At 39.9% G+C, this 72,089-nt stretch overlaps 1 protein-coding gene across 1 annotated transcript; it reads left to right on the forward strand.

The window, feature by feature from the left end:
• Window positions 1-291: 291 nt before the first annotated feature.
• Window positions 292-23,060, forward strand: PSKH2 (protein serine kinase H2). Its single transcript, XM_072803791.1, has 3 exons — window positions 292-470; window positions 4,919-5,585; window positions 19,113-23,060. The coding sequence occupies exons 1-3, from the start codon at window positions 292-294 to the stop codon at window positions 19,416-19,418; spliced, it is 1,152 nt and encodes a 383-aa protein (XP_072659892.1). The 3' UTR covers window positions 19,419-23,060.
• The last annotated feature ends 49,029 nt before the right edge of the window (window positions 23,061-72,089 follow it).

A 72,089-nucleotide genomic window follows, 5' to 3' on the forward strand; every position in this document is an offset into this window, starting at 1 on the left:
CATTGACTCCCATCATTTTGGGGGCTCACATCTCCACTTTGCAGATGAGAAAACAGGCCCAGGCTTCGGCCTCTCCGCGGAGGTAAGGGGTCGCTGACCCCTCCAGGCGGCCTACTGGCAGCCAGACCTTTTGCAAGCTTGTTTTCAGAGGCCCGCGGTGGGGGTTCCTTCCAAGCGGGCCCGGGGGGTGGGGTGGGGCGGATGGAGGTGCCCCCGCCCCCACCCCACCCCACCCCGGGGCTCGGGGTTAAGCGCAGCCCCGCCCGCCCGGCCCTTCCCAGCGCGACGGGCATGGGCTGCGGCGCCAGCACCAAGGTGACCCCGGGGGCGCCCGAGCGGGTCCCGGGCGGGCAGGAGCGCGAGGGCCGCGGCAGCTCCGGGGGCCCCGGGCCGGAGGCGGTGGCCGAGGCGGCTCGCAGGATGCAGGTGGCCCGCTTCCGCGCCCACTTCCACCCCCGCGTCCTGGCCAGGTAAGGTGCAGGGCCCCGCGGCGGGGCCCGGGCGGGGAAGGCCCCGAACCCTCCCCGAGGCCTGATTAAACCCCAGGCGGGCTGCTTTGGGATGCAAGGCCCCTGAGGGCCCTAAGTTCTTTCTCTAACCCCTTTGAGATGTAAAAGTCTTGCAGGAAGGTCTTTCCCGAGGACCGGAGCACCCTCCCCTTGAAATGCAATCAGGGGGCCGCTTCCTCCGGGTCTCTGCCCACCTTGGGCCAGCACCTGCCGGACCGGCTCCCTCCGCAGGCCCTTCCTCTAGGACTCCTCTTCTACTAGCTCGCCCAGGACTGAAAACTGGCCTCTGGTCTCAACGGGGCTGAAGCCAGTCCCCCTCCCCTGCTGCCATAGCTTGGACTCCAGTCCTGATAGTCTTGGGACAGAGTCTTCCTCATGGTTTTTAAACAAGTGTTGGGGCAGATTCTGTTTGACCCTCTGAACAGGGAGGGCAGAGGAGTGGGAGGATTCCAGACTGAAAGTAGAGGAGGGACAGGAGCAAGGAAAGAGGGAAAATCTGGGACTTCAGAGCTGGGGAAGGAAGGAGAGGGCCCCCCAAGCCCAACATGGCTGATGGGGGCCTTGCCACACATACGCTGGGGCTGGGTCCAGACAGGCCTGTTTGTGAACGATCTTGACCACATTCTGGAAAAGGAGATCGTAATTCATAGAATAGAAATAAGGTTTTGAGTCAGCCAGACTTGAGATCCACTCCTGTGTCTTTTATCATATGTCTGGATGACCAGAGTGTGCCTTAGCCTCTCTCCTTCCTCAGTTTTGGTCTCAGTAAAATGGGAATAATCATAATATCTACCCCATATGAATGTTGTGAGGATAATTAAAGTGATACATTCAAATTGTGCTGCTTAGTTCATGAGTCAAGTCTTTTTTTTTTTTTTAAGATTTTATTTATTTATTCATGAGAGACACACAGAGAGAGGCAGAGAGACACAGGCAGAGGGAGAAGCAGGCTCCATGCAGGGAGCCTGATGTGGGACTCAATCCTGGGACCCCAGGATCATGCCCTGAGTCAAAGGCAGATGCTCAACCGCTGAGCCACCCAGGCGTCCCAAATCAAGTCTTTACTGAGCTAAGGTGCACATAAGACCTAGCTGACCCCTATGTACGAAATGAGCAGGGATGATAGGTTGGTTGGTCTGAAAAAATAACTTCCACAGAGTGTATCATGGCAGACGTACAGAGGAAGAGAATCATGAAATCCTCTTCCACCCTGCAGGGCTTGGTGGGTGGCTCATCTGGCTTCTCAGGGACATTTCCAGCTCTTGAATTGTATGCTCACTTCCCCGCAGTGCTGTGAATAGAGTCTGTGCAGAGCCACTTCTTGGCCTACGGGGGAACTTCTAATACAAGGAGACCTTGTGGATTAGTCCAGTAGCTGCTAAGCATGGAGACAAAGTTGTCTGATCCAATTGTACCTAAATCAGAATGGACATGGGAGGGATCTTATCACTTCTGAATTGGTTAGATGGCATCTCTGGTCATCTGTAGCCAGAGAAATGAGGCTGCTGTGGTCTAGTCTTACCCACTCTCATAACCTCCATGTGCAGGGTAGTCCCAGTTCTTTAGAGTGTGCAGGGGTCATAGACGGGGAAGGTCACAACATTGTAAGGGCTCTAGCGACTGACTCAAGGCTTTTGACCTGATGAAGAGTTAACCCCCAGATGATAAAGTGACTTGTTCAAGTCAGTGGCAGACTTGAGTCTCAAATACTGTTGTCTTTCTTCTCCGTTGTGACTCTATTTATAACTCTTGCAGAATAGAGATGATAGAATTTAAATCTGACTATATGCACTTTCTTCTTGGGAGTTCATTATAATTGCTTCTATCAAATAGGTTGTGATATTATTATTGTTTCCGTGTTTCATTTTTGTATGCATGTTCAAAAAATTCCCAGTCTGTAGCAGCTGAAGTTAGAGTCATGATTTCAATTCTGAGGATGATGTAAAATTGCACCACCTACAAAATTAACTTTGAGGGTCGGGCGGTGGGTAGGAGCAGAAGAGTGGAAGGGGAAGGAATGGAATGGCCTTGTAAATGCCTTCTCCAATGCTTGATTTGATCCTTAATGTTTTCGAAATATAAGTGATAATTTGGAAATAATATGTATTTAGTGAGTGATTCTTTCATTCAACATTTATTGCTGTACCCTCTGGGCCAGGTGCTGCAAAGATATAGCCACTCAAGTCATAAAAATGGTCACCATCCATGGCCATCAAGCAAGGCTGCAGTTACAGGAATTTGTTATGGGACATTTGTTGTTCAGTCTGAAACCATTTATTTCCAGTACTCTACATTTTGGCTTTAAGCCTACGGTTTCCTTCAATGCCAGATGACTAGCATTTTTTCAAGTATTTGGTATATGAGGGCCCCTTAGCAGCATTGAATAAAGCTCCTTTTATTTAAACAAAAGAGTGTAGTTCCTCAGAGATGGTAATGCAGCTGATAATGGATGATTAATTCCATGAACAAATGAATTTGCCTGCAGTTTTGAAGACGTAGTGAAAAATTAGTACTTGCAAAGTGCTTTCATCCACATTAGAGGTAAATGTAAATTTTGGTCGGTCTGCAAAGCAGTAGCATTTGAAATGCCTGTGATTATCTTCAAAATCAACCTGAGTGTGCACGTGAATAAAAAAGCAAAGTTGGAAAGAGAAGAGGCAACAGAATCTATTTAAGATGAGTAAATTGCTGTCTGTTTTGATAAAGTAATTGGCCAGAAAATTAAATGCATTGCATAGAACAAAGCTGTTTTCTGTAAGCCAGTGCAGCCAAATGCCATTTTTATTCAGGAAGCATAGAAATATAAGGAACAGAGAGGTAGGGGGGAAAATTACTGGAAGAATGAACTCAGCAAAAAAGAAGTAAGGCTATTTACAACACAGATTTATATTTGCATTTGAATCTCTGGTACTGAGTGTGCAGTTGAAAGCATTACCTTTCCCTGCACACTCCCCTCAGCACACTCCACTCCCTGGCCTCCTCTCCCAGGAGAAGTTTTAATAAAGGGGAAGAGCAGCAAATTATGATAAAAATAAGGCGACCTGGGTTCTCATCCTCACTCTAGAACTTAATCCATCTGCTAACCTGATCTTCAGAGTTCCTCATTTGTAAAATGAGGGGTTGGATTCGGTCATTCTCCAATATTCTTTCCAGCTGTAAAAATCATGATTCTAAGTGATGCACTTTCTCAACATCTCTCAGATAGGCAGTTAAACTTGATAAAATTCTTAAATTGGCGTAGACGTTTACACAGATAGTTCAAGTGTAAGATCACCAGCCTTTGAAATACTAGCTGAGAGATAATGACTTTACACGTTAACGTGTATCCCCTGATAAAATTCGGATTCTTGGGTAGAAAGTGTAAGTGTAGGGAATAAGCTGGGAGGAAACGGTGGCTCAAACACCACCCCCATCAGACGTGTTTATCAGTGATCATCTGTCAAGGTTGCTATCGTGGGCGCAGTAGGGCATGTGTGCTCACAATCAAGTAACCTGAAGAAGACTCTTTGTGCCCTGTCTTTTGATATGATTTCCTACTTCTTATGAGAGAGAGGCTGTAAACAGGACTAGGTTTCTTTTCTGTACTCTTTCCACCTGGGTTGGTTGTTGTTTCAGAATAGTAAAAACAAGGGCTGGAGGGAGGAACGAAAATGGTAGAAGGTTGTCCCAAAGTTCAAGGGAATTTTGGTGAAACACACTTGAAGGGGTTGGATTTAAATCCTATCCATTTCAACTACCATGTACGTGGCCTTGGGAAATCACTTAACTTATGTTATTCTTCATTTCCTTATCTGAAAAAGGGGGATAGATAGTATTACATTAGCTGATAGGGACATTGTAAGAAGAATTTTTTTTAAAGATTTTATTTATTTATTCATGAGAGACACACAGAGAGAGGCAGAGACACAGGTAGAGGGAGAAGCAGGCTCCATGCAGGGAACCCGATGTGGGACTTGATCCTGGGATTCCAGGATCACTCCCTGGGCTGAAGGCGGGCGCTAAACCACTGAGCCACCCAGGGATCCCAAGAATTTTTTTTAAAAAGTAAATTTTTAAAAAAAGTAATTAAAAAAATTTTTTTTACTAAGTAAATTTTTTAAAAAATATTTTTTTAAAAGTAAATTTTCTGGCATACAATAAGTATCTAATTAAATGGTAGCTGCTGTTATTAAGATGGTTGTCTTAATAGTTATCTTTCTGCCAACTGATTGCTTTAACATTGCTTACCTCCATTTCAAAGATGAATCTGGGGGGGGGCTTTCAAATATAATAAATATAATTAAGCAATAGCGAGCAAAGAATCAGATAGGGAGATGTAAAGATGAAAAGATGATATAAAGCACCAACTCAGATAATTTTTAAGAAACATCACTTCAGAGGATAACAGATTTGGCTTTTCTTCCCAATAGATACGACATCAAGGCTCTTATTGGGACAGGCAATTTCAGCAAGGTTGTCAGGGTGGAGCAGAAGACCACCAAGAAACCTTTTGCAATAAAAGTGGTGGAAACCAGAGTGAGGGAAGGCCGAGAAGCGTGTGATTCAGAGCTCACCATCCTGAGGCGGGTGAGCCACCAGTACATTGTTCAGCTCGTGGAGATCTTTGAGGCCCAGGATCGAGTTTACATGGTGATGGAGTTGGCTACTGGAGGAGAGCTCTTTGACCGACTCATGACTCAGGGATCCTTTACAGAGCACGATGCTGTCAGAATTCTCCAGATGGTTGCTGATGGTATCAGGTATCTGCATGCATTGCGAATAACCCACAGGGACCTAAAACCTGAAAATCTCTTATATTATCATCCGGGTGCCGAGTCAAAGATTTTAATCACAGATTTTGGTTTGGCACATTCTGGGAACAAAAGTGGAGACTGGACAATGAGGACACTCTGTGGGACCCCAGAGTATGTAGCCCCCGAGATTTTGCTAAGGAGACCTTATACCAGTGCAGTGGACATGTGGGCTCTTGGTGTAATCACGTATGTTTTACTTAGCGGAGTCCTGCCTTTTGATGATGAAAGCCATACAAGACTTTACAGGAAGATTCTGAAAGGCAAATATAATTATACGGGAGAGGTAAGAAATAATTTTATTCCTATTGAGTTAACCTAGTGTAGTTTCTCAACCTCAGCACTATTGACATTTAGGGCTGGATGATTCTTTTTTTTTTTTTTAACTTTGAAAAAAAACAGGATTTATTAATTTATTACAAGTCCTGGAGGGTGTATGGCATGCCCAGAGCCATGCAGTAAGTTTGTGTGGGGCAGGAGAGATACCAGATGATTCTTTACAGGGAGGGGAGGGGAGAGGATGGGAATGGGGCTGTCCTGTGCATTGCAGGATGTTTAACGGCATACTGGGTGGGTCTCCATGCCAGCCCCCATACGCTACTGTAGGTACTGGTATGTACTGGATATCTAGTAAATACACTAGATTCAACACCTTCCTCAAGTTGCAACAACAAAAATTGTCTCCAGACATTGTTAAATGTCCCCTATGGGGGCAAAATCACCCCTGGCTGAGAGCTCTTGGTCTCAAGGTAGCAAAGGCCTGGATTACTGAGTTGTCTGTGGTTAGCATATGACATTGATAATTAAGTAGACAAGTGAGTTTGTAGTTTTTCTTCTATCAGCTGAGTAGGCTGATGTGTACTCAGAAGCTCAGCATGACCCTTGGGTGTTTGGTGAGAGATTTTCTGCCTTGAATCTAGGTGATCCAAGCCCTTTTTGTAATGTAATGTTTCCTCGGTAGGAAATGTTTAATCTCGTAGCTTGTGTAAAATATTTATCTACTCTTTAAACTTGGAACTCCCGGTGTTTATGAATGTGTTCACTTCTTGTTGTTTTGGGGTAGAGAAGGGAAGTTGTGAATGCTTGTGTGTAGGAAGCCTGACAAAAGGGGAAATTCATTTCATCTTCAGCAAGTGACCAAATATAGTGTATGTTGAACTATGAAAGGATTCTTTGTCTCATGAAGGAAATTTTTGACAGTTTGATGATATCTACTTAAGGTATAACGTCTATATATTTAACATCTTAAGCAAAATCAAAAGCTAAATAACTTTTAATTTAAATCTATATAAATTAATTTAAATATTATATATTCTGTACTTTGACAAAGCTTTAATATTTTATTGTATATGTATGCATTTTAAAAAACTCCTCCAAATTGGTGATTGAGAACTGAGACTTACATACGGAAGTGGGAAAGGATGGTGAGGATTCACAGATAATGCAGTACCATTTTATTAAAAGTTGGAAAGATGTCCAGCTTCCCTAATAACCAAAAAATACAAATGAAAACAAAGTCTTGTTTAAAAAAATTTTCAAATTGATAAAGATAAAAAGAAAACCCCTTCAGCTCTCCTTATTGCTGCTGAGTACTAAGAGATGAACCATCTCATTTACTGATGATTGAGGGCAGATTTTACAGATTTCTTAGGATGCAATTTTAAAATATATATCTAGAACTTTTAAAAGTTTATATATTTTGATCTAGTAATTCCACTTGTTTGAGTCTTTTTTTATAAAAGATTTTATTTATTTTTTTGAGAGACAGAGCACAATTCTATTCTTAGAAATATAATTTGTGACTCCCCACTAAGCAGGGAACCCCTTTTTGGACTCAATCCTAGGGCCCACTGAGATCAAGACCTGAACCAATGGTAGCTGTCCATCCCATTGAGCCACCCAGGCACCCTTGCACTTCTAGAATCTAAGGAAATAATTCCAGATGCGACAAAGGTTTCAGTATAAAGATGCTCATCTGACCTACAGTTACAGAAGTGGAACATTTTAAAAAACCCTAAAAGAACATTTGAGTAAATTATGAACCATCCATATGATCGAGTATGATAGTCCCTAAATTATGCCTGCTTAAAAATTGTAGGGATGTTGGAAAATGTTCACAGTATGCTACCAAGTGTAAAAAAAAAAAAAAAAAAGGCAGAACATAAACCATATAGAGAATGTCACAATCATGTGGAAAAATGTATGCATAGGAAAAAGGCTTAAAAGAAATACAGTAAGATGTTAGCAGAACTTCTTTCCTGGTGTGGGGATTATAGATCATTTTGGTTTTTCTCTTTATAGTTCGAATATCTTTCTGTCTCTGTTGTTCATTTATTTACAAAGAATTCATATTTCTGTTTTGCTTATAGCTCAGTGACTCTTCCGTCCTACGTGATGTGGGATGGAATTGCAGTCATGGGGTCTTGATTGAGATAATGTCCCTGATGGTCTTTCAAATGTCTGATATCTTGGTGGGGGTGGCTGGAAATTTGGGGTCAACTAGGTCACCAGAACCGTAGGCCTTATTCACCTTCCTCTCTCTTTGCTTCATAGGGCCTTCTCTCCCTGGGGGATTCTTCATGGCATCTTTCCAGCGGAGTAGTAGTAGTCTTACATGGTAGTTTAGGCCTTGCAAAAGGGAGTGTTCCAAGAGGGAGACAGTGGATGTTGCCAGTGCTTTTCAAGGCTGTGTTTGGAAATGGCACAGCATTACCTCTGTCTCATTCCATTGTGAGTTCTATGAGCCTTAGGCTAGCCCAGCTTCAATGTGGAAAGAGACCACACACAGTATAAGTACCGGGGGTGTGCTTTATTGGGCCATGTGTGGACTGGATATTGCTATTGCTTTTTTAATGTGCAAAAATAATGAGCAATATATTGTTTAAAAAGTCCTTTCATCAGGTTTAATTCTGAGGGTTTCTTTTTTTTTTTTTTTAATTTATTTATGATAGTCACAGAGAGAGAGAGAGAGAGAGGCAGAGACACAGGCAGAGGGAGAAGCAGGCTCCATGCACCGGGAGCCCGACGTGGGATTCGATCCCGGGTCTCCAGGATCGCGCCCTGGGCCAAAGGCAGGCGCCAAACTGCTGCGCCACCCAGGATCCCGGTTTCTTTTTTTTTATAAATTTATTTTTTATTGGTGTTCAATTTTCCAATATATAGAATAACACCCAGTGCTCATCCCATCAAGTGCCCACCTCCCCTTCCACCACCCCTAGTTCGTTTCCCAGAGTTAGGAGTCTCTCATGTTCTGTCTCCCTTTCTGCTATTTCCCACTCATGTTTTCTCCTTTCCCCTTTATTCCCTTTCACTATTTTTTATATTCCTCAAATGAATGAGACCATATAATGTTTGTCCTTCAATTCTGAGGGTTTCTAGGGTTGGATTCCCTAAAAGGCTGAGAAATCCCTGAGAAGAAGTTTCATGTTCAAGTGACTTATTAAGAGTCAACTCCCAGGGAGACAGGTCAGGGAGTGGGGTAAGCAGGACTGGGAAGGTGAGGAGGACTAAGCCATAAAGGTCTGCCTCATCTTGCAGGGAAGAATTCTTCAACATTCTTCCAACCCAGGTGAGCTGGATTTTCACACCTACCTCTTTCTGTTAGTCAGTGAGGGTGATGGTGGTGGGGAGCTGGTGGTATATTTTTACATTTTCTGCGGATCAAAGGCAAGTAGCTCCAGGAGCCACAGCACGGTCATTGAAAAAAAGCAAGGTGTTGGGTTTTAGAAGCAAAGTACTCCAAAGGAAGGGGATGTGTGTACATACAGAAAAGAGGAGCTCATAATCCGGATGGAGCATTGACATTGTCTCCACAGTGGCACCCTCTACTACTTGAGGAGATGCCTGTTTGTAGCCTCAGACAACATGCAACACAGATTGCCAGATTGTGAAATACATTACTGGGTTTATATCCCATTGGCTTTCTTTCCTGTGTTTGTCAGGCACCTATGTCCATCATATTCACATTCTTTTACAAGACACAAACTAAGTGTCTTAGCTCAAGCTGCTGTGAAATACCACAGACTGGATGACTTAAACAACAGAAATTTATTTCTCACAGTTCTAGGGGCCTAGAAGTCCAAGATCAAATTTCCAACAAGGTAGGTTTCATGAAGAGGCCTCTTCCCTTGGCTTGTAGGCAGCTGGTATCTCATGGTGTGCTCTCGTGACCTCTGTGTGTGGAGAGAGAGAGGTGGGGTAGGGAGAGGCAGAGAGGGACAGAGAGAGCAAACTCTCTGGTATCTCTTAAAAGGGCACTAATCCTATCAGATCAGGATCCTACCCTTATGACCTCATTTAAAACCTTGATTACTTCTGTGGAGCCTTCTTTAAATATAGTGATACAAGGATTAGAGCTTCAACATATGAATTTCAGAGGGACACAAATATTCAGTCCACAAATATTCAATCCATAAAACAAGATAGTAGACATAGAAACATAGATTAGTAGACATAGAAAAGTATATCATCATGTTTTCTCTGTCATCATATTATTGTATTCCTACCATTTATCAGCAAGCAAAGTAATTTCTAAATGCATCAATTATTTAAATACCAGGGTGACCATTGATTCTGGAAGCATAAGTGTGGTAGACAGAATAATAGCCCCCCAAAGTCCATACACTAATACCCAGAGTCGGTAGATGTGCTACCCTCCGTGGCAAAAAAGAATTTGCAAATGAGACTAAGCATCTTGAGATGGAGAGATTATCCTGGATTATCTGGATGAACCCGAGGTGATCACAAGGATCCTTACAATAGGAAGGCTGGAGTGTCAAAGATAGAAAGAGGAGATGTGATGAAGGGAACATAGATTGGAGCGATGTGCTTTGGAGATGGAAGAAGAGGTCGCGCACCAAGGAATGTGTGCAGTCTCTAGACACAGGAAAGGGAAGGAAAGAACTCTCCTCTGGAACCTCTAGGAGGCAGCTCTGCTGATACCTTGATTTTAGCTTGTCAGACTCCTTTTGACCTGCAGAACTGTAAGATAATAAATGTGGGTTGCTTTTTAAAGTCCCTTTGTTTATAAATAAAATTCCAAGTATGACACATTGCGTGAATCACTTCTTTTCTCTAAAAGTCAGGTGGAAAAGTGCAATAAATAGGACAAAACTTCCTGAGATTTAAGTGCTGTAGCTCCTATGATGATGAAGAAGAAGAATATGTTTAATATATATATAGCAAATATTTTGCTAGACACTTGGCAAATATATTATATGCATATCTATATCCATGTATAAGCAAATATAATATATATATATATATCCATGTGTAAGCAAAAGATTAGCTATAATAAGGTTTAATTCTTCTTGATTTTAGGTGAAATATATTCCTTCATGGAGTTTAGATGACCATTCCACTTGTGTTATTCTTTCTCTTTCCTGAATAGTGTATAGGATTATAACGAATTTCTTTTGCTTTGACATTTATGCAATCTTTCTAAGACATTGTTGGGTCTTTGAAGGCTGGGCCTGTATCATATTTCCTCCTTAGATCCAATAAGATGTCATGAAGAGTTAAGCAGAGAGAATGCATTTAACACAAATAATTGCTTTTAAAAAATTATTAAGAGATTCTGGGAAGCCTGGGTGGCTTAGCGGTTGAGCATCTGCCTTTGGCTCAGTGTGTGATCCCCAGGGTCCTGGATCGAGTCCCACATTGGGCTCCCTGCGAGGAGCCTGCTTCTCCCTCTGCCTATGTCTCTGCCTCTCTCTCTGGGTCTCTCATGAATAAATAAATAAAATCTTTAAAAAATTATTAAGAGATGCTGATTTATAACTACATGAATAAATATATCTCAACTATAACTGCATTGAACATAGAATTCAAATTTTAATTTATAGCAAGGTAAAGTTTAGATAACCAGTATCTTCAATTGCTAAATTTATTAAATTCATTCTGGAATGTTAGGATGGTTTGGAAGGGTACATTTACTCCACTCACTGGGCTTCTCAGGGTAGAGGTAGGAGTTCCCCTTTTCAGTCGCTTCTTGCAATGGCCAGGAGGCAACCAGGGTAGAATGACTGAGCGCCTGGTGAAGAAAAAAGAAATCCTGTCTCCTGTGTGAGGGAGGCCTTTACTTAGCTACTGGATCACCAGTACCATCACGATGGCTTTCAGCTTGGCAGCAGGGCTCATGCTGGAGATAGTAAGTAAAAGACTCATCCATCATTCTCCCAGAGACTGTTGGAAAGCCTTCTTGTGTGCTCTCCACCCTCCTTGTCAGGCCTTCCTCTGGCCACGAGTTGTGGTTAGCTCTGGGAATATCCACATCCACATGAAAATGCTCGGTGTCCCTGTTTCCCTGTTCTTTGGAAGCAAGTGGTCTTGTCTGAGGGACCAAGTACTCTTTTTTTTTTGAAGAGTTATTTATTTATGTGAATGAGAGAGAGAGTGTGAACAGGGTGAGAGGCCGAAGGAGACAGAGAATCTCAAGCAGACTCCTTGCTGAACAGGGAGCCCGGCTCAGGGCTGCATCTAACACCCCTGAGATCATGCTCTGAGCCAAAATCAAGAGTTGGATCCTTAAGCCACCCAGGTGCCTGAGAGACCAAGGATTTTTATGTATCTCTTCAAATGTAAGTGCTCTGCTACATGAAGGAGCAGAGGTGCAAAGTCCATGGAACAAGGGAAGACAGTCTTACTGCTTAGGAAATTTGAGTCAGATTTCTTGAAGGAGGGGACATTTGTGCTGTGTCTTGGAGGAAAGGGAGGAGTTTCTGCAAGGGAGATTGACACATTCCAAGTAGACAGAACGATATATGCAAAAATACGTAAAAGGGAATATGTAGTAAAAATGAACAGTTTTAGAGCATTGTGTGCAGGTGAGTGTATATTTATGTGGGTATTTTGTAAAACAGTGTAGTGTTATGGTTAAGGGCTGGAGCAATGCTGGCTGGATCCATTCTCAGCTCCGCCTTTTACTAACTGTGTGACTTTGGGTACATTTCTTAATTTCTCTGTATCTCGGTTTCTTTATTTGTAAAATAGTAATAATGACAGTGTTTACTCACAGCGTTGTTGTGAAGACCAAACGAGCTTAAAAATGTCCAGTGCTTAGAATAGTTTCAGATATTAGTACAGGGCACTATATATGTGTTAGCTATTTCTGTTACTATTACTATTAATGTGGGAAACAGTGGGACTACAAGTTTGAATTTTACTTAACTAAGTTACTAGTTATAAATAAATATAAAAATCTTTATATTTATATATAAATATATATATATAGGCCAGTATATAGGCCTATATATAACCAGTATCTTCATATATATATGAAGGCCTATATATAGGCCAAGTATACCTTTATCACCTTTTAAGTGGAAAGTGTGAAAAGTGAGGTGTTAACATTTTAATGCTAATGATAAATTAATTACACATTCTCGCCAAGGAGTTGGGAATTGTATTATTGTCTAATTATATTGCACTATATCACAGTAATCTTTTTTGATGTGAAAAAAAATTGATAATAAAATGAGTCTCGTAACCATATTAGCCAGCTGGCAAAGATAAACACTGGTATTAAAAACATTTTTAAGAAATCCTACATAGATATTAATAGAAAATGGTCCCCATGTACTTAGATTCACCTATGATTGCCCTACTGGTAGGAAAAGGTTTATTGATGCCCTGACTTAAAAGTAACATATCTGATGGATTTTGCTCACCAGCCATGACCCCAATTTTCTTTCTATATCCTCATCCCCATTAATTTCTTTTATTTTTTCTCTGCTGTATTTCTTTTCCATTGAGATTATTAAGTAGGAAAAAGGGAAAGGAGAACAGAAGATTTGGCTCTTTGATTCTCTTTTATCCTCTTTCCATCATGACTAGAATTTCAATAATGAAATGAACCACATTTCAGTTAGGCCATAATTCTTGTAATTTGGTTCCCATTCCTGTGGTTTAGTTCTTAAAAACTTATACTCACAAAAATGTGGTGCTCAACTTTTTAAGTGAAATTTTTACTTTGAAAGTTGAAAGTTGTTTTACAGAAAATAATTTTAATGGTTATAAAATCTTTCATTTCACATCTTTCACATACATCAAATGCACCTCATTTTCTTTTGATCACTTTCTTCATCTCTTCTCTGACTTAAATTGTACAAGTATATTTTCTTCCCTTAAACACAATCTGAGTGAGTGTTTCTTGGCATTGAAACCATGTGCATTTCATTTTGGCTGTGTAGATGTTACCCTTGGTATAACGGGTAGTTTATAAGAGTGTAAAGTACTTATCTGTTTCCTTGATTATGTTGCACTTTTTGACCTTGATATCATCAACGGAATTCATGGAGTTGAAGAGAAAATAACTATTTGCATGACGTTTTTGCCAACCTACAAATATCAAAATTTAATGTTATGTTTGTGTTCTGGTTTATGAGATGTATAATAGGAACTGGGTTCTAATATATATTATATATGGGGCAACAAATCAACTATTGATTTAGATTTCAAAGACTAGTTCAGTTTCTCGTCTTATGTTCTATTATTTATTTATTTATCCATTTATCCATTTATTTATTTAAAAAGTGAACACATCTCTTTTTAACCTTGAGTGTTTCAAAATGTGATAATACTCAAGCAAATTAGACTGTACAATCCTCTCTAAATTCCACTGTTTTCCTTATAAGAAAAACTGGAAGCATCACTTCTCTCCTGTCAGGAACTCCTTAACTCACAAAAATATTCTTTTTGTGAGCCTGGTATAGGATTGATTCTTTTTCCATTTTTAATTAGATGTTACTTGTAATAACTTGCATATATCTCCTGACTTTTTCTAGGGTTTACAAATGCCACGATAGATAAAGCATTCTGACGCAATTAGCTCTGTCTTTGAACAGTTTTAACTTTGGCAAAGATAAAACAATTTAAGGTCTGCTTTTAGATTGGGGAGAAAACATTTTAAATTTTAAGTATTTATAATATAAAGATGATAGAATCTCCTGCTTTCTGACATGAGGAAGAGTGATTTTTTTCTGGTCTACGACTAATAAAATCATGGAGAGTTAATTGGTACTTTTGGGCACATTTATATAAAATTTAATTGCAAAGCTTAAATGAAATCCTACCAAGGTTGGTCACTGAAGTTTAAGGAAGGAAAATGCTAGTTAGAGAATTGTCATCAGTAGAAGTGTTTTTTTTTCCTTAAGGATTTGATTATTTATTTTAGAGAAAGAGGGTGATCAGGGGAGGAGCAGAGGGAGAGGGAGAGTGTGATAATCTCTAGCAGACTATGTGCTGAGTGCAAAGCCTGACACAGGGCTTGATCCCAGGACCTGAGATCATGACCTGAGCTGAAACCAAGAATTGGATGCTTAACTGACTGAACTACCCACGTGCCCTCAGTAGAAGTTTTGAATAAATATTCTATAAAACAAATTTTTAAAAAGTATGTATGTATGTATGTATGTATGTATGTATTTATTTTAGTGATCTTTATACCCAATGGGGGGCTCGAATTCACAAGGCCAAGAGCAAGAGGCATGTGCTTTTCTGACAGAGCTAGCCAGGCACCACTAAGTGCTACTATTTTTAAGGAGATAAATTCTACTTTGAGTGCTCTTAGTCCAGGGATTTTAATGGTAGCTTATCTGTCTACTTAAAAACAGATATTTGTAGTTTTCTGAAAACTATAATTAAATCCATCAATAATTATTACCCTGTACTTCATTAAGCTCTTATTTAGCAAATTTTAATGTTAATTACAATACTTAAATTATGAGATGTTGCATCTAGAATTTTAGGAGCTGTGTATGTGTGTGCATGTGTGAGTGTGTGTGTGTGTTAGTATCTAGCTTCTTAATAATGATTTACTACTGATTCTCTACAATCATTTCTGCAATCGAACTACATTAGGAGGAATTATTCATCAAGAAATTAGAACGCAAAAAACTAACATCATTCCTTACTTCTCTGCTTAAAGGTGAAAGAATCAAGACCAATAGAATATAAAATACCATTCCTCTAAGTTCCCTTTATTCTTCCAAAGTGAATAGATAGTGCAACTGCTAGTATTAAATTTCAGTTTGTACCTTCTTTTTGTTATTGTGTTTTATACAGTTTAATCAATTTCTATTGGAGAGGATAGACAAATAGACAAAGAACCAGATGAGGAAAGGAAGAAAGAGCAAAGGGAATAAAGAAGGACTGAATTGTTCATAAATATTACAGTTTGCTTGTCACTAAATTAATTGAATGACCTCAGAATAAAAGCAAGTGCTACCTTTCTTTCTTTCTTTCTTTCTTTCTTTCTTTCTTTCTTTCTTTCTTTCTTTCTTTCTTTCTTTCTTCTTTCTTTCTTTCTTTCTTTCTTTCTTCTTTCTTTCTTTCTTTCTTTCTTTCTTTCTTTCTTTCTTTCTCTCTCTCTCTCTTTCTTTCTTTCTTTCTTTCTTTCTCTTTCTTTCTTCTTTCTCTTTCTTTCTTTTTTTTTATAGTTTTAAGTTTTGATTTAAATTCCAGTTAGTTAAAATATAGTATAATATTAGTTTCGGGAATAGAATTAGTGATTCATCATTTACATATTACACTCAGTGCTCATCCTGTCAAGTGCCCTCCTTAATTCCCATCACTTATTTAACCCATTCCCCGCCCCCCCATAATCCTCAGTTGCTTCTCTATAGTTAAGAGTCTCTTATTATTTGTCCCTTCCCCCCCTGACATTCATCTGTTTTGTTTCTTAAATTCCACATATGAGTGGAATCATATGGTAATTGTGGTTCTATAACTGACTTATTTCACTTAGCACAATACACTCTGGCTCCATCCATGTTGTTGCAAATGGCAAGATACATTCTTTTCGATGACTGAGTAATATTCTTTGTCCATTCATCAGTCAATGGACACTTTGCTTCTTGCCATAATTTGGCTATTGTTGATAATGCTGCTATAAACATTGGGATGCATATATCCCTTTGGATCAGTAATTTTGTATCCTTTGGGCAAATACCTAGTAGTGAGCCTGCCAGGTTGTAGGGTAGTTCTGTTTTTAACTTTCTGGGGAACCCCAATACTGTTTCCTAGAGTGGCCATACCAGTTTGTGTTCCCCCCAACAGTGTAAGAGGGTTCACATCCTCACCAATATCTGTTGTTTCCTGTGTTGTTCATTTTAGCCATTCTCACAGATATCTCATTGTAGTTTTGATTTGTATTCTCCTGATGATGAGTGATGTTGAGCATCTTTTCATGTGCCTGTTAGCCATCTGGATGTCTTGCTACCTTTCTTTCCACTTGGTTCATTACCTCTTAACGCAGAACTTGTTTTTGAGGACACACATTTATCATGATAACAGTAAGTAGAATCAGTATGAGAAGTTTTGGATAGTTTTCTTCTTCCAGTTCTCCGAATATAGTAGGTGGATGTGTCCACAAAAGAACTGAAGAAAGAACTATATTTTGATTTAATAGTAACAAGAACATGATATTTTATATTTTGAAAACCATTTGTCACATACTTGATCTAATTTGGTTGTAATAGCAATCTAGTGAGAGAGATATGGTCTCCATTTTTTTTGATGAGGAGGCTGAGACCCTATGTTAGAGCTGTATAGGGCTGGACAGCCTGTGTAGTCCAAATCCACTTGCCTCATCCCAGACTTTTTCCGCCTTAAGATGGGTCGACAGGCTGACTAATGGTTGATAGGCTGATTGATGGCAATGTCTCTTTGAGATTCCTGAGCAAAGCAAAACAGAGGAATTTTCTAGGCAAAAAGTGGAAATGGCAAGGTGGATGTCCAGGCTGGTAAAGGGACTGAATGATGTCATCAAGTGAGAGTCCAAGATATGAATTTAATTCAATGTTTGGTCTCCAAATCATTTTTTTAAAAAAGTAATCTCTATGCTCAGTGTGGGGCTCAACTTCACAACCCCAAGATCAAGAGTCACATACTCTACTGACTGAGCCAGTCAGGCGCCCCTCTAAATCATTTCTCATCATACAGCACTATTAGTCAAAAAATTATGAGCATGCACACTCAATTTTTATTCATTTATAAAATAGATATGTATGTTAATTTATTTCATACTTTATATAACATAGACAAAAATAAATTTTAGATCAAGAAGCTAAAAATAGATAGTTCTGACATTTTTTTCTATACCTGTCATTTTCTACTGTGTAATATGGAATTGACTCTCAGGTGCTCTCTAGCTGTTCATTATGGCTCAGGAATCCTGTAATTTATAACTCATCTTTGAAAAATGCACTTTGGCTAAAGAACTTTTCAATGTTGCCTTATTTTCTGCAACTGCATTTTAAGTATATATTCATTTGGGGTCATCTTAATGAGCTCTTCATAAATCTCACTACACATATTTTATATTTTCCAGAAATATTCAGTTGCTTGTCTTATAATGTTCCATTGGGGACATCTAATTTAACCTTGAGCCTAGATAAATGTGTCTGGATCCAGAGCCAAATAGATGTCTAGCCAAAGCAGAGGATATGCCATTGTGAGTGTCAGCCACTGACGTACTTTGTCTAGACATGTAGTGTTTACATTTTATTTTCCCTGTGTTTGAGTATTTGGCAAATGTGTCCATTTATTTCATGCCTTTTATTTTGGAGATAAATATTTCTCATATCTCATTTACCTAAATAAGATAAAGGAAAAAAAAAGGAGCAATTGCTTTACTGGCTTCTTTTGATTCAAATTCCAGGCCAATAGAGTGTTAAGAGATCGAGAGTGTGACATCTGAATTGAGTCTGATTTTTTTCTTACATGAGGGCAAAGACAATAGGTTGTAAGGATTTCCTATCCTTCTTGGGAGATGCAATTTTTTAAAAAACACCTGTCAACCAGAAATTATTGTTTGAAATACAGTGACTGTACTGGCAATTTTCTCAATGTTTCTCTGTGGTAGATGACAACGGATACAAAACTACAGTTTTCTTTTTTCCTCCTAGGTCTATGGTATGTGTTGATAGATAATGCAGAAAACAAGTGTAAAACAACAGCTCTATTGTCTCCATCCTCACAAAAGTCACTATGAATTGCTGCTATTGTAAAGTATGTGCAAACTCTGTAAATATTGCCAGAATGAATCCCCGAAACATCAAGTAGCTGGTTGTACACGTGGCACCCTGCAGTCTCTCTGCCACATGACCAATCCCACTTGTATTGTATTGTATTGTAGCTAACTGATTGGGAGTAATGAGGGCTCTGAGTGTGTGTTGAAGAAATGCACTGCAGGAAGGTTCTTCACTCAAGTGCCCTTTATGTTTTACTCTTTCTCTCTGGTGGCCGTGGAGATGGAGGTGTCCTAAGTCTGGAATAAGTTTTTAAAGGGAGAGAAAAAGCTGACGATTTCTCTATCCATTCCACTTCCCAGTCTAGCTCATTCTCAGAGTCCCGGGAACTCTCTGAGATGACCAGAGAGATAAATACAAACCCGATTCTGCTGTACTGTCTGGACCACAGCTGCTTTGCCTCGTCCAGCCCACGTCAATGTGATGTGGGAACTCACACTGCTAATTGAAGCACGCTGGACAGATTTCTGGAAAGGAATTCTCATTCGGGAACAGAGAGTTTGGAAGACAATTTGTGTTTGTTTTTTCCTTTTGCCAAATAGAGTGTTTTTTTTTGTTTTTTTTTTTTTGTTTTTGTTTTTTTTTTTTTTTTTGGCTCTCAAAAGTAGATTTTCCGATTCCCTGTATATTTAATGCTACAGTATTTAACTTACTTTTTAAAAAAGAGTCTTTTGGATTTGATATGCATTGATCTATGTAATTAAGAAGATGATTCTCTATGTGTGTTTGTGCATTTTTACTTTATATATTTATTTTATTCTATTTTATTTATTTTTCCTTCCTAGCCTTGGCCAAATATTTCCCACTTGGCGAAGGACTTTATAGACAAACTACTTATTTTGGAGGCTAGTCATCGCATGTCAGCCGGGCAGGTCCTGGATCATCCCTGGGTGATCACCAGGGCTGCAGGGTCTTCCATGAAGAATCTTCAGAGGGTCATATCCAGGAACCTCATGCGGAGGGCATCTCCCCACTCTCAGAGTCCTGGATCTGCACAGTCTTCTAAGTCACGTTCTTATCACAAATCAAAGCATATGTGGAACATGAGAAACGTAAGAGTAGAAGAATCACAACTGTCTGCACTTTTGTGAGCAGATAACCTCCAAAACCACTTTAACCAATTTTAAGGCAAATCTGTTAACTTTATTAATAGCATTAGGTCAACAGGGACCATTTCATCACGATTAAAGCACCTAAAACTGGGGACATGGGACATGGGAACATGGGGTTTTTGTCGGATAATGTTGACCTTAACTTAACCATGTTTTGGTCTGTATTGCTTCCTATGTCTATATTTATTCCCCAAAATATACTTCTGTAAAAGATAATTAATATAGTAAATACTAAATCTGTTTATACGATTAGAAATAGTAGAAGAAAAACTCTTAAGAATTGATGGATTAAATAAAATATGAGATAATAGGGATATGAATGTGAAGAAATGATAAATCAGAGACCTAGCAGGCATAGTTAGAAATGGGGAATAAGTGTATTTATAATGACATTATTGATTTATACTTAAAACTACTGTATGGTGTTAATAACCACTATGTAAAAATTACAAATTTGTTACGCTCATATTTAGTCTGCCAATATTAATGGAAATTGTTAATTATGGGGCATATAAAGAAACTTAGTTGGCAACAAAACCAAAAATGAAACAGTGGAACTATCTCAAACTAAAAATCTTCTGCATAGCAAAGGAAACAATTAACAAAATGAAAAGGCAACCTATGGAATGGGAGGAAATATTTGCAAACCACATATCTGATAAGAGGTTATCTCCAAAGTATGTCAAAAACCCCTAAGACTCATTAGTAAAAAAACCAAAAAACAAACTAACAGCCTGATTTGAAAAAATAGCCTAAAAATTTGAATAGACATTTATCCAAAGAAGAGATCAAATGGCTAATGATATCTCTTTGCACCTGTCAGGGTGGCTATTATAAAAATAAATAAATAAATAAATAAATAAATAAATAAATAAATAAATAAAAGACAGCAATTGTTGGTGAGAATGCGGTTAAAAGGGAACCCTTGTACACTCTGAGTAGGAGCACAAAATGGTGCAGCCACTGTGGAAAACAATATACAGGATACTCAAAAAACTAAAAATAGAAATACCACATAATCTAGCAATCCGATTCCTGGATATTTGTCCAAAATAATTGAAATCATGATCTGGAAGAGGTATCAGCAAGGCTGTGTTCACTGTTTCACTATTCACAAAAACCAACGTGTGGAAATATGCTAAATGTCTGTCAACAGATGAATAAAGGCAATGTGGCACCTACATGTGATGGGATACTGTTCAACCTTAAAAAATAAGGAAACTCTGCCGTATGTGACAACCATGAATGAACTGGAGGATATTATGCTAATATATCTGCCAGTCACAGAAAGATGAGCACTACATGATTCCCCCCGTGTGAGGTGTCTAAAATAATCAAACTCAGAATCAAAGGGTGGCTTCGTGATTGCCAGGGGCTGAAGAGAGAGGAAATAGGGAATTACTAATTAATGAGTACAAAGTTTTGGTTAAACAAGATGAATGAATAAGCTCTAGAGCTTTGGCATATGACCTAGTACTCAGAGTCCATGAAAATGTATTATACACTTAAAATTTTGTTAAGAAGGTAGGTTTCATCTTACCACAATATAAGTTTTTTAAAAAGAATCTGAAAATACATTTTCTATTCCTAAGACACTCATAGTTTAATTGGGGCATGACTCACTGGAAATGGGAATTTTGTGGAGTCAGACAATAGTGATTTTTTTTCTAGTGTTAGCCTTTGTCACCCACTATGGTTCACAAAACAGTATGTGATCCTCTTGCTTCATTCTTCTCCTGTCAACTCTTTCTGATTATCACAGGTTCCTTCTAGAATCATCTCATCAAATATCTTGATGACTCTAAATACCTACCCTGGAATAATTATAAAAGGCATATTAAGAGAAGTAAGCTCTAAAACTCAGTTCTCCAGGCAAGGCAAATATGGTCTGATGTTTAGTACAGCAAATTTTTGTAAAGTGGTACATAGACTGAAATATTACTAATAAATATATCTGTGGGACACTTGGATGAATGGATATAGTACGTAATGGTTCATCAGTTGGTATCACTTAATATGTTTAATGACACACAATAATAAAATGCTAGAGTAGGGCATCCCGGGTGGCTCAGCGGTTTAGCGCCGCCTTCAGCCCAGGGCGTAATCCTGGAGACCCGGGATTGAGTCCCACATCGGGTTCCCTGCATGGAGCCTGCTTCTTCCTCTGCCTGTGTCTCTGCCTTTCTCTCTCTGTCTCTAATGAATAAATAAATAAAATCTTTAAAAAAATAAAAAAATAAAAAAATAAAATGCTAAAGTAGACATTTCCTATAACTATAAAATCAGTCTCAATTTTCTACTTTAGGTTGCATAAATGGAATAATTTTGTGTGATATATAAATATGAATGTGAATGTATAATTAGTGACAGCAATATTTTCACTATAAATTATAATGCTGCACCACATACAACAAACAGTGGGTTATTTACTAAGAACTTAGAGTCATAAAAAAAAAACAGGAAAATGGGCAAATGTTTGGACAAGTAGTTTATAAAAACACAAATGTCCAATGAGTAGGTGGAAAATGCTCAATTTCACTCCTAATTAAAAAGATGAAAATTCAAACAACAAAGAGATAAAAATTTTTCATCTATCAGATTAATGCAGTTCAAAACGTGGATAATACATTTGGTGAAAGGTTACAGGAGAGCAGATAGTGTCAGGCTCCACTGAGAGATCAGAGTGCAATCTGGTTCTACCCCATAGGGGAACAGTTTGGCAGCAATATCTATTCAAATTAAAAATGCATCGACCCTTTGGCCTAATAGCAGGCATTTCTAGAAATTTGTCTTACCCATATTCTTGCCAAAGGGTGTCAAGACATGTGTACCAAAGCATAGAAAACACTGCTATTTATGTAAACAAGAATCACAAATAAATATCCATCAATCGGGGAACTCAAATAAAGCATGTCACATTTAAGCAAAGGACTAAAAAAGCCATGGTGGATCTGTATCTTTTGTTATATGACATACTATTGTGTTAAATGAAAAGGCAAGGTGCAGGGGGTATTGTAGTATGACCTTATTTGTATGGAATATATATTCGGAAGCTTGAAGATTCGTAAGAATTTGATAGAGATAGTGATTATCTCAGGGGAAAAAAAAAGAATAGGAAGTCAGTGATGGAAGAGAAAAGTTCATTTTTCATTTTATACCTCTTTCTACCTTAAAAGTTTTAAAACGGATGCATTGTCTTTATAATAAAAGAAAATCCGGTTAAAAAATGCAAGTGGCAGGAGGGAAAAAATAACAAAAGGGAGAAGCCTGAGTAGGTAGCCCTAGAGGAATTGGGGATGGACTAACCGGATGTGAAAATTGGTTCTTTATATAATTGGATAGTTTGCCTATTTTCCACTTGAACCTTTCAGAATAAAAATACAAGCAATAAAAAATCTAATGTGAGTGCTTTCAGATTTTTTTAAAGAGCTAGAAAATAGCTTTAACATGTAGCCAGGTTATTCTCCCCTAACGTTGGTTGAACACTCACTCTGTGCCGAGTGCTATGCCCAATACCCTTAACGTATATTATTTCGTTTAGTCCTCACAACAACCTAACAACAACCCTATATGAAGTATTATCCTTAATTTGATTTTCCAGGTGAGGAAGCCTAGGCTCAGAGATGCGCGGTAACTGTTGCATGGTCGCACAGCAGGTGAATTAGCAGATCTGGAGTTAAAAACTCAGAACTCCTCCTTCCATCTCTATGTTGGATCAATTCCAGAAGGTCAGAATGCAAAAGGCAGGCCCTTTTGTCCAAGTCCACGCGAAGAGATAGTAAGATTCAATATTGCCTGAAGTTATGATGTAAATATTTGTCATTTCTAGGAGTAATTTACTTTTGTGTTCTTTGCTTATGCCGATTACCCTGAGGTGCCTTTCTATCAAAAGCCAGGCTTAAAGAGCCCGCCTGCAGGTATCCTCTGGGCCAAAGTCAGGAAGGACTAGTTATTGCAGCCAACAGAGGTTACTGATTGCGGGGTGCAGAGCGAGGTTGTGGGGGAGATAGGGCCGACCTGGGAAGATGGGTTGAGTCTCAGAGATGAGCACAGGCAGGAGGTTATCCAGGGAAGTTATCCCTGTCTGGGGCAGCAGGGGCCAGAGAAGAAGGGTCAGGAATGTGGTACCTGAATTGGGTGTCTCTTGATGGGATGGGGGCCCCCCAAATGTGAGGTGACGATCGTGGAAGCTGGTGGCACAGGAGGTGAAAGAATTCACTGGAGGCAGAACAAAGGAGATGGAAGTTTATGGAAGCCACCAGAAGGTGGGCAGGCTGTCTGCCTCCAGGCAGTGGATGGGGGCTGTTTTTATTTATATTTATATTTATATTTATATTTATATTTATATTTATATTTATATTTATATTTATATTTATTTAGTTGTGTCATTTTTTTATTAGTGCTTCAGTTTAAAAATTAAGATTTTTAAGGACAGTGACTGAGGATTTAAATCATCAACCTATATCTGGAATTTGATTTCTGTGGACTATTTTATGGTTAAAATCCCCCAATTATTTTTTTAACTTAAAATTGACATGATGTCATAGCATATTTCTAATATAACATCTATTAACAATGAAACCAATTACAAGAGCTTTTAGTTCAATAAATCTTTGCATTTCAACTTAAATGTTTATTCATTTTGTTTATTGAATTAATTATATATTGTTAGGGCTTACATAGTAGATGTTGCAATTTTTATTGATTTATTTCTTATTGCATATGGTTCTTTGACACATCTGTTTACTAATTACTTATTGTTCTTCTAAACACTGACATCAGTGAGGTTTCTGTTTCACTTGACAGGTTTCAAAATTTTTCACTAGGCCAGTCAGTCGATTGATTGATTGATGTATGCATCATCCATCCCTTCATCCATTCATCCATTCATTTTTCCCTATTTATCCCTAGTTTGTGTTTCTTAAGAAGGAGAAAATTTTCCTATAGAATCACAGTGCAATTAAGAAAAAATTAGGAAATTTAACTGTGATGGAATACTACCATTTAGCTCACAGTCAATGTTCAAATTTCATCTGTTGTCCTAGTAGTCTCCATCATAGCCACCCTCCACCGCCACCCCCACCAGCCCTATTCAACATCAGTTGAAGGATTATGCCCTTCACTTGTTTTTTATTTTTTTATTCCGTCTCTAGACAGAATAGTTCTTCTTTTTTTTTTTTTATTGGAGTTCAATTTGCCAACATATAGCATAACACCCAGTGCTCATCCCATCAAGTGCCCCCCTCAGTGCCCGTCACCCAGTCACCCCCACCCCCGCCCACCTCCCTTTCCACCACCCCTTGGTCGTTTCCCAGAGTTAGGAGTCTGTTTTTAAAGGGGGAAGATGAGGAAGTAAGGTGACTAAGGAATCCTCCCTATTTGGGTGGACTGTGCCTGGCTGTAAGTAGCCCATTGGCCAGGAAGGACCTATGCATGTTTTGAGGTGGGTCCCCTGCTGGGCCTGTCTGTATGCAGCCTGGTTGGGGGTCGCCTGGGCCCCTTATGCATCCCATTGCTCAAGCCTGTTTGCCTAAAAGCCTGGATCCCAGGTAGAGGGATGACAGTGACTCAGAGCCTCTGGGGGGCTAGTGGGGGAGCTTGACACCGAGCCCCATGGTTTCTCAGGGTAACTACAGCATTATTGAGAGAACCCGCAGGCCAGAGGGCCGATGGCTGACAGTGCTTAGCTCAACATCTTTCACTTCTCAGGCTTAGGGACCAGACCTTATTTACCTTTGGAACCCCAGAATGCGGTAGTCGGCACCTACCAGGAACTCAGTGACTGTTTGAGAATAAAATGGGGACGATTCAAGGCCTACCCTTGCCCTCAAGCATTCTCCCACCAGCAGCTCCAGTTCCTGTTGAAGACCAAAATCTCTCCATCTTTTCCTAGAAGTTGGGTGCATTAGATGGGAAGAGCGTAAGATGCCTAGTGGAGTGCACATGGGGCATTTTCATGAGTAGGAAGAGACACCTTTCTGTTTTTTGCTGGCTGCTCCTGGACCTTCCCAACGTGTCCCCCAACCCTTTAAGGGTTTTTTTTTTTTTTTTAAGATTTTATTTATTTATTCATGATAGTTACACAGAGAGAGACAGAGAGGCAGAGACACAGGCAGAGGGAGAAGCAGGCTCCATGCACCGGGAGCCTGACGTGGGATTCGATCCCGGGTCTCCAGGGCGCGATCCTGGGCCAAAGGCAGGCACCAAACCGCTGTGCCACCCAGGGATCCCCCTTTAAGGGTTTTGAACGGAAGATTGTGGTTGGGTCACAAGTGCCCTTCTCTCCAACTTTTGCAAAGTTCTTAAGAATCAACCCAGTTTGTTTATAAATGTCTCTTTGAAAAATGTTCTTTCACAGGCTGAACTTCTTGTTATGTCGGTCTGACGGGACAAGGAACTTGTAGGATGTATGTTAATGTCCCAGGATGGGAGTGTTCCCCACCCTTCTCCCCCTGCCCCAGATGACACACTAACAGGGATGCCTGGGTGCCTCAGTGGTTGAGCATCTGCCTTCGGCTCAGGTCATGATCCCAGGGTCCTGGGATCGAGTCCTGCATTGGGGTCCCTGTGGGGGGCCTGCTTCTCCCTCTGCCTATGTCTTTGCATCTCTCTCTGTGTGTCTTGTGAAAAAAATAAAATAAAATAAAATAAAGAAACACACTAACAAGCAAATCAACCGTACTAACAAGCAACAGTATGCATGTATCACCTTCCTATTTTGTTTTTTATTTTAAAGATTTTATTTTTTTAAACTAATCTTTACACCCAATGTGGGGCTCAAACTCACAGCCCCAAGATCAAGAGTTGCACACTCAAAAAAAAAAAAAAAAAAAGAGTTGCACACTCCACCAACTGAGCCAGCCAGGCACCCTGCGCTAGTATTTGCTTTTGAATAAACAGATTTTGACAGTTCCACAAGTTAGAGATAACCTATGCCTTTGTTGTGTGAACTCCTGGGAGAAAAAGAGAAAGTAGCTCTTTGAGCATATGTTTTGACCCAATCCTACCATCCTCTGGTGAAATTAGGTATTGCAAACGAATTTCAAAATACTTATTTGGATGTTCTTTTCTTTCCTTCACCAAGCTTAATAGGAATAGAAAGAACACCCAGATTATTTTGTAAAAAAAATTAAAAAAATTAAAATACAAGAAGCCTTGTGTTTCCTTTTTTCTTATTACTTTCATGAAATGATTTCTATTTTTTTCTAAAATAGGAAAAACAAATTTATCCTTAACAATAGTATTAGCTTATCTTTCATCACCGTCTTATATGCATTTGGATTTTGTCTTGTATTATTATGTCTGGAATATTCTCATCTTAGTAAAGTCTCTCTTACCCTTTCTCCTTGTCTCCTGGCAGTTGTGCAATGACTTACTATTATCTTTGCTTGCATATGTAAAAAATGTTTGTCAAGGAGGTGTACATTCTGTGATATAAGCACAAGGTTGATAACTATATTTTGGGGAATTCTATGTCTGGTTGACATAATCTGAATAATAGGAATCATGCACATACGAGTTGTATTTTTTTCATTCTATTGCTTATCATACCATTGTCTATTAAAATATGTCATATACAAATGTGATGGTGAATAGCCTCTAAGTGTATAAACTTCTGGAACGTTAAAATACGTAGGCTAACATCTAAACATCTTCAACTTAATATGACAAATAGTTACTGCTTTGTATTTGGGATATTTGTTACAAATATTTAATATTTAAGCTTCTTCACTTTGAAAAAGTCACTGTAACCTAGAGTTTAATTCACAGATAATGTTTTTAAAATCTAAAACAGGAATTAGTGTGATGTTTATTTATTGAGAGAGTGCACGCGGCCATAGGGAGCAGCAGAGGGAGCAGTAAAGAATCTTAAGCAGGCTCCAAGTTCAGCTCAGAGCCCAATGCATGCACGTTGGGGGGGCTCGACCCCCGGATCCTGAGATCATGACTTGAGCTGAAATCAAGAGTTGGACGCTTAACCAACTGAGCCACCCAGGCGCCCTAAATTAGTGTGAATTTTAATCTGGAGACTTAAGATGGTGCATTAGTTTCCCAGGGCTGCTGTAATAAATGATCACAAACAGCATAGCTTAAAACACCAGAAATTGGGGTGCCTGGGTGGCTCAGTCGGTTAAGCGTCTGCCTTCGGCTGAGATCATGATCCTGGAGTCCTGGGATGGAACCCCATGTCAAGCCCCTTGCTCAGTGGGGAGCGTGCTTCTCCCTCTCCCTCTGCCCACCCCCCACTCAGGCTCTCTCTCTCTCTCTCTCTTGCTCTATCTCAAATGAATGAATAAAATCTTAAAAAAAAAAAAAAAAAAAGGAAAAAACCTGCGTTCTGCTTCTCTCCTATCTTCTGGTGGTTGCTGGCAATCCTTGGCTCTCCTTAGCAGGTGGCTGCCCTCCAGTTGCTGCTGCTATTTTCACGCAGCTTTCCCCTCTGTGTCTTCTCCTTCTGGCTTTTATGGGGCTTCTTGCTGTTGCCTGTAGAGCCCACCTTGATTTAGGATGATCTTCTCATTAGGTCCTGTCCTTCATTAAGTTTTAAAAGACCCTTATTCCAGAAGTTCAGAAAAAAAGAAAAAAAAAAAACAGGTGTAAAACCAATGAATCACAGTAATAGTAATTAGTAAAAGTTTATCGTGTGTACACCAAGAAGACAAGTTTGCAGACCAGGAGCACCTGAAGCAAAACACGGAATGATGCGTGGAGGTAGGTGTCATACAGCAGTTCACACAGTAGGGAGGCAGTAACTGTTTATTCTTCACAGTGACCGGTTACAATATTAGAGTTTTCTTAAATGAAAGGGACTTGATTAGTGGTTCTGTCCTATCAAAGTTGGGGAGCAATTTAAGTTTCACTTACGATCTTCCCAGGGACAAGCAAGAGTGACAAGGTTAAGTTAGCCTCCCTAGTCTTGCAAAATAAGCTAAATTAAGCTTTGCTTGTATGACTAAGCTGGTTTGGTCTGCTCAGGGAATTTTCAAGCCTGGTTTCCCTTTGCATTTCATTTGGATACGGACAAGGTCACACTCTGGGGTTCTGCTCAGATATGTCTTTTAGGGGTCACTGTTCAACCCACTAGAGAAAGGAATTAACACATTGGTTTGTGACTCTGGAGGGAACGCCTGGTGTCTTCCCTTAGATCTGGCTTCCTAAACCATTGTCTTCCTCTTTCTGTTGTATTTGCTTCTGGCTTTGGGTCCATGTTCAATCTTTCAAGAAATGGTGCTTTGAATATTAACTAGTGGATTTGTTTGGAACAATATTCTATCTAATTATTCTAACTTGATAAAATTCTATAATTGTGTTCTGTTTCCTGGTATATCAATTCAGGAAAAAAAAGATACTATATTTGCCTCTGAGAAATAACTAAATCAAGGTACTGGACATTCCTGGCTTTATTTATTCTTTTCCCTATTTCAAAGATTTTTAGTTATCTTATATAAATAGATAAAGCTGAGGTAAAAATTCATTTGAATTGAATGGAAGAGAAAAGCAGGACAAAAATTAAAATGAGAGTAGAAGGTATAGGGAAAAGCTAGAAGGTAAGATTATTATATAAAAATTATAAATAAAATATGGGATCCCTGGGTGGCGCAGCGGTTTGGTGCCTGCCTTTGGCCCAGGGTGCGATCCTGGAGACCCGGGATCGAATCCCACGTCAGGCTCCCGGTGCATGGAGCCTGCTTCTCCCTCTGCCTGTGTCTCTGCCTCTCTCTCTCTCTCTCTCTCTCTGTGACTATCATAAATAAATAAAAAAAAATTAAAAAGAATTAAAAAAAATTATAAATAAAATATTAATATTTTAATTTTATTTTCATCAGGATATGTGTTCTCTTTAATCCTCATCAGCTACTTTATCCATCCCGCATCCACCTCCGCTCCGGTAACCATCAGTTTGTTCTCTGTTAGTTAAGAGTCTGTTTCTTGGTTTGTCTCTCTCTCTCTCTCTCTCTCTCTCTCTCTTTTTTTCCCTTTGCTTGTTTGTTATGTTTCTTAAATTCCACACATGAGTGAGACGATATGGTATTTGTCTTCCTCTGACTGACTTATTTCACTTAGCAGTATACACTCTGGCCCAATCCATGTGGTTGCAAATGGCAAGATTTCATTCTTCTTTGTAGCTGACCATCTATCTACTATCTATCTATCTATCTATCTATCTATCTATCATCTATCTATCTATCATCTATCTATCTATCGTCTATCTATATCTATCATCTATCTACCTTTCCTGTTCTTAATCCATTCATCTATCAGCAGACACTTGGGCTACTTCCATAGTTTGGCTCTTATAAATAATGCTGCAATAAACATAGGCGTGTATGTATCACTTTGAATTAGTGTCTTTGTATTTTTGGGGTAAATACTCAGTAGTATGATTATTGGATCATAGGGTCATTCTATTTTAAAGTTTTTGAGGAACCTCCAAACTGTTTCCGCAGTGACTTCACTAGTTTACGTTCCCACTAACAGTGCGAGAGAGTTCCTTTTTCTCCACATCCTCACTACCACTTGTTTCTTGTGTTTTTAACTTTAGCTATTCTGACAGATGTGAGGTGATATCTCACTGAGGTTTTTTTTTTTTCATTGTAGTTTTTAAAAATTTATTTATTTATTTATTTATTTATTTATTTATTTATTTATTTTCATTGTAGTTTTGATTTGCATTTCCCTGATGATGAGTGATGTTGAACATTTTTTCACGTGTCTGTTGGCTATCTGGATGTCTTTGGACAATGACTGTTCATGTCTTCTGCCTTTTTAAAAAATTGGATTATTTGCTTTTTGGGCATTGATTTGTATCAGTTCCTTATATATTTTTGATGCTAACCTTTTATTGGATATACCAGTTGCAAATATCATCTCCTATTCAGCCTTTTAGTTTGGTTGATTGTTTCCTTCAGTGAGGAGAGAATATTTAAAAATTTTAAACCATATATTGTAGAAGATGGCTTGCTAAGGATAAACTTCAGATTTGACTCTCAGCTTTTCAGCAGTCCATTCAAAGAAGAAAGAGAACATGCTTCAAAATGACAATAAAATTAAAACAAATTAATTTTAATTAGTTACGTAGAGGAAACAAATTCATTCCTGACTCTGCAGGATCTCCTGGAGAGGATGTGCCATGTAATTAGCAAGTGCAATGCAATTAGCAACCTCTTTCCAGTAAATACACTGAGAGATTCAACAAGTTTCTTGTTCATAATATCCCTCAAAGTTGGTCAATGAGTAATTTGTTAAAATAGCTTCAGCGAGCTCAAAAACCTATGGTCCAGGTACAGACACGTAGGTCCGAATTGCTGCAGAGCGGGATTTTTAGAAAATCTAAAGGAACAGGTGTACCAAAATATTGTTTCTCAACACGATTTTGATTTATATTGCACAGCAGTGATTCCAGGATGTACTGGTGACAAGAACCTAGAGGGTGGCTGTCCTGAAGTGCTAGCTCAGGGCACAGTCATTTACTCCATCTGGCAGCCAGTGGGTCTGGACCCACAGGCTGTGGCGCACACATGCTGAAGAGAAGCTGCTCCCCGTATGGAGACAGGATGAAGGCACATCTTTGGGGGTCCCCAGGGCTTCCTCCAGAAACTGGAGCCCGCTACCCTGCCCTGAGGAAAGGGCAACAGGACCACCAAGACTCTACAACAAATGATGTGGATAATTTTCTATTTGAAAAATCTTTGAACGCCTATGGAAAAATACTTCAGATTTAAAAAAAAAAATGTCAACATGTTTCATAGAACCTTTACTTCGTCTCTCTACCAAGAAGGAGTGATAGTATCCCCTTTTTAGTGTCCCTTCTTCTGAAATAAAATGGCATCGAGAACTATTTCTTAAGGTAACAAAAAATTAGCATGTTGTATAGAATGAATGCCTTTATGCTAGTTAAAAGTTGAGGATCAGCTGACAAAAATGATGACTTTGATCTTAAAAGATCACTAACTCTTCTTTCAGCAGGTATTAGGTAGTAGAGTCATTTATCTATTAAAATCATACCTGGCAGGACACCTGGGTGGCTCAGCGGTTGAGCATCTGCCTTTGGCCCAGGGCATGATCCCAGGATGCTGGATCGAGTCCCACATCGGGCTCCTTGTGGGGAGCCTGCTTCTCCATCTGCCTGTGTCTCTGCCTCTCTTTCTCTGTGTCTCTCGTGAATAAATGAATAAAATATTTTTTAAAAACTAGAAAAAAATCATACCTGGCTTGTGACAATAGAGCCTTGTAAGCTACATTTAAATAAGCAACTACCTATGACTTTATTTATTTTTAAGATTTTTATCTTTAAGTACACTCTACATCCAACATGGGGCTTAAATTCACAACCCTAAGTTCAAGAGGCACATGCTCTACTGACTGAGCCAGCCAGGCAGGCGTCCCTGATTTTATTTTATATTGGATTCCTATCCAATTATTAACACATTTTCTTAATAAAATAAGTGATCTAACTACAGATAGAATTGTCTTCACTGACAAAGGAAAATCCTTGTTTTAGCCAAAGAGTGAGGACATTTTTCTTGGCTACGTTATGCCATAGCAGGTCCACAGAAGCCAATTCCATTTTCTTGCCATGATACTGGAAAAGTTTGAGATGAGTAAAAGGATCATAGACTTTGATGTTGGGTCCTTGACCACTCACATCTCCTCCCTACTTCAATACCAGGACATCTTGTATTTAAAAAAATGGAGCAGAAAGCCTGGAACAGATGGGAGGAGATGCTGTGCCATATTCGTGGAGCTGCCCAGGGGATTAGCTTGCAGGGTTCTGTTGGGTAGCTCTCCTCTGGATCTAGAGGCAGAGTTCTGTTTGTTCTCACAAACCATCTGAAGTTAGATTCATGCTCCAGGTAGTTCCCATGGTATGAGCTTTGAGCGGCGGCTCTGGCCACAGTTTAAAGTAACTTCAGAAGAGCCTTGCTTCACTCCGTGCCAGAGCTGACCTCACTTTTATAGGGATTAGTGAAGCTCAGTGCTAGATGCTTTGCATTATCATCACTTCAGTGCTAAGAGCATTCCCTGCCATAATAAATACCATCTATCCATACCCATCAGTGTGGGCTAGGGACAAGCAGAATAATGAGAATGGTGTGGATGGTATGTGAGAGTGATTTTCACTCCTTTTAGGAGAGTGAAAAGGCCTTTTAGGCCTTTTAGGAGACATTTATGTTCAGAATGGAAACAGAAAATAAAAGGGAAGAAAGTCAAGGACATGGTCCCTTCTTAGCATGTACTCCAATGTTGTTAAAGAAACCAAGGGACTTGGGGCACCTGGGTGGCTCAGTAGGTTAAGCGTCTGCCTTTGGTTCACATCGTGATCCCAGAGTCCTGGGATTGAGCCCCGTATCAGGCTTCTCACTCTCCCTCTGCTCCTCACCCCACCCCACCCCTGCTCATGCTCTCTCTGTCTCTCTCTCAAAGAAATAAAATCTCAGAAGGAAAGGAAGAAGAAAGAAAGAAACCAACCAACCAACCAACCAAGGGACTCTTGTTTCCCAGCTAGACTCAAGCTGAAGCAAAGCTTTCCCCCAAAGTGGAGAACAAATCCTAGAGGGATCTGTGAATTCCAGCCTGGGTTGGAGGTTTTCACGAATCCAGCGTCCTGTCAAGACAAAGGACCAGGGACTGGCATCTTTCCAAGGGCCTATCTCAATTGGTGTTCTCAGGCAAAGCAGGAGATGCTAACAGCTGAGGGGCCATGCTCGTGGCTCTTTAGTGGGAAAGCCAGGGAGGAAGGTGGCAGTGTGGAAACGTGACTATGCACAAGTGCCAGCTGCTAAGTGTTGGAACCCACAAGCCAGTGCAGAGAGCTGTCTTCTTGGTGGAAAGTGGGTTGCCCCAGTGGGAACTGTTTTCCATGGAAGACAGTATTACAGAAGCAACTCTTGTTCTATGTTTAAATATGGGTGATTCCAAAAATAGGGCTTTCCTTAGCATCTTTAAAGACTACTTGATGTCTGCTGGATGAAAAAAGAAAGGAAAATAGACAAAAATCAGTTCCAAACTGAGTCCTCAAAATTTCTACTCAGTCAAGTCTTCAAAGAAGGGAGAGACCTATGAACACAACTTTATTAACACTTATCAAGAAGAGAAAATAGAGAATGGCATTCTTTTTTTGGTAGCATATAATAAGCTAATAGTTTTCTACTTGGGAAATGGATTGCTTTCTTAAAAATGGGGAAGACCACCTCTGGTTGTGGAGAGATGGAACCAACTTGTAGATATTCTAGAAATAATGAGAGAAAAGAAGGCAGAGGCCCAAATTTCCTCCCGTAGTTCTGGGGGCAGACCATCACCTCGTTAAGTCACTCAGAATCACTTTTTTTAGCCTTCAATATATACAAAGCACTAGTATTTTAAGACTTTTTCTTAAAAAGTTTTGTTTTGCTAAAACCAACTTTAAATCTTTAAGAATGATATAACTGTTGGCTTACCAGTTCTATTTTAAGTCTTCATTGGATCGCAGTGACATTTCCAAGTAATGATGGATATGATACTTTCAAAATATATGCCAGTTCTTTTTTTTTTTTTGAGATATAATTGGCATATAACATCACATTAGTTTCAGGTGTACAACATAATGAGCTAAGATGTATATATATTGAGCAATGATCACCACAGTAAGTCTAGTTAATGTCCATCATCACAAAAAGTTGTAAAATTTTTTTTTGTATGGTATAGACTTTTAAGAGCTACTCTCTTAGCAACTTTCAAATATGCATTACAGTATTAGTAAATATAGTCACCATCTCTGGGACTTATTTTATTTTATAACTGAAAGTTTGTACCTTTCGACCACCTTCTCCCATTTCTCATATTCCCTGCCCGCTACCTCTGGCAACCGCCAATCGGTGTTCCAAAAGATATGCTAATTTTGAAATTTGTTTGGGCCGATGAACATTTTCATTGTAAACATACAAGAGGAACATGAGAAGCGAGGTGTGGTCTGTAAAAGTCAATGACCAGAAAATACACACTTTGCTTAGAAGTTTGATTGCCCTTTGTACGAGAAGCCAGCGAGGCGATACATGACCCTTGGTCACTTGTGGCCTATCTACCGGATGGTGACCACCCAGCACCCCCCCTCCATCAGCTCCCTTCCATCTGGCGCATCCAGGCTCTGTGCCTGAGTGAGAGGTGATGTGTGACTCGGGGAAGAGCTGAGAGGGTCCGCCTCTCACACTGCTTAACAGTAAAACAACAGCAGCAGTAGAAACAACAACAAAATACTACATATAAATTTAACGAAAAAAATTTTTTTTGGCTAGGTCAAAATTTGTTTCTTTATAAATGTAGCTGTATTCGAAAACTGTATTTTAAAAAGATCCCTTTTTAAATTATCCATACCTCTGCTCATCTAACCTTGTGCTTGATGCAGAGGTAGCTGGACTACAGAGTACATACATGTATAGTAGCACATATTATAACATAGATAGTAACATATATAATAATAACAAATATCTAAACAAAAAAAGAAGAAATAAAAAAAAATAATAATAACAAATATCATGTCCCCCAAGGTTGGAAGGGGCTCTATGTAGCTATAATAAACTAGGAGTCGAGTGGCACGTGATCACTTGTTAAAGGGGAACAGACTAGTGGAAGTTGTCTAGTCAGATGGACAGTAATAATAAAAATAATAAATAATAAAAATAATAAAATAATAATAATAATAAAAATAATAATTAATAAAAAATTCCAAGGTTTGTGCAAACTGCACCATCACAGCCTGAGCAGCCACCTTCTAAGTGTCTCCTCTGTCTCCTTCTGCTTCCACTTGATCACCAAGCCCTGGGCCCTCTACATCTACAACACCTCTCTAATGTTCCCTGCATTGCATTTCTGTGGTCTTAGCACTGCTTCAGGAATTTTCATTTATTTTTCTAAGTTCTGGGCTACTACGGTAGCTTTCGTACTGATAGCTTGGCCTCTGGTTTCTTTGCCTTCATTCATCTTCCATACTACACACACACACATGCATGCACGCACATTCCTAAAAACACAGATTTGAACTGTGGCATCAGTGTGCTTAAAATGCTTGCTGACAAACTCCTGCCAATAACCTACTGAACGTATCCAAACGCTAAAGTCCTCGCACACCATCTTTCTAGTCATCCAGAACATTTTAAGTCGTCTTTCCAATCTCGTCCCCCTTCCCTGCTTGTACATCTACCAATTGTCATGGTCATGCTGTAGCTTTTGGGTAATTGAAACACGCGGGAAGCTTTGCCACACTTGTGTGAGCCCCGTTCTCGTCTCAGCATATATCTTACGCATGTGCATGGCTTAATATAATCCTGCTATAGGACCATACTAGTGTAAGTTATGAAAATGAAGTCTGAAGTAGATTCATGTAATCTCATCACATCAGTTACGAACAGCAGTGACACTTGGCTGGCCTCTGCGACGGTTGCTGAATTGCAGTTTACAGAGTCCTGATTATTTGGGAAGAACAATGGGTATTTTTGTTTCTTCATTCAGGCCTGTGACTCTGTCCAACACATGACTCTTGTTCTTTAGAGTTTTTTTTTTTTAATATCTAACTTATTGTTTATTTTTCAGAATACTGCAGGCATCATGCTCATTGGACAAATCTGTAAACTCCAGAAAGAAAACCAAGTGACCCATACCAACACCTAGAGATATCTACTGCTCACGTTACCGTATTTTATACATCTGGACACACTGTTTGCTAGTATGTCTTTTCCTTTCCATTTTTATGCTGTGAAATTTTTCTATCTCCTTAAATAATCTTCCATATACTTTTTAAATGGTTACATGGGGCTTTATCATGTGAATATATCATAATTTAGTTAAGCATTATCCTACTTTTGAGGATTCAGGTTGTTTTCCATCGTAAACAAATGGTATAATAAATATTCTGATGGTGTTCTTTCTGTATTTTGTATGTGAGGATAATGTGTCATTTTGAGCTTTTTAAATTGGATCTCTGCACCCTTTAGCCTACCAGGAATAAGACAAACAGATATAGACCTATAACTGCTTGTTCTATCATTTATTGATAAATTGTACAAAACTGTTTATTTTCATGAAGTATTCTTGGTAACGCCCTGCCCTGCCCTTTGCTGCCCACCTCAGAGTCTGGAGAAGGCTTCCAGAGGCACTTCCTAGTCAAGGTGGTGGCCTGCTAACTCCTGGCCTGGAGGAACATTAGCAGTGATGGTTTATGACTTTCAATTTGAGGGGCACCTGGGTGGCTCTGTGGTTGAGCATCTGCCTTTGGCTCAGGTCATGATCCTGGGGTCCTGCATTGGACTCCCCACAGGGAGCCTGCTTCTCCCTCTGCCTGTGTCTCTGCCTCTCTCTCTGTGTCTCTCATGAATAAATAAATAAAATCTTAAAAAAAAAAAAGTCTTTCCATTTGAGGCAGGGGCAGGATTAGCCTGTTCATTTGCTCCTACATTTCCATGAGCTGAAAGGAATTGGACTTATTGTTTACTCTGGAGTATTTGCCACTGTCCTCACCACGTTTTGTGGATATGACAGTTTGTTTATACTTTCAGTTAAGCTTCAGTCAAGTGGCTTTACACAATTTTGGGAAGTTATCGTTCTTTAACAGGCACTTGCCTTTGAAAGAAATGGGAACTGTAAAAACCCTTATTACCAGTAGCTGGCAACTTCTCACAAGAGATGAAAACACCAATTTTTAAACTCTATTTTGTTGAAATATCTGAGACAGTAGTTCAATTTACAATTAGGAAACTGACTCCTACCCCTGAAAAACAAATAAGCAAAAACACAGACGAACAAACCGAATGGGTTGACTCTTCCTCACTGAACCTGGGCATGCCATCCCAATGGGCGCAGACCAAGAGAGCTGAGGGGGCACCTGGGTGGCTCAATGGTTGAGCATCTTCCTTCGGCCCAGGGCGTGATCCCAGAGTCCTGGGATCGAGTCCCACATCAGGCTCCCTGCATGGAGCCTGCTTCTCCCTCTGCCTGTGTCTCTGCCTTTCTCTCTCTGTGTCTCTCATGAATAAATAAATAAAACCTTAGAAGAGAGAGAGCGAGCGAGAGAGAGAGAGCACTGAGACTTGCATGTGCTTCTGATTTGGCAAATGCCATCATTGACCTCAGTTTGTCCTTCTAGAATGCCCTATAAATGTAGGGCACAGAGGCATTTTCTGTGGATAAAGAAGAACCCTTGATAACACAGTCAGGCTATCAAGCTCAAGATGCTGAAAGCCTCGATTACGCAATTTACAGAAGAAATTCCTGTATAGAATTTTACCGCAAGAGACTATTGCCATTCTTTGTAGAGACAGAACTTTTTCTTATAAGGCAATTGCTTTGGGCATCCAAATTTTTCCTTTGAAATGGCAGCGTCATTCTACCAAGTTATTGATGCCTCTACTCTCATCCATCTGGATACACTTGGCTCCAGTTTGTTTCAGGGCCTGTATGCAGCTCAGCAGCCCCAGACAGGAGTGAGAATGGATTCGGCTAGGTCCTCACAGTGGAAACGGGCATGGGGAGCAGAAAACACATGGACTCCACAGGTCGTATGTCCAGAAGGTGATTTTAACAGAGATAAAGAACCGCCAACCTACTATTGCAGGCATTCATAGCCCTTCCAAACGGTGGTACATGGAATCTCTGGATACCTATGATAGAGATGCTTACTGTTTTCTTTTTTTAACATTTTTATTTAAATTCTAGTTAGTTGACAGACAATGCAATATTGGTTTCAGGAGTAGAATTCAGTGTTGCATCACTTAGGTGCTTATTCTTAGTAGAGCACATTGGCTATATAACCCTGAGACACTAGATGGTGCCCTTAGATCCTCATTCGTTAGTATTTTGGCACTCTGCAGAGATACTCCTTCAAACCCAAACTTGAGGTTGAAACCATCAAGGAAAAAGGCACAGTTTATAAAGTCAACATTTAAAAAAATTTTTTCCTAAAGTCTTCATATATTCTTCAGAACAAATGGAGTAGAGACATACATGTTACATAGGCATTTTAGATGTCCCACAAAAGTGCCCTGGGCTGTGGGAGTGTCTGGAAGCGATGGATTCCCATTTGCCTGCACAAGTCTATGGCCCCTCCCATCCTACACTCATGCAGGGTGGGGGCTTGATGTCCAAGTCCTTAGAAGTGAGTCTTCTTTCACCCAAGCCCCTTCACACCGTGTCCCTGAGCCCCAAAAGGTGATTGGGCCAGTGACTAGTCTTAGCTCTTGGGACTCGGTGGCCTCACATGGCTCCCGGGTTTGCAGGGGAAGATCTCTCAGTCGAGCACCCCATCCCTTCCATGCTCAGGGGACTATCAGCTCACAGAAGCTCACAGCTCACATCCAACCTGAGGCTTTCTTTTAGCTCAAAGACCCAGTGGCCTCTCTGCCTTGGCTTCTGCTCACAGCCCCAGCACCCACGTTTGGCTTTGATCCAAATGTGCCTGGGACGTGTTTCACACTCAGGCATGCATTCTGAACACTCTTTTGTTACATAGTAAGTATCCAGAATTTTCATGTTTTCAGAGGAGTGATTCCCCCCTCCCCCCGCTATTTCTATTTCAGTCCACTGGAAGTCCATTTTTACCATTTGAAAAAGACACTCTCCCTTGAGAAAGATAAATGAGAAATTGGTGAAAAGGACCTGATGGTGTTCTCAGGTGGTGTGAGCTTTGCTTTCCAGGGCCTCCCCAGCCTGGCCTATCACGATCGTCGGAAGGCTGTCCGCTGTGAGGGATGGGCCCGCAGCTACGTTGTACTTTCTTTTTTTCCAGGTGAAGCAGTTTCTCTGAAATTCCCATCCTCTCTAAGGATACATGTTGGTCGAAAATGTGGGATTTGTGCTTTCCTCAAACACTCTCCTCCTATCATTCTGCCCCCCATCCTTAGTGATATGACCACTTAGTTGAGTCAACGTTTTATTTGTGAGTCCCTGGAGTATGGTCCTTGTGGCTGCCAAGCCTGCAAGAGGCTTACATAGAATGTGTTCCAGACAATTCCAACATATTCCCCATGATTGCCACCCACTCAGGGACCCATGGCAGAAGGGGCCAGCAGCACCCCCTCTTCAATAGTCTGTCCTCTCCCCAACCCCAGGCCCCACATCCCACCTCACAGCACTCTTATCCCCATGTCCTGACCTCCTGGTCTCCAAAAGTTATGCATCTAAGATGGAAATACTTTTACAAAAAAAGAGAAAGGAAAATAAATTTTTAGAGATGATGGTTATGTTTATGGTCTTGTCTCTGGTGGTGGTTTCACAGATGTATACTTACGCTCAAACTCATCAAGATGTAGGTGTTAAATGTGAACAACTTCCTTTGCCTGTCAGTGACAACCTCAATTAAAAAAAAAAAAAAAAAGAGTATTGGGACACCTGGGTGGTTCAGCTGTTGAATGTCTGTCTTGGGCTCAGGTTGTGATCCTGGGGTCCTGGGATCGAGTTCCGCATCGGACTCCCCGCAGGGAGCCTGCTTCTCCCTCTGCCTATGTCTCTGCCTTTCTCTCTGTGTGTCTCTCATGAATAAATAAATAAAATCTTAAAAAGCAAAAAGTGTATTCTTTGGGAATTCACGAGTAGGAGAATCTTTTTAATGAAGAGTTTTTTTTTTAATGAAGACATTTTTTAATCCAATGACATAAATTCGTATTTTAAAACTTCCCCTTAGAAATCCATATTTTTAAAATCAAAATTTTAAAATTAAAAAAATTAAAAATTTTAATATCGTATTTTACAAATACCCCTCCCAATTCATGTAGACATTTCACAGGATGCTATAGGCAGCATCACATTAACCAAAGCATCGAAGGCTGCTGGGAACATGTACTGCTGATAATTCAGCTGTAGAGTCTTTCCGCTCACATGTGCCGTATCTGTTTTTGTATTGAACTTGCTCCTCTTCCTGCTTTTTAAAATCTTCTTTCTTTATTTGTTAAAAGATTTTATTTATTTGTTCATGCACAGAGTGAGAGAGAAGCAGAGACATACGCAGAGGGAGAAGCAGGATCCCTGCGAGACTCGATCCCAGGACCCCGGGATCATGACCTGAGCCAAAGGCAGATGCTCAGCCACTGAGCCACCGAGGTGCCCTCTTCCTGCTTTTTTAAAACTGAAGTACAATTGACACACCATGTTGCCTTAGTATCGGGTGTACAATGTGGTTGTTGGACAAGTCTAGACATCAAACTACAGACTTGCTGCTTTCTTCATGTCTCCACGGTCCTCCAGTTTTCCAAGCTAGAAACCCCAGAGCCAGCCTCAGTATCTTCTCTATTGTCCCCTACATTGAAGTGTTCACCAAGCTCTGTCTCTAACCCCCAAATGCCCCTCAACCTTATTCCCCCATGGTATTGCTTCTCCTTCGGCTCAGGCTGTTTCAGTCTCCCCTGGATTACTCAGTACCTCCTACCTAGTCTCCTTGGGTGCAGCCTTGTCCCCCTCAAGTCCACGTTCCATACCTAGCTGCTTTCTAAACACAGATCTGATAGCGGCCCTCCCCTGCAGTGTTGGTGGCCCCAAACCTAAAGGCTCCAGGCTAACCTCCTTTGCAGGTTAGGCCCTCCATAGTCACATAGCAGCCCATCTGTGCCTCCCCACCCCTGCTGGCCCATCCTGCAGGTCTGAGAAGGCATTGTTCCAGGGAGCCAGAGAGTGCTCAGGCCTGTGGGCTTTCTCCTCTCAGCTCCCCTGTATGCAGACCAGGGGCAATTGTTAAAAAGAACAACCCCAACAGACTGGGGCAGAACCAAATGGACCAAAGTTGGGTCCTCAGTGTAAACAGACAAGGAGAATTGCCAACATGTGGACCCAGAGGAAACTGAAAAGATGGGAACTCCTAGGCAAGGAGGCTGGGGTGGAGGGAGGGCAATAAACTTCATATCAATAAAGTGGGGATTGAGTCTGATGGTTCTTCATGGGGGAGGCTACGAGTTCTCGTTTTATTTCAGTTTTTGAGGGGAGTTTTTTTAAAAGCCCTCCGAGGAACTACTTGCTTTCGTGCACCTGCTTTGGTTGCTGTTCCTCTCACTCTGCGTTGGCTCCCCCCATTCCCTCTGCTGAAGACTCCTGTCTCTCCTTCGGCTTCTTGGTTTCCCACCTCCTTGGCTTCACTACCCAGTCTTCCATGGATCAATTGACCACTGGTAATCTGAGAAACTGAGATTCTGTGTGGTTGGCCCAGCTTTTATTGAGCCGAGACCTGATTAGGATCACTCCTCTTAGTCTGTTGGGAAATGTTGATGCAAAATGAACAAACATTTTACAAAATTTTAAAGAAAATGGAATAGAATTTTTATTTGAGCCCAAGTTAGGACAGCTGCCTGGATATACAATATTCACAAAGAAGAGGGTGCTCAGGGGAAGGAACATTTGGTGCAGGATGATATGCATTTTTTTACATTGACTCATATTGTCATAACACAGGATGCTCCAGAAAGCTACAGCCTAAAGCACATCTCACGTTTATAGAGTGCACAAGGTTGTGTGACTTCAATCTTATGGAAACTGGAGGGGGGGGTGATTCTTTTTCTTTTCTTTATATTTGGAATGCTCCTTCTTGGTTAGTATTATTATTATTTTTAATAAAGCAGGTGTGTACAAGGTATGCTCAGGGCAGAAATAGAGCCCATGCTTAGTTAGACGCTTTGGCAAGTCATTTTGACCTTGGTTAATGGGCTCCTTGGGAGCCCGGGAGCAAAGCCCACAAATATGAATGGTTGAAAATTGGGGTGCATGGATGGCTCAGGCAGTTAGGCATCTGGCTCTTGGTTTCGGCTCAGGTCATGATGTCAGGGTTGTGAGATCGAGTCCCATGTGAGACTCTGCACCGGGTGTGGAGCCCGCTCTCTCCCCGCCACTCACTCTCTCTCTTTTAAAAAAACAAAAAGAAAAAAATGTTGAAAATTTATTTTATTTTATCACCTCTGCAGTCACTTTTCTTACATTTCTTTCTCACGTTCCTTTTATGGGTAACTATCTTTTACCTTGAATAATAATCACCTAGTCAAGGAGTAATTAAATGTAGCCAACATTTTCTTTAAATAAAAATAAAGACAAATTATGCTCAGTATCTTTGAAATACCTCTTTGCCTTTAGTGGCCATGTCTATATGCAGAACTAAATGTATATATGAGCCATGGACAGTCAGCATCTTTGAGCAACTGCTGACCCCTTTCTGCTGGGACATTCTCTGCATTCTTGACTGGTTAACTACGGCTCACTTTTCCTGTCTCAATTCAAGTGTCCATTTATTTATTTATTATTTATTTTATTTTATTTATTTTTTTTCAAGTGTCCTTTTTTGAGAGAGACTTGATGAGAATCCCTGTTATTGTTTCTCAGAGAACCTATATTACTTGTTATTGTGCTTGCACAATTGGAAATACATGCTTATTTGAGTGATTCTTTATTACATCTTTCTTTTCCTCTAGACTGTAAACTATAAAGCTTTTGTTTCCCCAGGATGTCACACAGTGCTTGGCACACGGCAGACATCCTAAATATTTATTACATGAAGGCTTTAATGAGTCTTGTTCCTTTAAAGAGGTTATTCTGCTAGCTAACAGCTGTGGTTACATTCAAAAAGCAGTGCTTCTTTGGCAATAGGGGAATATTTGAAAATATTGACTCCACTCAAACCCACACAGCTCAGGACAAATTTTCTTGTTGGCCAAGAGAATGGCTTTCTGAGTTCTAATTATTAAGTTGTAAGTGAACTGTTCACCCCTTACAAGATTGGTGATGAACTTGAAGGTGAAAAATAAATTGACTTTTGAAAGCAATAGACTGAACCTGGGATAAGGAAAAAAGGCATCTGTTTTCTTGTGGATATAAGACTTATGTTTCATAAGCATAGAAATAGAGAGGCATGTGTTGGCGAGAGGGAAACTGAAGTGCAGAGCACAACCCTTGCAATCACGGTTTGCCCTTGTGAGGCGTACAATATTGTCCGTATTTACGGACAAGCTTTTGGGACAAGGGATAACTGAAAAGATAGTTATAATAAAGCAAATGAGGGCAATGATTGTGATATTCGTAGAAATGCGTGACAGTCAAAGGAGTGATGAATTCTGCACTGGAAAGTTGAGGAAGGTTGTACAGAGGAGGTGATATAATACCAGGTCCTGAAGATGAGTAGGGGGCTTGCACCCTGGCAGAAAGAAGGAAGGGGATTCCTGGAAGAAGAAACATACACATGATGGCACGAAGGTGTTAGGGATCGCGGCCTATCTGAATACGAGAGAGGCATGGGACGTGGATGGGACAGAGGCAGCCAGTGGGTAATGAGAAGTGAGCCTGGGAGGCAAGGCTGTCGTTGAATTGTGCAGAGCCCTCTGCACCAGAATAAGAAATGTGTGAATCATCTTTCAGGGTTGGCAATGGGAAAAATAATTCATTTGTTCATTTAAAAATAGCGTGGCAATTACTGACTTCCAGGGAGATACATTTCTTGGCTGGCATATCTCTGGTCGAGTCTTCCCTTCTGAGGTTCTCACATTAGAAAATACAGCAGGAAAACTATTCAGCATACATGTGACTGTTACTTTGGCAATTAAAAGTGTCTCAAGTGCAGTAGCAAGCTTTCTGATCCCTCAACGGCCTTCTGCTAGGAAGAGACCGGTAGCAGTAGAGGATGGTGGCTCAGAGCAAAAAGTGCGGATTTCAGTTGTCTAGGTGGGAATCCTGGCTCCACTTGAGTAAGCTACTAACCCCTTAAAACCTCAGTTTTCTCCTCTGTGAAATGGATCGAAAAATAATATAACATTACTTCATGAAGCTGCATAAGGATTAAGATAATGCTTGTAAAGCTTAGTTCGGTATCTACAGCACCGGGGAGATAATATTTGCTAACCAAAGATCCCACTATTATCCAAGATGTATTCAGTGCGCATCAGAACCCAGTGTCTTATCCATGGAGCCTGAATTAATCATTGTTCGCCTCCAGAACTACCACATGAGAAATTTGTTAAAGTTAGAAATGAGTCCTGTTTTTCAGGGCCTTGTTCAACAGTCCTTCCCAGGTTCTACATGAAATCCCAATGGATGATGAACAACGGCCATTCTGCACATCTGTCAACTCTGAGACTTTGCACTCATTAAGACCATGAATCGGAATACGAGTAGTTTTGTCTCAATTATTTTGGGGGACAATTAAGAGCTTTGAAAATCGTGTTTTTGGTCACTGGAAAACAGAAAAATTGAAGTTACTTGGGAGCAGTCATTACTCTTGTTGTCATGATAATGAAAGATTAAAATGAGCTGAGGCATGCGAATTAACAGAGAATTATTCATAAATCCTTATACAACGTGGCTTAGAAAATTCAAGGAAAAGTTGCAGCTAGGTGAGGGGAAGGCCAAGGATAAGAAAGTCTGAAATAGAAGAGCTTAATTAAAAGAATGACGGAAGAACGGATATTAATCTCTGTCTCCTCCTCCCTTGGAAGGAGTGGGGGGTGAGCTAGAGTCAGGAGAAATTGGTTAAGAGGCTTCCAAAGACAATGATAACTCTAGGAAGATGTCCTGGACATCCTGAATGATTAGCAAAAAGAGAAAACAAAACTAAATATGCAGAAAGGATTTTTTTTTTTTTTTTTTTTGCAAAAAGAGTGAAAGGCATTTCCTCCCATTTTATCATGAGGGAGAGAATTTTCTTCACAGAGCACATCTGCATTCACTGCCAGGGTGAGCACAACATGGGAGGGAGAGAGTCACGTGCCGAATCCACAAAGAACTGAGGACTTTCGAGAAAGGAATGGATGTTAATTTAGAAAATCACCTCAAACCAGAACTTTGATGTGACTCTGGGGATTAAGAAAATGAATTCTTCTCTGATGTGATGATTTTGTGAGGACCCGATAGGCTTGTACTTATATTTCTTAGGTCTGCTGAGGATTGCATTGCCCCCACTACACGTTCTCTGTCTCTTTTTCTCTCTCTCTCTCAATCCTCCCTTGGATCATTTGAGTTAATATTTCAAGGGGAAAGCAAATTAGAAACAAAACCAACAAGTGACCGAGTCAACCTGTATATGTATCAGCTTTTACCTAGGAGATTTTAAAGTTGTTAAGAGCAAGAAATGCCATAGTGTCCCCACAACACCCTATATTTACTGCTAATGTGACCTTGGCTATGAACTGTCTGTGCACGATTTTATTAGCTACTTCATCTGGTTGTTGTGACAATATTATGAAATGATACCAGTGTGTCTCATGGTGCCTGACATTGTGCTTTATTTGTTAAAATATTGCTCACTGTTTCTAAATGTGCTGCTAGACCCTCGACTCAGAGGGATCCATCTCTCAGCATGGTTATCATTCTACTTCTAAAGTTTCTGTGGTGAAACACCACAAACTGGGTGGCTTGAAACAACACAAATTCATTGTCTCACAGTTCTAGAGGCTGGAAGTCCAACCCACAGGAGAGACTCCTTCCTTGCCCCTTCTTAGCTTTTAGTGGTCTCTTGTCAATCCTTGGCACTCCTTGGCTTGTAGCTGTGGCCCCTCAATCTCTGCCTCCGTCATCACATGGTGTTCTCCATGTGTGTCTGTTTCTCATCCTGCTACAAGGACACCAGCCGTATTGCAGTAAGGGTCCACCCTATGCCAGCATGAAGCCAGCACAATTAATTACATCTCCAATGATCCTATTTCAAAATAAGGTCACATTCTCAGGTACAAGGGGTTAGGATTTGAACGTACCTTGTTGGGGGACTATGTAATTCAACTTACCACACTCCTTCATTTTATGTTCATTACAACTGTGACTATCAAGCACTGGTTTACAATCAAAATGAAGTATGAATGGGGTGGTTGTTTAAATTGCCCAAGATTATAACAAACTGGAAATCACAGCTCTTTCCCTAATACAAAAACTTACCTGTAGTCACATGGCTGTACATTAATGGATAGCAAATGAAATATCAGCTTTTTTTGGGTAACTGATTGCCTGACTTACATGTATTTACATGTATCATGGTGATTTTAATCTTGAACCAATTAGGATTGTGCTTTCATTCTTGGTTCTGTTGTAACATTACAGAAGGTGACCACAAAGCAAACAATCCAGAAGCAGAGTAAACGGTATTGTGAACGCAGCCTGGTATGGACGAGGGAGACCCACATGAGGTTGAAGGCCTTTGCTGTTTTGTTTGTTCGAGAATTTTTGGCTTGTTTATTCACTCAATAAAAAAGAAAGATGGTTTCCTAAGAAAAAGACTACATAAGGAATCCAACAAGAAGAGTACTTTTGGGGATTAAAAAATATATAGAGAGATAGATATAGATTTATTTTAAGAATTTGGCTCATGCGATTGTGGGGGCTGGCAAATCCTAAATCTGCAGGGCAGGCCGTGAGCTGGAAGCTGAAGCAAATGTCGATGCTGCAGTTTTGAGTTGGGGGTGTGTAGGGCTGGCCCCCAGGCTGCAAAGCCAGGCAAGATCTCTCTTGAGGGAGAATTTCCTTCTTTTCTGGGAAACCTCAGATTTTGCTCAAAAAGTCTTCAACTGATTGGATGAGTCCCACCCACATTCTCAAGAGCAATCTCTCTCTCTCTCTCTCTCTCTCTCTCTTTTTTTTTTTTTTTTTTAACTTTTTGGGATCTCAATGAAGTCAGAACCAAGTTGCAATGTTGTCCAAAGTTCAAGGAGCATATGTGTAGGAGAGCAATATAAATGTTTGGTTTATAAAGGACCTGAGCAGTCCAAACAGCTCATTAAGTATGAAGAGACAGAAATGCATGAGGTCACTTTCCTGAGGTTATGAGACAGGGAATAGCTAGAAAGCGGGCTCCAGACCCCTTGCTCAATTCACTGTCTGCTGCAGCTCCAGTCTCAGCTTCTGCAATAGCCTCCTGCCTGGGCTCCCTGCCTCTATATCCAGCCTCATGAAGTGCTCTTGGATCAGGGCTTATACTTGGGCCTCTCGATACCTATCTCCTCAGTGAAAATGTCATTGAGCAACAATTGCGCTCATTGCATTACCCCTGTTTTATGTTTTCATCATATTTATTAAAGGATATCTAATTTTGATTGATTACATTTTCTAGGCTTGAGCTTGAGTATTTGAAATTCAGTTTAAAAACCTGCATAACAGCAAGAAAAACTATGGAACACTGGTTCAGCAATGTCATAATCACTGACCCCAGTCCTTCTCCCCATCTCTTTGGTCTTCAGAACTCCCAGAGGTTAGAAAACAGAGTCAGTGAGGTTGGTGCTCTGACAACAGCCTCTGAGAAGGAAATAATTCAGTCAGAAGTGACCTTAGGATCATCATGGTTCTTAAATCCTCTCTTCTCTTCTGGAAGCTGACTAGGCCCAAGCCTCATGCTAATTATGATTTTTGTACTTAAGCCCACCACATGGCCATCACTCTGGAATGTGTCTTAGCTAATTTAAAATATATCTCAGGTGCAATTAAAGTGCGGGTCACCCTCAGAGTCACATATTATAGATCTGCAAGGCTGTTCCCACGGAAGTGTCACATCTGCAGACAATCAGCTCTGCAGTGCACCGTGCTGGCTGTTTTAATCTCTGCATCTTCTAGCAGCATAATATAGAAATGTGCTAAGAAAACACAATGCGTACAGAGTGTTTTGGAAAAGCAAACATTTTTGCAAAAATGATATTTTTCAGTTTTTTTTTTTTAATGTGTGTGTGTCCCTGGCTGTGATTCTTTGGAAGGTAATTTTTATGCTGATTGATGGTTAGCACAAAACATCAAGGCTCTCATAATCTCATCTCCTCCCTCAAGTCCATGTTTCTATTGAATTACAAATACGGCACGCACATTCTCAAATGATTTTTGTCTTTTTGGCATTTGCCTGAAAGAGTAAGTCCCATTGCTCATTTTAATCATCTCTCTTTCTCTTCGGCATATTATTATTCAGATTTTCATTTGTATGTAAAGAAGAATAGTTTTCCGGTGATGAGCTGGTCATGGCCATTTCTGAGGTTGAAGGAAGGCAATTGCAACGTAGGGATTAAGTGTGTGAACTTGGGCCAAACAGAAAAGAGATTCCTAGCTCTGCTTCTTTATGGAAAATTACTTGCTTTGGTCTTACTTCACTCATCAGTAAAATAAGGATGATAGTCACTGTATCTAGTTCTTAGGGTTTTAGTGGAGATCAAACTGCTTAGCATGATGACTGGCACACAGTAAATCTAGAATAAATATTATGTAAAATTATTTCCCCAGCCATTTGTATCAATTGAGAAGCCAGAGGGTGTGCACCTTAAACATTTTATAATTATTTACTGAGAACTTGCACACATACAGATGTCTTGAGAAATAAAGACGATTTTGTGAATTCGTGTCTAATGTGAATCAGTGAACGCTTGGTGGCTGTTACTAGGACACCAGGCACTCCACCTGGCACTGAGAGTACCAAGGTGACTAATCACAAACCCCATTCTCAGGTAGCTCACAGCCCACAGGGAGACAGTTATAGGAACACATGGTTGCCGGGTGCCTGTGCAGGGATGCAAGGGTGTGGCAGGTGCATGGGGAGCTCAGAGGAGGCACAAGGGAGCTCTGAGCAGCCTCCCAAGGAGAGGTCACACACTCAGAGAAGGCGCCCAGGCAACAAGCAGGCTCTTCCTTCTTTCGAGAAGCATCTAGAATTTAGTTTGTCTAGAGCACCAACAGTTTCCACTGGGTTCACCTTGAAAATGTTTCTTGGTGCACTTCAGTGTCCTCATTTGGATGCTACAACTCTGATCTGGACTGTTGCAATGGTCCCATGTGCTCTCCAGGCTTGTTCCGGTCTAGTCCATTGAAAAATAAAACACAACTCCGGACTTAGGAAGGAGAGACTTTATTTAAAAGGATTATGGTGAGGTGGGGGTGTGAGATGGATTACTGCAACAGGGAGAAGGCTCTGACCACAAGATCCCAAGCATCGAAAGAGTTTTTCTTCACCAGAGGAGTAAATAAGGCTAGAGAGAACTGGATGTGGGCAGGTTGGATGAGCAGGAGTGGCATGATTGGAAAGTATGCTCGAGAATGGTCTGAGGCTACTCTGCTCTCAGGAGGGGCTGTGTGCAGCATCAAGCTGATAAGGGCCCAAGTTCACCTTACCAAAATTTGATTAACAAGCATTTTGTTCTCATTCATCAGTGGGGGACCAAACAGTTTAGCTAATTATTTACAAAGCAAAAAATGGGAATTTGGAGAGTCTGTGCCTGGCCTTGTAGATAAACAATGGGGCCTCCATGAATCTTACCTAAGGACTTGAGGACTTACTTCTTTGTAAGTGTCGACAGAGCACAAGGGACTTCTAAAACTCCACCATTCTCTAGGAGTGCAGAGCTCAGGTAAAACTCAACATTGTCTCCATTCTCTCCTCAGCTTTCTTTCTGAATGACAGATGTGGCCAAGTGGCTACTGGCTTAACGTAGCTTCATGGCTCCCATCTTGATGACCCTTGCTTGCTTCTTCTGCTGTATCTTCAGTTTTGGACTCCAGAAACACCAAAGAGCATTGGCTTCCTGTCTATGCCATGTAGTTTCTAATCTCTGTGCCTTTGTTCAGACTGTCCCTGATGCCTGCAATGCCATCTCACCACTTTCCTCGATGACACCAAAACTCCTAATTATCCTCAAAGTGTTAGATGAGGTGACATCTTCAGGAGAACTTCCTCAGCCTTGAAGCAGATTCAGATTGGTTATTTATTTAATTTACTTATTTGAGAGAGAACAAGCATGAGAGAGAGAAAGCAAGCATGAGAGAGAGAGAGAAAGAGAGGGAGCAAGCATGAGCAGTGGGGAAGGGGGAGAGGGAGAAGCAGACTCTTCAATGACCAGGGACCCCAATGTGGGACTGGATCTGAGATTATGACGTGAGCCAAAGGCAGAGATGGAGCTACTCAGGTGCCCAAGGTTGGTTATTTTCTTTGTGTTTCTGTAACATTGTGAACTTATGGCTCTTATTGCACTTAGCACACTTAGCACTTTGTGTGTTTAGCATCAGGGACTGTGTTATAAACCCTATCAGTCAATATTTATTTAGAGTGTGTCTGGTTCTCTGGCAAATGCGATAAATAAATAATTTTTTTAAAAGATTTTATTTATTTATTCATAGGCACAGAAAGAGAGGGGCAGAGACACAGACAGAGGGAGAAGCAGGCTCCATGCAGGGAGCCCAATGTGGAACTCGATCCCAGGTCTCCAGGATCACACCCCAGGCTGCAGGCGGTGCCAAACCGCTGCGCCACTGGGGCTGCCCAAATAAATAAATTAATTTATAAAAACAACTGAGTTTGAGAGAGAGAGAGAAAGTGCATGAGGAGGAGGGGCAGAGAGAGAGAGAGAGAGAGAGAGAGAGAGAATCCTGAACAGACTTTCCACTGAGTGCAGAACCCACATGGGGCACAGTCCCACAACCCTGAGATTGTGACCTGAGCTAAAATCAAGAGTCAGACCTTAACCCACTGAGCCATCCAGGTGCCCCAAAATCACTTATTTGTTGGTCTCCATTTTTCAGATGAGAACACTGAGACTAGGAAGCTAAGCAATGTACCAGTTATCATGCAGGGACCGAATTGAATAGACCGGATACGCTGATATTAAGAGTACTTTAGAATCGTATTTCCAGAGTTCTCTTCTCATTTGTTCTGGTGGTGATAGAATATTTGAGCTTAGTGTGATTGTGGTGCTCACCCTGTTCATTGCCACCAACGTACACGTTATTAACCTCTAGGAGGTAAGAGACACAGAACTCCTTGTGCTTGAACAATATTGGCTCCTCTTAATTCGTGTTGAGGTTTGGAACAGTGAGCATGTCTTCTTCAGAGGTGTCTAAGTGGGAGAGCGAGGTTCTTGTCTCACAGAGTCGAAGAATGAATCTCACCAACAACAGAGAGTGAGTAAAGGGATAGGAGTTTAAGTGAGGATACAGAGAAAGCTCTCAGGAGCCAGAGGGGTCTCGACAGGATTGCCACCAGGGGCTTGTAGGGTTGGTCTTTTATTGAAGGCTAACCAGGGAACTTAAATCCTTTGAACCTCTTTATTGATAGCACTCTTGAATAAGGACCTAGTGATGACATCTTTAATGGCCCATTTCCCTTTTAGGGTCCAGTAATTCTCTGTCAGTCACCAGTAGGGGCTATAACGAGATCCTACCTCTGACACCTGGGACAGGATGGTCTCATTTATTTATCTTCGGTTTCCCTTCATCTCCACTTTTTGGGCATTTTTGTGAGCCCGATTCCATGGCGCCCTACCCATCTCTCCCTACCTAGCCCCTCCTGTCCCTTACTGAGTGTAACAGTCAAGTTATCTAGTGCATGCGTCAACACAGCCCTTGAAGGTTGGTATCTTTCTTCAGAATGCTGAATAGAGTGTTCAGAAGCTGCTCAGCTTTCAGTTCCTGAGAAGGTTTTCTGACATTTCAGAGACTCCTCCCTTGTCTCATTCTCTGATACTCTAATGGTGGCAAAATTTGGGCTCTGTGACCTTATTTAATGGCAGACAAAGACCTGCTGAGAAATCCAGTGGTTGTCTATTCTTCTTTTCATGCAATTAGCTATCTACTCACTCATTAGATAACTTGACCAGTATTTCTTAAACACTTCATTTGCATCAGACACTCTCCTAGGCTCTGGGGATGAAGAGAAAAACAGGGCGGAGCTCCTATCTTTAAGGAATTTATAAGCCTCTGAAAGAAGCAGTCAGGTAAGCAAATAAGGAATAAGATATCAGTGCAGAGTCAGAAATACTGGTGGGTGAGAGAAAAGAAAAATAGAGCTGGGATCCTTTAAGTATTATTTATGGTAATTTCAGTTTCTCTGATTATGTCAGGTCTTATGTCACTCAAGTAGTAGTAAAGCCAAATTACTGACCAGATTCCATCGAGAAGCAACTAGATCCCATCAACACAGTATTATGATTTTGAAGGCTTAAATCTGTGTGTACAGATTGCATAGATGACAAAAACTAAATTCTACCTCTGAAACTAATAAAAAAAAACTCCACTTATGAGTACACTTTGAATCAGTAATAAAACATGAGACCTTGGGTTGGACAGAGGACGTGGGTGTCAATCCCTGAGTCTGAAAAATAGTAAATGTCAGAGTATTTGCAATGAAATTGCCAGTCACACTCTTGATAAAAATACCATCTAGAAATCTAGAAATAAAAAGGCTGTTTGTTTGTTTCTCTGTCTCCTGTAGGTGATTGATAGGATAAAACTCTGAAAGACATTCTTAGGAGATTTTTGTTTCTCATGTTTGTTTGTTTTATTTTTAATCCTGTCTCTCCACACTCTTGTCCGAGCTCTGTGGACCTGGTCCCACCTGCCTCATATCCAAGAGCACACAGGAAGGCTGATCTTTTTGCTAGAAGGCCTCTGGGGCCTCTGGGGCATATTGATTTACAAAGAAAATAGCTTATGAAACAAAAGCGCATGCAAGGCCAGGAAATGTCTCTCTTTCCTCATGTTGTTCCTATTCAAATGAGAACTAAATATGATAACTTATTCTGACTGCCAGTTGGTCTTTGTAAGATGGCCTTATCTTCTTTGCTGAGCTAGTGAATCTCCGCAGGACCCCTCCTGAGACCGGGCTGAGGTCCCAACACCACTTATTGGAGCCTCTTCCTCTTCTCACCAAGTGAGGACAGTAATTTTCTTCCCCTGGGGAGGCTGCTTCTGTTTACAAAACTTAGGAGAACTAGAAATGGTACAATTTTGGGAAAATGAAAAAAAAGATAATATACAATACCAACACTTTGAGTTGATTTTTTACTTTTTTTTTTTTTTTTCAGAAGGGCACCACAGTGGAAAGTGGATGGTATCTAAAAGCCAGATAGAGCTGGGAATGATACTTATTCACTGAGTGACTTGGATTAATTTCTTTTTCTTTTATACAAATTCAATTTGCCAGCATATAACACCCAGGGTCATCACATCACATGCTCTCCTAAATGTACATCACTCAATTACCTCATTCCCAGCAACCCTTTGTTTTCCAGAGTTAGGAGTCTCTCATGGTTTGTCTTCCTCTCTAATTTTTCTCACTCAGTTTCCCCTCTTTATCTCACGGTCCCTTTCACTATTCCTTATATTCCACGTATGAGTGAAACCATATGATGATTGTCTTTCTCTGATTGACTTATTTCACTTAGCATAATACCCTCCAGTTCCATCCATGTTTATGTAAATGGTAGGTATTCATCCTTTCTGATGGCTGAGTATTATTCCATTGTGTATCTATATACACAATGGAATATTATATATACATACAATGGAATATTACTCAGCCATCAGAAAGGATATATATATATATATGTATATATATATACATATATATATATATCCCACATATTCTTTATCCATTCATCTGTTGAAAGACATCGTGGCTCCTTCCACAGTTTGGTTATTGTGGACGCTGCTGCTATGTACAATGGGGTGCAGGTGCCCCATCGTTTCACTACATTTATATCTTTGGGGTAAATACCCAGTAGTGCAATTGCTGGGTCATAGGGTAGCTCTATTTTTAACTTCTTGAGGAACCTCCACACTATTTTCCAGAGTGGCTATATCAGCTTGCGTTCCCACCAACAGTGCAAGAGGGTTCCCCTTTTTTGTATGAATTTCTTAACTTCATTTTCCTTCTACATGAAAGGACATGTTATCCGGTTAAATGTAGGTTGAGGCCAAGGATGCTGCTAAGCATCACTAGATGCCAGTAGCATATCCCTCCCACATCCAGTTGTGATAATGAAAAATGTTCTTCCACCATTGCCTGGGTGTCAATATCATCTTGGACTAAGAATCATAGCAAGAGAAAAAGGTGCTTTGGATTCAGAGAGGGAAGACTGGGTTGTACTTCTGGTTATTCTACTTACTAATTCTAGATTTCACTTTTTTCACCTTCAAATGTAGGGGTTGGCAAGATGATCTTTAAGGTGCCTTATTCTACCCCTTACAAGCTGTGATTCTATGGAAGAAAGGAATAAAGATAATGAAGATTTAGGAAGATATGGAAGTGACGACTAGGGAAATTGACTAAAATGTGGAGTGGTCTTGGAAATTCTGTGTTTATGAACAAAGTTGAGTCTGTGCCACTAATTAGAAAGAGTTGCTAATCTAAGCTAACTAGCTAGGGAGCAAAGGATCAGAAATCCAGACAAGGAATTGGGACTTTTACAGATGATGATGATGATGATGATGATGATGATGATGGTGGTGGTGGTGGCAGTGGTGGTGGTAATACAGAAAAGGTAACATTTATTAAGCAACAACTATGGATCTGGCTCTCAGTTTTGTGGATGACAAAACCTCAGCATTTAGGCTTGAATGGGGTGTAATGGTAGGAGTTACAAAGAAAAGCTGCAAGAGCCAGACTGCTCTCAGATTTAGGGTAAATCAGAGCCAAATGAAGTGAAGAAACTTGGGATGTTAGCACACATTTTATAGAAGGAAACAATGCAACAAGGTCAGCTGAGAATACATACTTGCTGATGAAAGTATTAGTGCTTCACTATTAAAATCCAAGTTGGGGTCATTTCTAAAGGAAATAGAAGGAAGGGAACAGTGGGGCACCTGGATTGCTCAGTTGGCTCTGACTCTTGGTTTTGACCTAGATCGTGATCTCATGGTCTGTGGGATGGAGTCTAGGAGTTGGGCTCCTTGCTCATGCTTGAAAGATTCTCTCCCTTTGCCCTTCCCCTCACTCACCTGTGCTTGCTCTTTCTCTCTCTCTCTCAAAGTAAATAAATAAATCTTTAAAAAAAAGAAAAAGAAAAGGAACAGTAAGAGGAAGGGAAATGTAAAGGTGCTAAGATAAAATGAAAGTGGCTAAATAGCAAATTAGCCTCAATAATGAAAATATTTTGGGGGCACCTGGGTGGCTCAGTGGTTGAGCGTCTGCTTTTGGCTCAGGTCATGATCCTGGGGTCCTAGGATCCACTACCACATCAGGCTCCCCACAGGAAGCCTGCTTCTCCCTCTGCCTTTGCCTCTATCTCTTTCTGTGTCTCTCATGAATAAATAAATAAAATCTTAAAAAAAAAAAGAAAATATTTCTTAACTCTTCTTCTCTTTCTCTTAAGTATATTGTTTGGTTTATTGCATTTTACTTACTTATTTAGATTAGAACTTAATAGGTCGGGGCAGTTTTTTGTTATTGTTGTTTTGGTTTTAGGATTAGTCTATGGTTATTAGCCAGAGATTTAATATGCTCTTGGAGATGTGTACACATTTTACACCATCCTTTGTGAAGCCATTCCAGTTTCTCTTGGATGTTTGGTGCTGAGCAAATTAATTCTATTCTTAACTTCTTCCTTCATCAGATCCTCTTTGTTTGACTTTTAAGAGGATCAGTGTGTTAGGCTGAATTTGTACTCAGTTACTGAGGAGGAATTTGAGATGTTAAATTCTCAGTGTACCAAAACTTGTCCTTCGGATAATGGCCCATTCTTTGCATCCTTAGCCCAATGACTTAAGTACAATAGTAGCCTAATTTAAGTAAGTAAAGGGGTGGGGGGAACAAAAATTCAACAGGACGAGGCAAGAGTGGCTTTTTTTTTCCTGTACTAGGAGAGAAATTGGAATATTTCCAAGGGCAATGGCAAGGGTGTATACAGAAGTGTTACTTGAGATAATAATATTGTGTGGTTGGGTGGGGAATTAGGAATTAGAGTTTTGGGAAAATAATTAAAGCTAAAGTGAGTTAAGAACAATAAAGTTCAACATGGTTCTTGTTTTTCTCCTTGAGAAGGATATTGGTTATTTTTAGTATCAGAATTCCCTTCTATTCTTTTATTCTATATTACCAGAATAATAGACAAGATGCCCAATTTTGAGGGGTGAGTGTGGCAGGGGTAATGGGGGAAATAATGTCTCCGGCTATGCTGAGCTTATTGTAATTGAGAAAAAAAACTATTATCTCTCACTCTTTTTTCCTGTCTCTATCATCTTTATCCCTCTAAAATATTGATAATTTCAATTCTTATGACAACTTATTTTTACAAATTAAGGATTTTGAAATCAATTTTAGTTTCGGAAATGAGAATAATCTTGAATAAAATTTTGCTGTGAGGCGTTGTTTCTCCATAATCCTTTAAAAATACTCAGCTGAAACTCACCTGATGCATTTATAATTCTTCCAATCATGATGCAGGAACTCAGGCAGAAAAAGGAGTTCTGTTGTGAATCTTATGCTAGGATGTGCTTGTAAATGCTATTCCATCAGTACTACTCTTATGAAGAAATAATAATGAGTTAGTTTTGCAAGTGGTAGTGAAAAGAAACCATCACTATTAATGGTATAATCCAAAACAAACAAATAGGACGTATGCACATTTCTCACATTTAAAAAAATGTAATATAAAAAAACCAATTATGCTAGTTAAACATATGTGGGCATGCATTTTGATTTGACAATGTGATCAACCAAAGGAAAACACACACTAAATGCATAGATAAAATTAGATTGTTCTAAATACATTCCAATGACCTTAACATTTCTCCTATAATTCACTGACCAGACTAAAAAATAGATCGGGAAAAAGTTGGCTTTCTTATAGGAATACTAAGGAGCTGAAAATAACATTAGTGTTTTACTATCAATATTTACAAAGTGCCTTATATCTTCAAGGCAATTTACTAAATATATGCTTTCACTTGTCACCTACCAGCAACAAAAGTCATTTCCAATAAAAAGAGGAAAAAGAGTATTTGCCTAGACCTAGTTGGATAATGGCATCTGCAGAGGATTTCAGTATTTTCTCAATGTCTAATATCAGATTCAAGCCTATTTAGGGATGTCCATACTTTGTCCCAGACCTGTCATTCTGGTCTGCTGCTTTTCCAAAAATGGGGTCCAACTATCTGTTTTTTGTTTTTTTTTTCATCTTCCATTTTCTCTTCCTTCCCATCATGCTCTAGCCAAGCTGAGGAATTTCTTGCCTCTGTCTCTTTGCTCAAGTGCTCCCTCTTGCTTAGAATTTCCATCTCTTTATCTCCATCTGTGAAATTCTTTCCAGCCGCAAGGCCCTATCCAACATTACATCTTTTTAGGGACTCTCCTGATCCCTCCTGTTTTCATATCTTCTCTGAGCCAACAAGGCTGGTATCAATTCCTGCACAATACCTTGCCCAGAGTGTTGTACAAGACATGCACATATCAAATATTGATTGAATGGGCTGTATGTGGAATGGCTTGTAGCAGAGGCCAGCAGAGAGGTTTTTCCTTCCCGCATCCACAGGGTGTCCGAATCCCCTGTGGGATAATGTGGGAGGAGAAGGGGTAAAGCTGTCTTGGCTCAGAGAAGCAGAGTAAAGGCTAAGTTGCCAGAGCAGAATGACCCAAATATACAATATACAGTGGCTTGCAACAGACCGGAACTTCTTCCTTCTTACACAGCGGTCTACCTGGTTGAGGCTGTGGGGTAGCTGTGCTCTGTATGGTCATTCAGCGACACGTTGTGTCCATGATTTTTCTTCTTTTCCTAAGGCACTGGCTTGTGTGGAAGGCTGAAGCTGCATCTCAGGCATATTTATGACTAGTTAGCATAGGAATAATAGAGCAAGCCAAGGGAAAGTAATTTCCTACCAACCAAAGGAAGCAGAATTTGCATACATCACTTCTACTTGCATCCCACTGGTGGAAAATTTAGTCACATGGCCACCCTTAGCTGCAAGTGGAGGTGCCTGGGAAGAAGAGGAGAATGCTTCTAATGAGGGCAGCTACAAAGCTATTGGGTGTCTAGCCCAGCAAGGATCTGATTGGGCTTATGTGGATCCATATTCTCTCAGGGCCTGGATATTCTCCAAATCGGAAATCCCCAAGTGGAATCAGGAACCCCTGAGAAGAAAGAAAAAATGCCACAATGTGATGCTTGCATTTAATTAAAGGGAACAAAGCATTTATATAAAAAAAAAACATTGAGATATATACTGACACAAAGATAAGATTATGTGATAGTCTTCGTCATTTGGAGGTCAGAGTAGGGAAGGGTAGAGGACAAAGAAGGAACAGCACCAAATGCATTTCTTCTACTGCCTAGTGCAATGTGGAGCCACTTGGTAGAAGCAGAGGATTAATTTAAATAAATCAAAATTTATTGAATCCCCAAATGGATTGATTGAAGCCTAACACCAACCCATGAAAGCTGCTGATGTGGAGAAAATAGGAGACTGGTTCATATTGTTCTGGGGAGCCATACAAAATTTAAAAACATTAAAATTCTGACGGCTTACACAGACAGTTGCAGTAATAGAGAGAAAGGAAAATTTCAAAGCATTGTGAAGGAGCAAGAGAATCCAAATTAACCAGGAACAACCCATTTGGAGGTGTCATTTCCACTGAGTGAGTTAGGATCTGCCATGAAGCTAACAGTAGTTTCCCCCATGGACGTTTACTGCCTATGGTGGAAGATGAGAGCATGTTCAGAGTGCTATTTCACTAACCTTTTTATAAATTGCAAAAGCAATACCAGCAAATGTTAAGAGCCTTATTTTTTTTTTCTACTGAGTATAATAAAATCTGTAATAGCTGTGCCCACATTGTGGAAGCTCGGAGAACATAAAGTGCTTCTTCTTATTGTGTCTGCTGGAAACCGAGTGAGGAAAGGTGCCCACGGATGAAATTTGGAAAAAAGAAGTCGTATTTCCAGAATAGAAAATAAGAGTTTGTATTCCTCCTGAAAAAAAAAAAAAAAAAAAAAAACCAAGGCTCTATAACAAATACAATACTTTTAAATTATAACTAATTTTCTTATCCCCAAAATGACTGTAGACATGGACCAGAAATTCTGAGAGACCAGAAGGGTCAGTAATGTGCATCCTTAAAGCAAGTCGAGACTGAAGCTCAAGGATTTGAGACTTTGTTTTCGATATAAAGGAGAAATTCCTCTAATGACAGATTGGAAAGGCTGAGTTTAAGACCATGGGAAGATACCACTTTTTCAGAAATTGGTGTACTCTCTCATGGACAAAGTAGTGTACATTTTCTGACCTAAATTAACAGTGTGAGAGGCAGCAGTTTTATGAAGCAGAAACCTTGGGAGACACGGTGGTTTTGGGAATCACTCGAAGCTTCCAGGTTCTGGATTTTCTCTACCATTGTTTCTGTATTCTGAAATGGTCCCTTCACGTCCTGTTCATCTCTCATTCTATTCTTTCTTTCATCTCCTGTAAATTTACCACAACTTTGCCCATAGAAATCCCAATTTCCCCTGAACTCAGAGCATTTATTATCTGTGACATCTGCTTGGCAGCTAGGATTGGCTTTATTGCATTTTTATTTAGTCTTAGAACTCTTTGTCCAGTCTCCCCTGACTTATGGTACCTCGCCCCTGCCCGTCATAAAGTCAGGAGCCAGACAGAAGCCATGTCAGTGATGCAAGTGAGAAATCATGAGAGTTAAATAAGATAAGGAGTGTGTGGAAGGAGGAACATGATGGAGTTGAGACATGGAGTCTGTCCACTGAGTATAGATTATCCATTTATTTCATTTAACGAACACTGACACAGAGCTTACTGTGTGTCAGGCCCTGTCCTGGGCACTTCACAAAGGAGATAGACACCGTGTTTCTGTATAGTCACTTCCTCTCTAAGCCCAATTTATGGGAGCCATTTAGTCTTACTATTTCCCAGTTGACATTTGAACTTTGGGGTGTCTTTGCTCCCATCGTCAACCACCTAACATTCTCAAGATTGAATTGCATATACTCAGAGGTGGTCAGGGAACTTTGTGCCTCTTTCTGGCTCTGGTCGTCTGAACCAACCTCTGGCTTCTAGGGAAGAAAGAACCAGAACTATTATTTTCTCTGCTGAATCTCTCCCTAATGTGCATATGTCCCCTCCCACCCATTCCCTCCAATGCTGTCAGAATGGAGGTGGTGCAGGGAGCTTAATTCTTAACATGATCAAGTTCTCTTGTGCTGGGTAGACCATCCTCTTCTGACCCATTAGATCTTCTTTTTACAGATTCCTCCTACAAAGCCTTTCGACCCATAGTGGGTAGGACTATGGGCTTTGGAGTCAGGCTGCTTGGGTTCAAATCCCAGCTTGGCCACTTAATAGCTGTTTGACATTCATCTATAAAGTGGGAATAATTACTACCACCCAGTTGGCTATGGTAAGGATTAAATGAATAATTACCTGTAAAGAGTTTAGAATAGTGCCTGACATAAAATATCTAGAAGATTTTAGCTATTATAGTTTCATTACAATTCTCTTGCTGTCAAAACAAAGTTTAAAACTTGTTCAAGAGACTGATAATCCTTTATATTTCTTTTTTTTTAATATTTTATTTATTTATTCACGAGACACACACACACACACACACACACACACACAGAGGCAGAGACACAGGCAGAGGGAGAAGCAGGCTCCATGCATGGAGCCCGATGTGGGACTCGATCCCGGGTCTCCAGGATCACGCACTGGGTTGAAGGCGGTGCTAAACTGCTGAGCCATCCTGGCTGCCCCTATTTCTTTTAAATCTTTCACAAACTCTAGCCCATTGCTGAGCCTAGAAAAAGTATAGTGAGGAGTGCTGAAAGAAAATGGGGAAGTCTAGATTTTGGAACTAACCTAACCAGATCTTGGTTTCAGATCCGCCATTTACTAAGTCTTAATTTCTTCATCTGAGAATTAAGATAATGGTTGATTCCTACACAATAGAGTTGTTGAGAAAATTAAATTACAGATATATTTATGTGTGTGTATCTATATGTGTCTGTACAGATTCATATTTGTATATAAATGTGTGTATGTTTATATATATCTATATATACAGTAGTCAATAAATAGCAGTTACTTCATGATACAGCGAGGTTGCATTTATTTCTCCATAGCCTGAGGTCAAGAGAGAGTCAATATAAAAAAAAAAAGGCCCCGCATTTAGCTCTATAAATATGGCTTTTAGCTAAACAGAGCATTACTTAGTTTTGTCAGAAATGTCCAATAAGCAATTTGGACTGTGGAAAGTTTTAATTATAGTATCATGGAAGCAGATACTCTTGTTTAAAGTGCTTGGTGGTATAACCAAGCTCTCATGCAGATTATGGGTAAATTTTTTGATAAAAATCTTATAGAACAAACTGTGTCTTAACTTTTGAAAGCCTATTTGGTACAAAGGATTTAATTTTCTACTCTTGGAGCCTCATTAAATTATGTTATTTACCAAGAAGTTTGCTTTTAACTAGAATTTATTGTTGGGACAAATCTCAGGAAGTGAAATTTACTAATTTGGCTTTTGTGCATCTTCCCAATGGTAAAGCTGTGTTCTTTTTTTGTAAAGTTTTTTGGTAATAATAATTTTTCTAAATTATTAGGAAAATGGAATTTAAATTAATCAAAGCATTATTGTATTTATTGATGAGACTGTGTTAGTTTATAGCAATCTACCATTGTATAAAATATTTAAAATTAAACTTCTGATGACTGGGAAATAAAATGTCTTGAAATGAAAATAGAAAAGTGTACTTATCTATTTATTGATCAATTTTGCCCTGAGGCAGAGAGGTCTTGAGCAATCAGAGGTTATATTTGGCTGTTGGTTTGCTCATTGACTGCAAGTTTAAATGCCAGTGAGGTACCCACAGTTTCTCCCTTATTGGATCTTTCTTTCTGACTTTAATTTCTTTGATTTAGCAGAAATAAATGCAGGAGAGGGTGCCCGTTCTTAGGCTGATATTAGTGTTCTTTATATTAGGAATTAATACCCTTGAGATGATTGCTATTTGCTAATAACAAAAATACTTTGTCCTAGTTTGTCATCATCCCCACCTCCTAGCATTTTAGATGTTAAATAAGTTCATTGCCATGACATATTTAGCAAGAGTCACAAGAATGCAACATTAGATTCAAGGGACGGTGAAGACATGAGGAAAGTTCTAAGGATTGCACTGTCCTCATAATTCCTATGTTGAAGCCCAACTCCTAGTGTGACTATACTTAGATGTAATTGAGGTTAAATGTAGTCTTAAGGATGGGGCTCTAATTAGGTAGAATTGATGGCCTTTTAAGAAGAGGTAGAGAGTATTTTCAGGCCAGTGGTTACATGGGATGACCACAGCTAACTCCCAGGGAAGATATCCTCGTATCCTTGATATGCAATCTGAGACACGATGACTAAGTCAGCAGTGGCAAATCCTCCATCATCATAGCAGTGATGAAGAAGCAGGTGGAGTCATTCTCTATGAGGCAACAGGAGCACCAACAGATGCTCCAGCCCTCCTGCTCCAGGGGACTCCAAAGACATGTGTGGCACCAAAAGTAGCTTTTGAAAAGCTGCTCCAACCCTCCCGATCTGGACTAGACTTCAAAGACATGTGTGGCCCTCCAAGTAACAGTCATCCACAGCTGATGAAGATTCCTGGCTGTAAAGAACCACGCTAGATTTTGGTCAAACAAATGGTGAGAGCTACCAAAACGAACTGAAGAGACATCTTGGAATCATGGAAGTAGAAATTCTGAGAAGAGAAGGGTAGTTCAGGGATAAGTGGGAAAACAGTTGGAGACTATTTCAATTTGAATAGTAAAGGGCACCTGATTTTATTTTGTAGATAATTTAGGTTTTACAGACTGTTGATAATTAATTTTATGTGCCAACTTTGCGAGGCTACGGTGCCTGGTTTTTTGGTTAAACACTAGTCTACGTGTAGTTGTGTAGATATTTTGTAGATATCATTAACATTTACAACCAACTGACTTTAAGTAAAGGAGTTTGCTTCAAAAATGTAGGTGGGACTCACTCAAACAGTAAGGCCTTACACACAAACAGTAAGGCCTTAAGACCAAACCCTGAGGCTTTCTAGAGAAGGAATTCTCAAGACTGTAACATAGAAATCCCGCTTACATTTTCACCCTTCCTGTCTGCTTCACAGGTTTTGGACGTCCAAGCCTTCACATCACGTGGGAGAAACCCTTAAAATCTCTCTCTCTCTCTGCATATATCCAATTGGTTGTGTTTCTCTAAAGAACCCTGACTGAGGGATCCCTGGGTGGTGCAGCGGTTTGGCGCCTGCCTTTGGCCCAGGGCGCGATCCTGGAGACCCGGGATCGAATCCCACATCGGGCTCCCGGTGCATAGAGCCTGCATCTCCCTCTGCCTGTGTCTCTGCCTCTCCCTCTAAATAAATAAAAAAAAATTAAAAAAAAAAGAACCCTGACTGATATAGATATCACTAAGAAAAATCTGTAGATTTATAAGTGTTTTAGAAACACAGCAACTAATTAATTAAAATATTTTTAAAAATAGTTGCCAAATTCTGTGATTTTGATATGATAGACCACATTAATTTAGTGAGAATAAAGATTTCACATATGAAATTATTGGTTGACCAACATGTCTGTTCCAACTCTAGCACACAATGATGCAAAAACACATTATTGTAACATGGCAGGGATCATGAAAATAGGTAGGAAAGTAGAAGACCTTTACTCTTTTCTGCATATATATCAATAGCTAAGCCATATGTAAAATTCCACAAAATGCAGAATTGCAAGACATTAATTGGTATTAAAGGGAGGATGTAGGGATGAGGACACTAAGGAAATGAAAGTAGAATGTGGTATTTGAAAAGTTGTAACAACATTTGCACTTGATATTATAATTTTATCAAGAAAAACTATGCTTGTAGCCATATGTTAATTATCCCTGTCTCCAGATTTGGAGATATTCTGAATAGTTACATCATTTATTTGTACATTCCAACCCTGATTTTGGGTAAATATTTATCAAAGGGAAAATCAGCATCATTTATTCCTAATTTAAATGTGCCAACGTATTGTCAAACTGAGTGATATATGAAAGTAATTTCTTTGTATAATGATAAGATCAAGGCATCTATTATTTGGCAGGCATTGGCAGGTGCAGTTCTCACTATAAGTCATGTACACTGAGGCTCACATGGTAACAAAAGTCTCCTAGTGAAGACTATGGTTGGGATCAGCAAGGCATTGGTATTTCTTCTACAAGGAGATTTTTGAAGAGGGTATTATTCAGATATTTAAATGTCTTTAAACATAATTCCCTTAAAAAATAACTCTCTTTAGAAGACTAAGATGCTATGATGCTGTGTTATTTATAGAAACATCAGGAAAATCATTTTATGGGACCAATGTCTATCCATTCTCATAGCATTTTGCTTTCTCCACTCTATGGCAGATCCATGCTGGGGAATCATCTCTACAACTTTCTTTCTTTCTTTCTTTTTCTTTCTTTCTTTCTCTTTCTTTCTTTTCTTTCTTTCTTTCTTTCTTTCTTTCTTTCTTTCTTCTTTCTTCTTTCTTTCTTTCTCTTTCTTTCTTCTTTCTTTCTTTCTTCTTTTTATTTTTTTAATTTTATTTATTTATTCATGAGAGACAGCAAGAGAGAGGCAGAGGGAGAAGCAGAGAGAGAAACAGAGGCAGAAGCAGAGGGAGAAGCAGGCGCTCCATGCATGGAGCCTGATGTGGGACTTGATCCCAGGTCTCCAGGATCAGGCCCTGGGCTGCAGGCAGCGCTAAACTGCTGAGCCACTTGGTCTGCCCATTCTTTCTTTTTTTTTTAATAAAAAATTTATACATTTGTTAGAGAGAGAGTGTGCATGGGCAGTAGGGAGGGATAGAGGGAGAAGCAGACTCCCTGCCGAGCAGGAAGCCCAATGTGGGGCTCCATCCCAGGACCCTGGGATCATGATCTGAGCTGAAGGCAGACACTTAACCAACTGAGCCACCCAGCTGTCCCTTTACAACTTTCTAATAACGTATAATCAACTCCTTGTTTCTAGGCAAGTTACACATTAACATTTTCTATGGTCACCTGCCCAGACTGAAGGGCTATATGCTTATTTTCCAGGACACTTCAGTGTTTTAGCGGAGTAAGAATTAACTCTTGGTTGGTGACACTGTCAGATTCTCTGAATAGAGGAGACCCGGAACATGTGACCTCAGCAATGAGATGGGAATGAGACTGACAGGGTGGATCCAAGCAGCCTTTTCTTCCTCTCCTCTCTGTTTCTTTCTATCCTCTCCTCTGGTTCTACCTGCCTTATTTTTGGAGTAGGTTGATTGTGGGGGGAAGCAGGCATGTTATCTGGAGAAGCTGCTGTCTCATGCCCAGCGGATCCACAGTCATGGCTGTTGTGGGCTCTTATCCAAGCTAGTGCTGTCTTCAGAGTTCAAAGGCAGGTGACTGGGAATTTCCACTACTTTATATCACCCTCGTTGGGAGGATCAGAAACTAAAATGATCCCTGAGGTGAGGGATACTGAGAGAAAACAAATGTCATTTTTCTCAGGACTAGACCTACATAGGTGGGACATGAGTAGATGACAGAGGCAAACTCATCCTCTGAAGTCTCTTGTCTGTGGTGAGAGACTGGTCCACTGATTTAGCTCTTTAGTGACATAGATCTCTATATTTATCTCTATTTTTAAAAAGATTTTATTTATTTATTTATTTATTTATTTATTTATTTATTTGAGAGGGAGAGAGTGAGCGTGGTGTGGAGGAGCAGAGGGAGAAGGATGAGCAGACTCTGCACTGAGAACCACGCCCAACTCAAGGCTCGATCTCACCACCCTGAGATCATGACCTGAGCAGAAATCAACAGTTTGTCACTTAACCAACTGAGCCACCCAGGCTCCCCTACATTCATCTCTTAATCAACAAATACCTCTTGCATGACTACTATGCTCCAGGAAATGTGGTGTTGCCCCATTTCAAAGGCTTTATGGAAGTCGCTCTGAATTTAGTTTCCTGCTTGGATAGGATACATTGAAAATAATGTTACTTGTCTTCTTTTTTACGTGACTGCTTCTGGGTTTTGGTTTTTTGTTTTGTTTTGTTTTGTTTTTTAGTTTTTTTTTTCTATATCCAGTTTTCAGAAATTTGTTTTTGCTTTTTTTTTTAGATGTTTTTTTAATTTATTTTTTCATGAGAGACACAGAGAAAGAGAGAGAGAGGCAGAGACACAGGCAGAGGGAAAAGCAGGCTCCATGCAGGGAGCCCAACGTGGGACTCAATCCCGGGACTCTGGGATTATCCCATGGGCCAAAGGCAGGGGCCAAACCTCTGAGCCACCCAGGAATCCTGCTTCTGGGTTCTATGGAAAACCATTCCTGTATCTACTCTAGATATTTCAAGAACATATTAATGTATAAAATGCTGAAGAAGCTGATAAAATCCCAATTTCAGATTTATATTTAATAATTTTTTGTTGTTGTTCCCTTTCAATATTGAAGCACATCAGAGGCGGCAAGTCACCTTGGAGCTGCCTGCTTGTGTTTTGGGAAGGTTGGTACAAGTTATGAGGACATAAAGCAAGGCAGCATTCAATATCCTTGAGGAAGGGTGGAATAGGACATGGTTGTAAAAACTGATAGACAGGCCTATTTGCTTCTTAATTAGTATTCCTAGGATTGTGAAACTGGAATTCTGAAGGAGTAGATCATGTACATACTAAGGGAAAACTTAGGTTCCCAAGGAGAAAGAGGATGGAAACCTCAAACCCTTCCTTCTGGGAGTAAAATTTTATTAGATTATTTGGATGCATTATGAAGTCCCCAGCTATATTCTACTTGCAGAAAAGAACACCAAACCTTCTGGACTATAAATGCTCACATTTTGTCCTTGTCAGATGAACTGAATTCATGCCGCTGGATGAGAAATTACATTGGTCAAATCCCATGCTAATCGATCTGCTTCTAAGTGTTGATTTCATGTAATCCATAGTTGCCATATATACTAAAGTGACAGAAAAGTGAGGGAGAGCGGAGGAGGGGGCTAAGAATGAAGATAAGTGAGGCATTTAAAATTTTTCAAAGTGTTAGCAATTGCACTTGCTAATTTAATATTTATTAAGAAAAACCCTACTCAAAGCCATATGTTACTTATTTCTGCCCTCAGAACTAGAAATATGCCATATAACTATCCCAATTGTTCATGCAATTCTGATGTTTTATGAACATTTTTATCAAAAGGAATTGTGTCCTCTATGCCTAATTTAAATGCATTGATGTGCTGTCAAACTTGAGTGATTCATGAAGGCCAATTTATTTGGAATATAATGATGACAATAAGATATGTATTTGGCAACCATTCTCAGATGCAGTACCCATTAGGAAGCATGCACACAGACCATCTGGTCATGTAGTGACAAAAATCTCCTTTTAAGATGTGTAAGGCTTAGGCATTTCATGCTTGATTGCTTTTCTCCAGAAAAGTCTGAAGAGGGTATTAGTCATTTAAGTGTTTTTAGAAATAACTCCCTGTAGGAGGAATAACATGGTACAAAATATTGTGGTCACTCACATCAGCTTCTGTAAAATAGTGTCACATGATCAAAGTCTACTCTGCTCGTGGGATTTTCCTTCTCCCAGTCCCACCAAAACTCCTTCTTTGGAATTATCTATACAACTCTAATGATATGTGGACAACTCCTCATTTCTAGGTGAAATGACATGTTAGCCTTTTCTGTGATCTTCTGCTTAGATTGAAAGGCATGGAGCTATGTATCTTCTCGTCAGGATGGCTCAGTGCTTATGAGGAGTTAAGAGTCATTGTGGGGAGATGGCGTCCTCCAATTCACTGAACAGAACATGAGACCCCAACTGGACCTGAGATAGGAATGTGAGTGCCATAGTAAGACCAACCAGCAACCCTTTCTTACTTTATTCTCTGATTTTTCTTCCCCTCGTTTTGCAGTGTATTGATTGGGAGGTTGACATGGCATCCTATGGAGAGCTGCTACTTCATGGCCATCAAGGTTGGTGTGTGCTCTTTCAAGCCAGTAATCTTACCAAAGACTGAGAAAATAGTTTGCAAAGGATCTTGTCATGATATCACTTTCTGCTCTGGAGGAAATTAGAGCTGAAATGACCCCCGAAAAGAGGTTGTCAAGAGAAAAATGGAGACAAATGCCATCTTGTCAACAGAGTTAGATTTTGTGTAGCCTTTTAGAAGGCACAGTTGATTCTTCATAAGACACTTTACATACAAGAACCTGAGCCCACTGAGTTAGCTCTGCAGTGATTCATTCATTCAATATACAAATGTTTTTGATTGCCTACTCTGTATAGGTACCATATCTGCCCATGTTTTTTTTTAAGATATTTAATTTATTTATTCATGAAAGATACACAGAGAGAGGCAGAGACACAGGCAGAGGGAGAAGCAGGCTCCATGCAGAGAGCCTGATGCAGGGCTTGATCCCAGGACCCCGGACTCACACTCTGAGCCAAAGGCAGGCACTCAACCGCTGAGCCACCCAGGTGTCCCAGTATATGCCCATGTTTAAAAAGCTTTCATTGTAACCTGTCTACCTTCATTTTCTTGCTTAGATGGCGGGATGGTTTGGAATATAGGGTGTCTTTTTATGTACTTAATTTTTGGTTTTGAATTCCATGAATGATCACTTCTTCCTTCATTCGAAATATTAAATTGGATTTTAATACACAAACTGGCAAAATCTCAACTTCTTATTTTATGCAAGTCTTCTTCTTATTTTATGCATAGTCACATGCAAATGCAGCTACTGACCCAATCAGGAGGACATTTTTAAAAGACTTACTTGCCAGTAAAGGAGAAGAGTTTATGTGAATCATTCATATTCCTAGACCCAATTTTCAGTTCACACAATTTGCTAGAAAACTGGGCAACCAGCCAGGGTAGGGAGAGAGAGAGAGGAGAGAAACTTCTCACAATGGAAGCCTCATGATCCAAAATGGAACTAAACTCTTAACTTCAAGAACTCCAGGTATAGCCAATGGAGATGACTAGATTGGCCCTTGCACTATTGAGTTGGCCTATGTGGAATGAGGTACTTTTGAATGGGAATATTTATCAGCCACAGTGGACCATTTTCTAGGTCATGAGTTGATCCTCTCCTGTCCAAGTTAAATCACGATTTCATATGTTTCCCCCATGTATAAAATTCAAGAGTCTGATGATTACCTATTAAATGTGGTTTCCATGATTGACTGTGAACTCCAAGAAGGCAGACCCTCACACATGCTTCACGGAAAGCCGTACTCCCAGCATCTAGCACAAGCACTCAAAATTATACAGAATTAAATTCTATTTAACGAATGATGTTAAATAATTAACATTATTTAGTTAAAATATGTTTTGTAGTTTTCTTTATAGAAATGGGTGGCTCAAATGTATTTAATATTAATAAAATAATTTAAATACTGAATTTATTTTACTATTTATTTATTTTAAAGATTCTTATTTATTTATTTTCTTAAGATGGAGACAGAGAGAGAGAGAAAAAAGTACAATCAGTGGGGGGAGGAACAGAGGAAGAGGGATAAGCAGACTCCATGCTGATCACAGAGCCCAACGTGGGACTTGATTCCAGGACCCTGAGTTCATGACCTGAGTCTAATCCAAGAGTCAGATGTTTAGCCAACTGAGCCACCCAGGCACCCCCATTTTACTATTTATATATTTATAAAACTTAGTTTGGTTCATCAGGATTTTACTTACCACACTGAAAATTAAGAAGATTGTCCACAGAGTATCCTCAGAAATGACCCTTTTATATAAATTCTTGACATGCAAGGCAAATTATCTTTCAGATAGAGATGTACTCTTTTACAAAAAGGGAATGGTTTCATTTCCAGAGGTAATTCAAGGACATATTTGCCCATAGTCTCCTGCCCTCTATTAGCATTAGCTACAGAACATGAGCTGTCTAGTAACATTTGTGATATTGTACATGCCCTTCAAGGTGAAAAATCAAAGGTTTATGAGTCTTTAATGATTGCCTTATTATTTTATATAAAGAGAAGGCAGTAAGTGATAATTAGGTTTTTAGATTTAGATTCTCAGTGTCACACAGAATGAAGTATGTAATTCTCACTAATAATTACATAATTTCTGTGTTGAATTACCTACACACAACCTGCATATTTACCCATTAATACATGGTCTGTAAAACACGAGAATATATGCAATGTATTGCTTTGGCTGCTTAATAGCAGTATGTCCAGAATAGAAATGATTTAGCAACCATCGAGATTATGCATTCTGAGGCAGAAGAGCACCTTGAAGATTGTTCCAGAGAATTTTTCCTGAGGCTATCAACATAGCATCAGCTTTTTACTGATGCCTATTACTTTAGCAATGATTATAATGAGTTAAATATGTTCTAAGAGGGTTTTAATATAGCCATATTAATGCAATAATCTGCAAGTTAATTAAAATTCTGAATGTTACGGTCATAGCTGCTACCGATGATGCTGGATTCTGTAGTGAACACAGTGTTATTTACCTTCTTTGTCCATGGGGCTTACAATCAAAGTGGGGCACAGGTAAGGCATAGAGAAAGGATGGGGATCACTCCAGAGCAAGGGGCTGTTACTAGACCAGAAGACAGAAAAGTAGTATTGGTGGATGCTGGAAATCTTAAGGTGACCAAAACTGAGTCAAAAGAAAGGTGAGGTCTGAGAAGGAATTTATATGGGAAAAGGAAAGGAAACAAGCTTGTGAGCTCACTTCATCCACATGCACGTAAAAAACAAAGGAAAATAAGACAATGAGAAAAAATAAAGACCTAATACAAAGTTGCATTTATCTAGGTTGAACAAAATGTATGCAGTTAAAGGAAACAAAAAACAAAATGCATGGGCCAGGGAAGAGGCATGAATTGTCTTGAAGAAGATGGGGTGCTCATTTTTATCTAAATGTCAGGGGAGGCTGGGCTAAAAAAATAATCAAAGTAATATGATCACAGAAGGTGAAATTATAGACTCACATTCTAGATATAAATAAATTTCCATTTAATAATGGTAAGACACAATAACCATAGTGGTTTACAAAATGACATGAACATCTGGCTCAACCTCTGGCTCTGGATATTTGAAAATTAGAGGAAGAACTTGACAGTGACCAGATACCAAAATAAATTGATCTTAAGATCAATTATCTGACCTTAAGATCAGAAAGTCTTTTTGCTGTTATAATCTTTTTTTGGAAAAGTTATTATTTACTTCAGAATAAAAGATGATATTAAGGCTTTCAGTTTCAAATCCTAGAAATTGCCAAAAATGAAAAAAATCCAGTGCAAAGCCAATAGAAGAAACTTAGAAACCTGGTGGGAAATCATTCCCGTTTTCCAATTTTGAGTCTTTCCCACGTATTTTTCACTATTTGATTATATAAGCTCATATTCAAATAGGTTTTTTAAAAAAATTCTTATCCATGGTAGGAAATCAATTAGGACTATATTACCTCACAGCTGGGGAATATAATCTCTGTTCAAAAATTTACCGAGATACCAAGGAGCCTTAAAACTTGGTTAAACATCTTCTAATCTGCCACTCTGCCCTCCAACATAGAGAATATAAGCTGAAATCGTTGTAGGAGGTTCGTTTTTACACATTGATGCTTTTGTAAACAACCTGTACTCTGAAGTTGGGGAATCTTGAATTCATGTCAGATTGAGTTCAGAGCAGTGTCAAGTATTTGGCAAGTTCTGATTTGCTCAGGTCCAGGAGAGATGTAAAGCAAGTACAAGGAGTCACTTGGGCAGAGACAGTCCCTACTCCCTCTTTGTATTCTGAGTCAATGGCTCCCTTGTAGTCAAGGCTACAGTGACGCACTCTGAGGCCAGGGAGAAATACAATCCAAGCCCTGAAGTTGGTGGAAAGAATACAGATGCGTAGAACACAAATTAGTTTCTCGGATGTTTTCGGTCACTTGTTTTCACAGATAGCTTTTCAGTTTGGGTTAATT

The sequence above is a fragment of the Canis lupus genome, chromosome 28, assembly GCF_048164855.1.
Source record: "Canis lupus baileyi chromosome 28, mCanLup2.hap1, whole genome shotgun sequence".
NCBI classification, from domain to species: Eukaryota; Metazoa; Chordata; class Mammalia; order Carnivora; family Canidae; genus Canis; species Canis lupus.

What these genes read in the sequence shown, in the direction of transcription:
- PSKH2 (XM_072803791.1), top strand. Translation starts at nt 292, where the DNA reads ATGGGCTGCGGCGCCAGCACCAAGGTGACCCCGGGGGCGCCCGAGCGG. An exon ending in CACCCCCGCGTCCTGGCCAG is followed by an intron (nt 471 to 4,918) that starts GTAAGGTGCAGG and finishes TCTTCCCAATAG; the next exon opens with ATACGACATCAAGGCTCTTA. An exon ending in AATATAATTATACGGGAGAG is followed by an intron (nt 5,586 to 19,112) that starts GTAAGAAATAAT and finishes TTTCCTTCCTAG; the next exon opens with CCTTGGCCAAATATTTCCCA.